Source organism: Apodemus sylvaticus, chromosome 17 (assembly GCF_947179515.1).
Source record: "Apodemus sylvaticus chromosome 17, mApoSyl1.1, whole genome shotgun sequence".
NCBI lineage: Eukaryota > Metazoa > Chordata > Mammalia > Rodentia > Muridae > Apodemus > Apodemus sylvaticus.
In genome coordinates, this window is record NC_067488.1 from 65,626,192 (window position 1) to 65,698,280 (window position 72,089).

The window sequence follows — 72,089 nt, forward strand, 5'->3', positions numbered from 1 at the left end:
TCATGGTGACCAATGCAAAACTCTACAGATCTTTGGAGGTTCTTTGTCTCGTAATGTTAAGTTGGGTGTTTTTTGTTTTTGGGTTTTTTTGTCTTTGATTTTGTTTTAATCTTACAGGTTCTCTGGGTGTGTTATGGCCTCTGGTTTGGGGGCCTTTAAGGGATTCCTGTATGTGCAAAGTGTGTGTCTCTGTGTCTGTATGTGTTCCCTCATGCTTTCATTTGGCTCTTTTTTGATTTTGTTGTTTTTGTCATATTTGGATTTTTTAAAAATTTATCTTACTGTATTTTATTATTATTATTCCTTAGAAGCCTGTGGGGTTCTAGTGAAACAGAAGGGGGTGCATTCAGATGGGAGGGGTGTGGGACGAACAGGGGAGCAGAAGTAGGGGAAACCATAATCAGAACATATTGCTTGAAAAACAAAACAAAACAAAACAGTTTTCAACAAAAGAAACAGGAAGACAGATACAAGACAGCCTGGGCTCCATTCTGTCATTGCTGGAACCAGACAAACAAACCAGCTGTGTCTCAGTCAGGGTTTTACTGCTGTGAACAGACACCATGACCAAGGCAACTCTTATAAGGACAACATTTCATTGGGGCTGGCTTACAGGTTCAGAGGTTCAGTCAATGATCATCAAGGCAGGAACATGGCAGCCTCCAGGCAGGCATGGTGCAGGAGGAGCTGAGAGGTCTGCATCTTCATCCAAAGGCAGAGATGAGAAGATTGGATTCCAGACAGCTAGAACAAGGGTTTTAAAGCTGAAGCCCACAGTAACACACTTCCTCTTGAAGGCCACATTCACAATTAGTGCCACTCCCTGAGCTGAGCTCATTCAAACCATCACAAATTAGAACAGAGTATGTCCATAGATTCAGCTACCTTATGGCCCACCCCCTCCCTTTTAAAAGAGGCAAATCAAATATATCGTGTCTAATTTTGAGTGGCTGAAAGGCAGGGGCCTTCCTGGTGATACTGTGAAATACCAGAAGAAATGAGGCTTTAGCTTGCGCTTTAACCTCTACATTTGGAGTCATATAGTACGATCAGTGTGGAGTGACTTGGGAGAAATTGGGTTCAATAGCCAGGCAGTGGTAGCGCACGCCTGTAATCCCAGCACTCTGGGAGGCAAAGGCAGGCGAATTTCTGAGTTTGAGGCCAGCCTGGTCTGCAGAGTGAGTTCCAGGACAGCCAGGGCTACACAGAGAAAACTTGTCTGAAAAAAAAAGGAAAAAAAAGAAAAAAAAGAAAGAAACTGGTTCGAGTGGCTCAAATGGCTGCCTGCGTGGGTGATACATTTGAAGGGGGTAGACTCTAAGTATATGGAGACAAAGAGGCTGTGTCGCAGAAGGTTTCTGGCAGAAACAAATCTGAGAGGGGAGAAGCCACGAAGCACTGGTAATTAGCTGAAGGCCCTGGTAAGGAATTTGCAGAGTCCCCCATCTAAAGGACTGTGTACGAGGTGGGCAGTTGCAGGATCCAGGAGCAGCAGAGAGGCTGTAGGAGAGCTAAAGTGTAAGGTTGACGACTTCTGCAATGTCAACTGCAACTCATGAGGGTGATGTGTTAGGAGACGGAAGATGGTGGGGATTTGCAGCGGTAATAGAAAGTTGGCTGGAAGTGAGGATAAGCGTGAAGGGCAGAGACAGGGACTCAGTGGTGCCTGGAGAGCACACCTCAGCCGACTGTGAAGATCTCCAGCATTGCTCAGCTGCCCAGATGTTGGGGTTTCAGAGCAGAGCAAGGAACCAGCAGATCGAGCAAGCATCATCAACAGAGTATGGAGCACAACTGCCTACTCTCACCTTGTGATGGCCAACATCTTCACTGAGATGGGGAGGGAGAGGCTACCCAGGTGTTTTGTGCTGTGAACTAATTACCATGGCTAATACTTGTAGAGTAGGCAATGGCAGAGATTCGAGGAGGTGGAATTGGAGACAGGATGGTCACCATGTTACTGATGAGGCTCCACCTGAAGGCAATAATTCAGATTTTAAATTTAAAGTAAACAGGGATGATTTTTACCTTGTTCTTGTTCTCCATATTAATATAACTAGATCCTCAAAAGGAAAAAATTCTCCCAAACAAAAATGTATGATCTATACTAAGTAATATACTTTTATTGTTAAGCACGCATATGCTGTGTCTCTTGGTCATTACTTTCCATTAACTTGACACAACTAGAGTCAACTGGGAGAGGGAACTTCAAGTGCATACATCATACTTGGCACATGGCTGAAATACATTTAACACATCACAACATGAATAAAAGACGTGATGACCAGTCCATGTTAGTTGTTATCTCGTTACTAGCCAGCACTGCTTGTGGATGGAAAGAAGCAGACCCAGGGCAGGTGTTCCCACATTCATCTTCTTGCGACCCAGTTCTTATGAAATGCTCTTAGAGCATCAGTGCCGGGAGGCCTGCCTTGGATGAGTGGCTTTCCTGCTCTCTCTCAAGATCCACACTCTTCAGGAACGTCTTGTGTTTTTCCATCTTCGCTTCTTTCTCCCGGCTATCTGGTCTACCCCTTTCTTCCTTCCTCTTCCCTTCCTAATTTTTCTTTCTTGCATTAAGAGTACATTTTTTTTTTGTATGTTTGTTTGTTTGGTTTTTGTTTTTGGATTACCAGAAACATTTGATATTACTTGCTTTGATTTCACTATGAGTTACGTTTGCAAAGCATGTTAAGCACTTGCAGACCCACACTAAGCACCATCTGAAGCTCTGCTTGCATTTGCTTCTTCTGAATGGACATAGCTCAGCTGCTGTGCTCTGGGTCCTTCTTGCCCTGTAGCCATTTTCCTTTGGCATTTCAGGAATGAAACTACATTGGATATTATCCAAGAAGGACCAGTTTTCTTCTCCATCTTGCTCTTGAGGGAAAAACGATGCCATGGATCTTAGCTTTAGGACAGAGATCCTAAATCTCATTATTGTAGTAGATAATGTATTACAAGGAAACCAATCGATGCCGAGTATTGGGTCTAATTTCATGGAAGTAAATATAAGCATTGTAAATAAAAATAGTTCCACCCTTCTGAAGGTTTCCTTTTATACTGTTTCAAACACCTGGTTTTATACTTGCATGTATTTCTCCTTAACACGAGTGGATCTCACTTCATGAGAAAATACTAGGAATATATTGAAATGAGCCCACAATTATTCATCACACATACACTTATATTTGAACATTTTTTTTTTTGGTTTGGTTTTTTTTCAAGACCAAAGGTTTCTCTGTGTAGCTCTGGCTGTCCTGGAACTCATTTCGTAGACCAGACTGGCCTCAAACTCAGAAATCTGCCTGCCTCTGCCTCCCAAGTGCTGGGATTATATTTGGACATTTTAAATGGGAATATAAATTCAAGGTTTGCTTTATTTTATCTCGAGGAGAACTTTCTGTTTAACTTGATGGAATTTAGGTTCAGCTAGGAAATTGGTGACATGTGTTTGTGAGGTCATTTATAAACAGATGTAACTAAGAGGGAATACAAGGACCCTGAAAGTGAGTGGCACCATCCCATGTGACAGAATAAAAGGAGATGTCTTGCAAGGGAAGACATCTAGAGGGTGGCATCCCTCACCTCAGCCTCTGCTACTTGATACACCATGAAGTAAACTGCTCAACTACGCCTTCCCCACTATGACAGGCTGAACCTTCTGAACCCATGAGCCAAAATCAACATTTCCTCTTCTGAGATGTTTCTAGCAAGTGTGTTAACTACAGCAATACAAAGGCAACTAACACAGATAAGAAGAGAGTAGAAGGCACACTGGCAAAATAGTATTCCCTGCAGAGGTATCAGAGCCTGCCTGCCTCCTGGTTCTGTGAAGCTCAGATGCTGGGTAGAAATGACCACATTCTTTGAGATGTGGAGTGTGCAGGCCTAGGGTTCTAGGCAGGAACCCCTGAATCTATGAATCTAATCTCCTATGTACTGCCTTATCTGCATGTCAAGTACAGTTGGATTAATAGACTGTTTTGTGGTCATTTTGTCTATACAGGAGTTGCCATGTTTTCCCTCTACTAGGACTGGCCCCTGTGATGGACACGGTATGCAGAACTCTTGGATTCTGATACAACAATGCTATGTTTGCTCAGAATTCCAATTACAGCCTGTAACTGCAGAGAAGTTGAGGCAAAACTTTATGATGTCAACTAGTCATGCCCACAGTCAAGAAATGAGAGAGAAAGTTAGGTATGGTGGCACATGCCTTTAATTCCAGGACTCAGGAGACAGAAGCAAGCAGATCTCTGTGAGTTTGAGGCCATCTTGATATACATAGTGAGTTCTAGGACCTATAGAGGTACTTAGTGAGAACCTGTCTCAAAAACCAAAACCAGACAAACATACCAAAGCCACAGAGAGTGAAGACATTCATACTTACTACTCAGCTAACTTTCTCTACTCTGACATGGGACAGGACCCCAAAACAAGGACTGATGCTGTCCCCAGTGGGAAAGTCTTTTCATCTCAAGTAAAGTTACAAGAGAGTCCCCTACAGTCCAACCTGATCAGACACTCCACCACTGAGACTCTCTTCCTTGCTGATTCTAGTTAGGTCAAGTTGACAATGAAAGCTAACCATCACACTGGCTATTAAATTAATCTTCTTAAATCTAGTCACGTTTGAGTGAATGGGAATGCTAACGTGATATAAACACAGATGACGTGCAAATCGGGGCTGTCCTAGAAAATGGGGATATGTGGTCTGCTACCCATAAGCCAGCCGATGCTCACCCTGGCTATACTAGATGGAGTACTGTTCAGTGAGACAATGGCTCACAGATCACTATGAGCTTCCATTACCATCACAAAAGCACTTTGAAATATGTACTTTCCCTTGAAGGACGTTACAAACATGAGAATGTGAGAGCTGAGCATGTAAGACCACTCTCAGAGATCCGTGTCTCCTCCAGCAGCGTGCCTCTAGATTGTGGGTGATGACAACTGTGGGAGCAAGGAGGTGATGGGCACCACACTGACAACCCTATAGACAGGGACTCTTAGCAGTCACAGGGACTCTTAACAGTTACAGGGACTCTTAGCAGTTACAGGGACTCTTAGCAGTTACTTTGAATCTGTAGGTAAGAAGGTTAAGGCACAGACAGTGTAGCAAAACCTGTCAGGCTTAATAAAGGCAGGACGTGGTGGAATCTGTATTTAACCCAGGGCAACTTCTGTTTGTAAGGTTTGCAGGCCTCATGTTCAACCATAGCCTCTGGTCTGGGCAATCTGACTTGCTCATTTGAGCAGTCTCTTTATGGGATCCCTCTCTCTCTTCTCTCTCTCTCTCTCTTCCCCTCCCCCTCCTACTTCCCCCTTACCCTCCCCCCGCCCTCTCCCTCTCCTGTTCCCTCCATCATCCTGTCTCTGTGTGTATGTTTGTCTCTGCTTCTCTCTGTCTCTCTTCCTCTCTTCTTTCCTTCCCTCCATCCCTCTCCCTCTGTCTATCCCTTCTCCTTTCCCTTCTCCCCACCGCCCTCCCTCTCCCTCTGTCTATCCCTTCTCCTTTCCCTTCTCCTTTCCCTTCTCCCCACCGCCCTCCCTCTCCAAGCTTTTACAGTTCATAGCCAAGACATGCCCTTCTCCATATTCTGAATTTCACTCCAATTTCCTCTCCCAGGGAGCTACTACTGCTCCACAATAGATGACACAGCACTTCCTGTGCACGTGTGCTGCTCGTGTTGATGCTCCCCATGTTCTTTATTACCATTAAGTAATTATCTGCCTGTTTTATAGCTCCCAAGTTGATCTTAATCTCTTCATAGGAAGCCTCTGTGTTCTCGTTTACTTCAAATCCCTTCTTGGGTGTAATTGGGATCATGATTGACTTCGCCCACTGAAAGCATTCAATTATATGCTTGCTGAAGGATTGGAGAAGATTGTGTGGTTGTTTCTACTCAAGCTCAGAAGGCAGCAGTCGACATAACTGCAGAGAAACTATTTTCCCTATGAAGAAATTCTATAGGACAGAAATGGCACTCCCGAACCAGAGAAAGACATCTGATTCCCGGAAAGAAAATAATTTCTTCTTAGCACCACATTCAGAAACAAATTATGGGTAAGTATCTAAATATTTTGGGTACACTTAAAAGTTGAAAATACAAGGATTTGAAGTCCGTTCTCCAGCCACTGGCTAGGATCATCTTTTTAGAATATATCTTTCACTTCCGTTTATATCTATCAGAGACATATGTAGTGTCCAGGGTAACCTATATCTGCATCAGAGACATACGTAGTATCCATAATGCATGGGTGTTGGGATGGTGGAAGAAAGAATAATGACCCTTCTCCCCAAATGTTCATGTCTTAGTCCTTACAGCTTGGGCAAGAGGATGTCACAGATGTGACTGGGTATTATCTACACGACCTCATGCACTCACAAGGATCCTTAAAGGAAGTAAGGTGAGAGAGAGAGAGAGAGAGAGAGAGAGAGAGAGAGAGAGAGAGAGAGAGAGAGAGAGAGAGACGAGAGAGAGACGAGAGAGAGAGAGAGAGAGAGAGAGAGAGAGAGAGAGAGAGAGAGAGAGAGAGGAGAGGAGGAGGAGGAAAGGGAAGGGGAGGGGAGGAAGAGAGGAGAAGGGAGGGGAGGCGAGAGGAGAAGAGAAAGGTGAACAGAGACAGAGGTGATGATCAAAACAGGCAAGATAGACACTAGGACAGATTTGAATAGGAAGACAATGCATATTGAACTTTAAGATGGTGGAAGAGGTAATGAGTCTAGAACTGTAGGTGGTCTCTAAAAGTTGGGAAAGGCAAGGGAATAGATAAGATTCACCCCACAGGACTTTTAGAAAGAGGCAGAGCTTCCAGAACCTTGATTTGAGGACTGCTGACTTCAACTTTGAGGTAATAAGGAATTTATACTCCCTGACTTTTCGAGATTATGCCTTACTGTGTGACCCAGGGTGACCTCAATTGACAATTCTGCTACTTCTGCTTCCCAGTGCTAGATCACAGGCATGTGACACCACGTCTGGCTTTGGATTTTCTATTTGTGTCTACACCACAAAGTGTGCAGTAATTTGTAACAAGAGCAACAGAATGTGTGAGATGAAGGCTTTGGGGTGCTCTTTGTCTTCAGGGGATGAGGAGTTATTCTCTCTGCATGTGCACAGTGTACAGGCATCAGTTTAAGACAGGCAATATGCATACTTCTGATTTTGTCTCATGTACAAATAACTCACAGCCTTTATTGCGAAGGAAGGTCACAGTCACGTCATTTGAAAAGTTTATTTATTATATGCCAATATACATTCTGTAATAAAAAAACCCTCCCAGTACATTGAACCATCTTATAAATGATGTAAGAAAATAAATGTTGTATCTGTTTACAAATGGGTTAAATTTACCAGAAAAAGGTACTCTGTGCGTCTGCCCCGCAGCCTGTGTGAACTCTAATCCTGAAAGGGGCCTCACGAATGAGCTGTGCTGTGTGAAGTCTTTGGCACTGTGGTATTGCTCTTGAATATCTAACTACGCAGGTGGATGCTTCCAAGTTAGTCGTTCTAGATGTAAAAGATTCGAAACATGTACAGTTTTTACCGGTTCCCAATATTTTTGGATTCATCTTTTATATTCACACTTAATATGTTCAGATGAAACATATTTAATATTTGCAACACACCCTTTCTGCTTTCTATCTTGGTTTTATTTCTTGGATGAATGAAAATAGACATTTTAAAGATCCTATTTGGTGATTTTTTTCCTCCCAAATGGTAATAACTCAGAAGTTACGATAGTTTCTAGTAATGCTCAATTTCTATCATAAAGCACACCATGTTATAGTCTTAAAGTCCAGAAAAATGACACATTAAACAAATAGATGTTTCTTAGGCGCTCTGCAGAAAAACAGTTTTGGTGTGACAGTATCATCACTACTTATATGATACTTGTATTTCAGACTTGGCTTTTTATTGAAATACAAAATACACAGCCAGTAATTGAAAAAAAAAATAGTCAATGCCAGAGATTCTAGGCAGTGAGTGGAAACTGAACTCCATCCCATGTACGCGTCCATGGATGTGAACAAGATTGGCAGTCTGTGTATTTGGGTTGTGTTGGTGCATTTATTCCTAACCACTTGATTTTCTATCAGTGGTAGATGAACATCACCAAATACCTATGTGAGCTAAAATGAACTGAGCCCTATTCTAGACTTGTTAAATTCGAAGACCGTTGTTAGCTCTGAAAATTACTTACAAATGAGGAGCGCCTTTCTTTGCTACTTTGCTGTGATGATTACAGTATTGTAAGCAGTGAAGAGCATTACTGAATTATGCATAACTTTGGTTTTAATGTTTAGATGTCTCCAATGGACAGATACGTACCCGTGGAATTTTGAGCCCACCATCTTAATTCCCTGCCCTATCCCGATGATATAAATGTGAAGAAAGAAAACTACATATGTAAAAAATAATAAAAAAAAAAAGTACTATATGTCAACGGTCTGATAACTACAGAATGAGATTATGTACACAAATATATCGCAAAATCACAGTTTCCTGCACTGAATGTTTATCAAATAGAAACGTATCAAACAATACTGGGTAGCATGCCTCCACACAGATTGTGGTCTGCTGAAAATTTCGAGTGAGAACGGAAGACGAGAGGGGAAGCCTTGCTCAAAGACACAGTGGGACAAAGATATCAGGTACACCATGAAAAGGCAGGTGTTATGAAGCGTTCCTCTTTGGTAGTTGTTTCTTGATAGTTAAATGACCCCCCTCTGTGTTTAGTGAGATGTTTGACCATTTGCCATCCCCCCAAAAAACTGAATGAAAAAGTCACTGACTCGGTATAATAAGCAGGTTGGGCAAACTACTCCTTGAGTATTGAAACGAAGTACTCTACACTGGCATGTGTCATTTATGATCCTCACAGGGACCGCTCCCAAGATATTCCCCTGCCTCAGCCAGTAAACCGACCCTTAGTATTGGTGTAGAATGGGAGGTGGTCGTAAGTGCTGGTAGCTTTGCCAACCAGGAAGATTTTTGTCTGATGTTCTGAAGATAGAATTATCTGTTAATCTGGGGTGGTGAGACATGGAGTGAGCACGGGGGGAATGGCTGTTGTCTGCTGACCAAGACAAGCAGCCAACAGGATCCAGCATGCACAGCTGCAAACACAACTCGGGCATCACACACTGCACTGGACGGCCTGGGTTAAAATGTGTGCCACAGAATTTTAATGCATTCCTTCACCATTCCCAACAAAACCCATCATTTTCTCTTCCACAAGTATCACATAATAGAGCTAGAAAACATCTTTGGAATCTTGTTAATTCCTCTGACAAACATCCCAATCAAGACAACTAAAATGTCCTTCAGACAATTTCAGCCGCTTCCAGTAGAAAAGCATCTCCCCGGGATTAGTGATGATTGGGGTTTGGAGGGTTGTAAATCCAGTCGATTATAATAAGCGCCATGCTTCCTATCATGAAGATTATTCCAGTCACAAGGAAGATCAAGGCCTGTAATTCAGAGGGAGCACATTAGGGCAGAGCGGAGATGGGGAGCAGCACCATTTGCTTGGACAGTGTAATGGCGTGGTATTGTGCTTTGTATATTCTTAGTGAAAAATGGCAAGTCAATTTAGGACCCTGGCTGGGAAAGAGGAGAAAAAGTGAACACGTAGCATACGGGTCTAGAGAGCCACTGTACATGAAAATATGGGGGTTGACAAAAACTAAATGACAAAGACTGAACGATGTAGGAAACACTCCTGGCCCCTTGGGTAGGAAGAGCTGAGGTAGAAAGTTGTGCGTGACACAACTGAGAAACCATATGGATAAAACGGAAGCCCAGCGTGTGTTGGTCATTTCTGAGAAAAAGACCAAGTATAGGTACCTTTGTAGGTAGGAATATTGAGAACACACCTATATTTCAGAATTTTAACTGGAAGAGTTCCTACATACACCACATAAACCCATCTTCTAATTCTACCTGCTGGGAAGCAGCAGGTGAAGGCTGTCGTTAGCAGGGGTCTAGGAGACAACTTGACACACTTTCCATCTGGTCCAAATGACAATGGGTCACAGCCGAGGTGGGTACTTGCCCCGGGGGACACTGCTACAGACACCTGGGCAGGATGGGGCACACAGAGTCCTGATATGGGGAAAAGATGACAGGAGGGCCTGTCCTTATGTCCCTGGGCACCTCAAGAAGTAAATGACTTCAAGGGCCAAACTTACATTTAGAAGTACGCTTCCCCAAGCCTTAATAGAAGACCTATTTTAACTGGCCACTGGCAATGCTTGATTATTGGTAAAATATCTATTGTGTTGTATGTTTCTGGAGTATTTGTTATGGAAAGAAAATGTGTACTCCATAGTTCAGTAAGATGATACTTTACATTTGAGAAAATTAACTGGAAAATAATTGATTCTGTTTTTTTATATTGCAATCCAAACAGCAGAGCCTATAGGGAAATGGCTATAAGGGAGATAAATAGATAATAAACAGAAGGGAAGTCAAAGCCATGTTTGCCCTTATGAATCTAGCAATTTGCAAGGGACTAAAATTCTGGCATTACCCCAACACGGTGAAGGAACACAAATTATATCCAGCCCTGCACTGGACACCAGCGTGCACATGACATGCATGCCTGTAGGAAATTCACCAAGCCGGCACTTACCACAGGGGAACTCAACAAGCTATTTAGATAATTTTTACTTGAAGGAGAGAAATCCTAGATTCCTCAGACAGTCAGAAACCCTCTTTTTCCCGCCATTCTGCCACCCAGCCTCGGCTTCTGTCTCGTGACTGCTTCGATTTCTAAGCCATGTGTTTTCTGGTTCACCCTGAGTAGCGTAAGAGGTGCTCCCAGGAGGGGAGATGACAATGCTTACTTACCCCAATCTTCTGGGGTGATCTTGGGGGCTCTTTCTTGACCAGTTTGAGATAAAAAGCTGCTGGGAGGATGAAAATCAGCATGGTTGCAGAAGAAGCCCCTGAGGAAAGAGAGGTGGGGTGGGTTAATGCTTCACAAGGCCAGTTGTCTAGAAAAGAAGGTCTCTGCAAGCCCGGGCTTCAGGACAAACAGATACAACGTGATCTTGTTATTCTTAGCATTAAAAGCAATGTTTAATTCGTAGGCCACCTTGATTATTTCTTTCTATAATTGTGACTTTATAGAGAATATTAAAACATGCCTCATATCATAGCATCATAAGTATAACTATAATAAGCAGCAAAAGGCCAAGCAATAGTAAAGACTTAGCAATATAACTACATACTCAGAGGGCTGAACACATGCTTCCTGTCTGCTCTTACTTTGTCCACACCTGATTCTCTTAAAAGTCATTCTCCCCTTAAAGTCTAGTAAACCCTCTGCCTGGATTGAGAAATTAAATGTACTAACAGATGATGTGGTTAAAGGAAATAAGATGTTTTGGGCTATCAGTCTCCTGTTCCTCTAAAAACATCCTGAATGCCCTAGCTGATATTCACGACTCCAGAGAGCTTGTGGTAGTTAACACCTGTTCTTATTCATCGCTTGAAGACAGAGCTACGGAGCATGCCCACATCCTGAGTCGAAGACAGAGCTACGGAGCATGCCCAAATCCAGTGTCCACCAAAAAGGTATGCGACTTGGCTTTTTGAGGCTCAGTTTCCTCATCTCCTGAGAAAGCCCTTGGACCAAATGGCTCTAGGTGGCTCCCAATATCAGTGGAGAGGGAGAGGGCACTGCCAGGCTTGTACCTGAGCCCAGCAGGGGCTGGCAGGATTCTTGTTAGCCTGAAGGGGACTGGGAGCCCCATCTCCGTATTTGCCATTAAAGAGGTGTAAGTTTGAGACGAACAAACAAAAGGGCTTCTGAAACTTACCTATGAATCCAAAGATGTATTTGATGGTAGGCACGAGGATGACCAGCACGTTGTTGAGCCCGATGATGAGTGCAGCGATCCCGAAGTGCTTCACCCAGCTGAAGGGTCTTCGTGGAAACAGCAGCGTGATCACCGAAGTACGGATCTGCAACGAGGGTGTACAAAGGCACGGTCGCTTCTTTAACTTCTGTTTTTTCATCTCTGCTATGGTTTTAAGTATTCTAATCTAAAGCATTTTGTTTTTATTTTAACCTCCTACACAAACATACACACTTAAAAATCTCTTGACTTTTTCTCCCGTTCGTTTGTGTGGAAACACACACTGAGTAGCGCTTATCACCCTAACTCCTTCTAACTTTGTACAGTTGAGCAGAATTAAGTCCATTCGCAACGCTGTGCAAACTTCATGCCGATTTTTCATGTCTACAAGTGATATTTTTTCCCTTGGTTGCATATCGTGCGTTCACTCTCTTGAATCTTAGTATTCTTTGTTAAAAAATAATCTTGGACAGAAGAGATAAAGTAGCAGCTGCAAGCAACTTGGAGGCAGTGAAGTCCTCGCTGATAGCTAAGTGTGTCTTATTCTCATTAGACTGGCTAAGCATGGAGGACAAGACACCGGGATGACTTACACAGACTGTGAAGCAATTTCTGTAGACCTGGCTTTTCCCTAATTTTCCATTTTATTTAACATTTTCCACTGGTATTTTGAAAAAGAAAAAATGTGATACGTTTCGTGTTTCCTTCTTTCTCCCCACCACATTAATAGATTACAGATCCCTTAAAGGCAAACAATGGAACTTAATAACCCTAACATTCCTCAGAGGCCCTCCCTGGCCATTTGCACACAACAGGCACTCAGTAAATGCTGAGTTAAACTGACAGCAGGAATCTTTCCACTCCCTTTGGGGATTCTTGACAGATTCCAGCCCTGTTTCTACTTGCGGCAGAGCCCAAGTAAATGGTGTGTCAGTAGATAAAGAGGTCGCTATGGACAGAGGGACAAAGCATTTGGGTTCGGATATCCCGACACAGAAACATGCTTATCTCTGACATCTGTTTATGAGGTGACTCTTTCTGGACTTGGCAGAATTACTGTTTTACAGTGCATAAGCCTTTCAGTTTAGCAAGAGATTCCCATGGGCAGAGGTGATCAATTGGTTCTCCGTCCCAAACTCTCATGATGGTGTGGAGACGGGAGCTCACTGCAGAGACAGCAAATTCCAGCTCCATTATGAAACATGTATGGACAAACCAAAAAAAAAAAAAAAAAAAAAAAAAGCAAGCTAAATGACCGACAGTTTTTCCTGAGGCATTTCTCGCATACCATACCGGAAAATTAAAGCCATCTGTGTGGGTCAAAGGGAACTCCATTTCTAGAGTGGCAAACTACACAGTCCAGTTTTTCGAATGGCTTAACAGTGACTTTGTGAAAGGGTTTAAGAGTTGGAACAGTGAAAAGTATGAAGAAACTATGAGAAAACGCAAAGAGAAAATCAAGAGTTTGACCCCTTTCCCCAGTCTCTGGGACAGTCTACGTTATGACCTGTGAAGAATGCCTGTCTGATATTGTCCACAAGTCCGTGGGCTTGTGATAAGTTTTCTCTAGTTGCTCAAGGGTTCATCTGATTCTGGGAAGCAAGCTGAATGCAGACCCATGGTTCCTGGAGACACAATGCTTTTGTTTTTCCATTTGTTGTTAAAATAATACACTGGGGAAAGCAACACCAACAACAACAATCCAAAAAGTCAAGAAACAAACTAAAAACCAAGTCAAGGGCAATCCAGTATGTTCAGGGCCTCTGAGCGTGAACAGTTTCCTAAGGTCACGTGGTAGACTAAGGTTTGGCCTACTGAACCGAGAGGACAGGAGAGGACAGGAAAAGGGAGCAAGGCTGGAGTGAACAGTGAAGGCTTTGCTTTGATGGTGAGTGAGCGGAAGAAAATCCCTCACAGGACTGAAGGAGCAGAAGGAACATGGAGTGTTAATGCCTTCTGGAAGGGGGCAACAGCACCAGGAATGAGGCCCTCTGGGAGTGGCCTTGGAAAGGGTTAGAAGGGAACACGGGTCAGTCCATGTTACAGCGCCACCTTTCGGAGAAAGTGGATCCAAACAGCCGGGGCAGCTCTGTTTATCCATGTCAGGACAATAGGGGCAACTCAGCCCAGTTACCCACAAGGCCCTGGTGCGCTTCCCCTTACCCAAGTGCCTCTTTTTCTACCGACACAAGCTGATGAGGATATAAAAATGTGGGTGAGAGGCGGGTCAGGGAAGTCCCTAGCACCAGCCAGGGCCCCCGACCCAGAATGACCTTAGAAATTCCATGCAGTTTTAGGTAGAAAGTCAGTTGTTCCTACACAGAGTCTCCAGCCCGGCCTGTAAGGAGGTGCTCTCTATGCGGGGACCCAGTGTGGCGGTCATAGATGTGGAAGAGCCTTGAGTGACACTCTCAATAAACACAGATTCTCCCACTGAGGAGAAATGACTCCTTCATCGTGTTACAGGGTTGCCCGGGGATAGCATCTTTGGAATACGGACTCTACTGGGGTTCCTGCCAATGCCCAACATATTGCTATGTCTGTGTCTGTGCACGCCTCGGAACAGGACACACAGAAGGGATTATTGTCCTGTGAGAAATGAAATAGAAGGCTCTAGAGAAGCCTGGGGGCGGGGGGGGGGGGGAGGTGATCTTCTGAACGTATTACAGGTAGAATATGAGCCCGTCCCCTTGGGATAAAGTATAAATTTTAAATTATAAATTACCTGCTTTTCAATCCTCTGTGGTAACATATGAACCTAATTGCAGAAAGCAGAGCGGTTATGAATGTCGCCACGCAGAGGTGCATCCCACAGTGGACGGCCCACCCTGTGCCTAAGGAGATTCACATTAAGCTGCTAATGGAAGGCTAGCCTCAATACATTTGACCTTGGCATCTGCCTAACAACCGTCACAGACCACTCCTAAACTCTTGCGCTAAGAAGGAAAAACCCAACCTAACTTGAGATGACAAGTAGGATAAGAGAAAACCCAGCAGACAAACTCTTATCCTGTCACCTAAGAAACAGCCTCGGGGCTGGAGAGATAGCTTAGTGGTTAAGAGCACTGTCTGCTCTTCCAGAGGTCCTGAGTTCAATTCCCAGCAACCACATGGTGGCTCGCCCCCGTCTGTAATGGGGTCTGGTCCCCTCTTCTGGGAACCCTCTTCTGAAGAGAGTAATGGTGGTCTACTCTCATATGTATAAAATAAATCTTTAAGAGCCTGGTTAGCATCTGTTGCAAGAACAAGGATGCAAAATAGTAGGTAAAACTGGTAGACTTGAACCCAGGCTAGGTCTCTTTTGATGCTTGTGTGTGGAAATATAAAGGCCAGCAAAAAACATTTCTTGGTGGTCAAATGTTTCTGAATGCGAAGAATGTTATCCAAGAAAGCCACGTGACATCCAGGAGAGCCACATCCTATATTTGATTCACAGAAGTCCTGCACCCACCCCCAAGTTACAAGAAACAAATAAAAACACTACCCATAATCACTCTGTAGGGGGAGGTGCTGAAACTAAGGTCTGGTTTTCTAATTGGTTCTTGATTTTGTCAGTAAAGAAGGCTGGGAGCCAATTATTGGGCAGAAGGTACAGATGGGACTTCCGGGTGCCAGGAGGAAAAGGCGGGCGCAGGGAAGGGGTGGGGGGCTCTTCTGTCTTGCCTTGGAGAAAAAGGGACGCTGCAATCAAGTAAAGTCGGGGACAGCTAGGGCCAGCGGCCTCCGCTATGAGAGGGTGGCCGAGGATGTGGAGATAATGAACAGATGAGCGCAGGCCTTCCCAAGCAGGAGATTCTGCGCCCAGCAATTGCGCCACTTTTGTGGCAAGCTGACTGTGTGTTTTTTATCCGTGGATTCAAAGGTCTTAGGTGGGGCTGGTAACGCGACCCCTCCTGGGGAAAGGGTCACAAGAGTGGGCTAGTGGAGCGGTTGACTCCTGGAGCAAGGCAGATAGAGAGAGAGAAGCCAGGTCAGTGCTAAAGGCTTGGCGGAGCTGAGCCAGGAAGGACAGAAGGAAGTCGGGAGGGGCCAGAGCATAGTCACAGCTCCAGAGCAAAGGCGGTAGCGTGGCTTTAAAACTACACGCAACACAGCAACACAGCTGTCGAAAACACATCAGAATTTGACCTTTTAGAATTTGTCTGGAACAAGGCAACTGCCACTCGTCTGTTTCTATCACTGTCACGACCATTTGATTTGCTCGACAGAACTGAGGTCCCATGGGATTAATGGCACATGAATGGACCAGAAAAGTCAGTTCATACATTCCAGGAAAGACAAGATTCACTCAAAAAAATTTTTTCATATCCAAACTGCTGGTTCATCCTCTGTGCGGCCACTATTCCGTCTGCGACCTGTTAACGTTTACCTGTAACTGTGACCGGAAACGCCATGCTGTGCACAATGTCATACCGCTAACAGAGAGTAGGACTACACAGGAAAGGGTGGGTGTTGGCTTTTTTTCTGGATGTTGGTTCTTATGCCCAATTTGGATCCTAATGGCATCCAAAGCTGATAAACGACTGTAGTTCCCGATGATCAGATCTATCCCCCGGGCATTTGTTCTTACACTAGGTAAGAATTTCTACAGGAGGATCGGATTTCCAACATCGAGATGCAATATCTGTTGAGGCTAGCTATAACTCCCCATTCTGGCAACAAGCCTTGCATTAGCTCACCAGTTATCTACTAGACAGATGACCACAGCCACAACCATCAATCTCTGGAGACTGGCTGAAAAACACCATATTAAGGACCTCTGTGTAAAGCTAAGTAGAAGTATGTAACAGATTTCCTTTGTACAAAGTAATTAAACAATGACGCAGGTGTCTCTGGTAGGTCCAAACTTCCCTCTTAAGCCTGAGGTTCATTTTAAGCTAAAGTTCCATATATGACATCCAGAATGCTCTGAGATATATTAGAGGCCAGGCGTTAAGTGTCAAGTGTTAGCCACGATAGGGGCAGGGATCTGATTTCATGTGCTCATGGAAAAGGAATGCGCCACAATACGCTTTCAGCACACAGGCTGTGCTTAAAGTGAACAGGGCACATTATTTGAGTGGCTCTCGTATGCCGAGAGTCTTGGGTGGAACATTTTGTACACAGCAAGGCTGGCTACTGAGTCGCTTATTTTTACATCCCTAAAATGGATGAGTAAACGGAATGTTTACAAAAGGGACAGAGTTGGCAGGGAGGTGAAAACCTGTGTTTGTCTGTAGGTGCGGCTCACATGCTCACCCACACCAGCCCAGTGATGTGAACCCGGGACAAACCGATACCCTGGCTAGAGAAGGAGCAGGGATAGCAAACACCAGAAGGTACGCGTCAGTTTGGGGAAGAGGTCAAAGAATCTCTTCTGATGTAATGGGTCTCCTTCCCATTAGCCATCAAGACGTCAGATTCAATAATCCGGCCTGCAGATATTACACCAGCACAAACCAAGGAACAAACTAAGATACCATCAAAGCTATGGCAAGACGCAGTGTAATGTTTAAAGTTTACATGGCATTGGCTTTCACATTTCCAGAGTCAGAAGCACTTCTCTACTTTTTATTAGTCTATAGATAACAGCTTAAGCTCTGATTTTTTAAAATTTGAATTTAAAAATAAGGTTCATGTATTTTTCTCATACTTTAAAGGCATGAACACTGCTATCCATCTATTGATTGATCTATCATCCCTCTATCATCTATCTATCAACTATCCATCTATCCATCATCCATCTATCTATCAATCTATCTATCAACTATCCATCTATCATCTATCTATCTATCTATCTATCTATCCATCCATCCATCCATCCATCCATCCATCCATCCACCCACCCACCCACCCACCCACCCATCCATCCATCCATCATCCATCTATCTATCTGGTCAACCTCAAGTTGACCTACATTCTATGAGAAAATAATTTTACACACAATTGCAAGCACATACATACCCAAGTTCACACTGAGTCAGAATATCACAACAAGCCTTCAGAAGTCCATGTACTTACTGGGAACAGGACGATGGGCACGGTCAGTGTCACCGCCACCAGGACTGCCAGGCGTACCATGAGAAGAGCCGTATCAAACGTGTAGACTTTGCTGTAAGCATGGAGTAACTCGTCTTCGACTTCCCCTGAAAGATGAAGAGTTGGGAGATTGCTGAGTTGGCACCAGCTCCTCACAGAAGTATGTGATGGTACAGGAAGAGGTCTGGGCCTGCGCATTCGGACAGCTTATAAAGCTGGAGGATGGAGAGCTCATAAGAAGCTTCTTGAGATTGTTTGCATTGTAATAAATCTATATCTACTATGAAGAAGCAGAACAAACCCGGACAATGGGTTCCTGTGAAGAGGGAGAAAAGCCCAAGTCTACCAGTGTGTCATGCCCACACCACCACTATCCCCAACCTGTCTGTCCAGCTAATCCTGATGCAGCTCCTATGCACTTAGTGTGGAAACTTTAGGACTGCCATCTCTAACTCTGAGTGTTCACCTGTGCGTGTGTATGTGTGTGTGTGTGTGTGTGCGCGCGCGCACACATGTGTGCTCGCATGCATTCACACGTGGAGGCCAGAGGCAGATGTTGGGAGGCTTTCCTCAGTGACTTTTTTGCGCTGCTCTTGAGGCAGGCTCTCATTGCACCTGGAGTTTCCAGTTTGGCTAGACTGTCAGCCAGCAAGACCCTGGGACAGGTCTGCTCCTCCATCCAGCTCTGGGGTTTCCGACTCATGCCTCCATACCAAGCTCTTACACAGGCACTGGGGAGCCAAACTCGGGTCCTTTGAGGTTTTAGAGGGTTGTTTATCTTACAAAAATCATTAGACAAACATGCAAGGATGAATCACTAGGTTTTGTTTGTTTTTTTTTAATGAATCCCTCAGCTATTTTACTCTAAGATCTATCTGATGCCTTCTCTGAAGACAACCATTCAAGAATTCCATACCCAAACATACATAGATACATATGAAACCAAGATGCAAATAGCACATGGATACATAGGAATCAGATGTCGCTGGTTCCTCCTCGATTACTCTCAAGAGGAGAAAAGGGTGCAAACACACTCAGCGGCATTGATCTTGGCTTTAACGTATAACCAGTGAGAAGATAATATCAGATCAAGAGCAGGCGTGTGGTTAATAGTCAGATATTAACCAAAGAGAAAAGACTCCTGAGCAGTGGTGACTCTTCTCGGGTCATTTCCTCCCAATTTGTCATGCATTTAATTTAACTTACCAAATCAGTTAAAAAAAATAGATAACCAAATCAGCTTTTAAAATGGAGGTTCTAGGAGAAGGAAGAACTACTTTTATTTACAACTTTGCAGCCAGTTTTCGAAATTCCAGTGTGTATGTACTGCATGCATATTTCGTTTTCTATTTTAAAATAACTGATATGTTTTCCAAAGCAATAAACACTTGTTGACAGAACTCAAATAAAGCTATGTGTGTTTATTACAAATGTCTGTTGGTATTGACACCTTGACTAGCATGCAAGAGACCTTGACCAGTGTGCAAATATGATAACACACTGATATTTAGTTACAATCTTGGGCTACACTTTCTGGGAAGAGTAAATGATGCTGACCCCTTTGTGTGCTATTAAGATGCCAGATACCTGATGGAATGTTTAATGTATAGTATCAATGTATATATATATATATATATATGTGTGTGTGTGTGTGTGTAGATATTCTATATACTATTATATCAGTATTTTATATATAACCACAATTTAGAATAGTGTTTGAAGGATTGAGTCCCAGATTGAAGGAAATCTCTTGTATCGTTTGTCTCAGGAAATGATTACTCTAACAAAATTGAACAAAATGAAGCAGACATTCTATTTATTAAATGTACTAAGATGCCAGATTTCACTGACTGGTAAGGAAGCAGCAGGTTCAAACTCGAGTACTGTGGGATTTTGCTGTTTTCCTGACCACCACTTTTCCCTAAAAAGAGTTTTCCTGTGTATAGTTGAATTCACTCTCATTGTTTCTAGTCTGAGCTGAGTCAAGAAACTTGACAAATATCATTTATACATGGAGGAAATTAACTTAATTTGAGGGATTTGGTGTGTATGTGCCTGTGGGTGTGTGCATGTGTGTGTGTGCATGTATGTGTGCATGTGTATACGCATGCGAGCATGCGTGAAACTGATCATACATGTCCATTTTGAGTGTAGTGTTGTGTCCCCCCTGCTGCTTTCTGTCTTATTTCTTGAGGTAGGCTCTCTCTGACCAGTGCTCACAGGTTTTCTTAGCTTAGTTAGCGTATAAGTGCCAGGGGTTCTCCGGTCTCACTTGTCCGGTGCTGGGATTTGTATATAGGTGCTGGGGATCGTTCATAGCTTCTCATGCTCAGATGCCAAGTGCTTTACCTACTGAACTATCATCCTAGCTGTAATTAGAGAGATTAAAAAAGGAAGAAGAAAATCAACAAGACTTCGCAAATTGCTGAAATCTATTAGCCAGGTGGATCTGGAGCCCATAATCTTTGGAAAAATAGCAAAGCTCAATAGAGTGTTAAGAATGCACCACCCATTGACCGTGCTGCTCACGGAAGGGATTAAAATCCAGAAGGGATGCGTCCAGGTGAATTATCAGTCTAACCACAGAGAGAACGGCTGGGGCGGGGTGACCTACCATAGAAGCTCAGATAGCCGAAGAGGGCGGCGAGCAGGTACATGACGAGCATGCCCGTGATGGAAATATTGGACACCGTCTGCATCTTCCTGCGGGATCGACTAGGAATAAAAAGAACATGAGCTTCGGTTTAAAACCATCCCTGCTCGAAAAGCCATAGTGTACACCCCCTCACAAAGCACTGTTGAAGAAACGAACATATTTACAACTCAAACTAGAATCAAATCAGCCAAGACAATGGCTGCCTTACTCTTTAAGCTCGCTGTAGATGGGGAGGACCTCAGGGTGGCAGACGAAAGCAAACGCTAGGATTGGAATCGCATAGGCCGTCTGCAAAACAAACACAGCAGCGTGTAGTCAGAGGTCCAGCATAGATGGCGATTCCAGAGCGTCTCGGTTTATACAATATAATCCAGCGACCACAGTACTCAGTCATCAGGGGCCTGTTACTTACCCGGGAGTTGAATACAAAGTACTTGGGTTGACATTTGTCAGCACTGTGGGCTTCGTACTCCACACCGTCGCTGTGAGGAGTGCCCGCAGCCTCCTCACCCAGTCCTGCAGGGTTGTGCGGAGCATAATCCATCATGAAGTTCACGTCCGCGGTCTCCGAGTTATTGGGGAGCGTGATCATGTGCATGGCAAGTGAGTCATTGAAGGTCAGATTGCCATTGTTGTGATCCAGAACAGGCAGAGGGCAGGGTATTTGGAATTTTTTGTAAATCACCTAGAGCCAGTCATTAAAAACAAATTGAAACAACAGAATCAAAAATCATCAAGCTCTGAGGGGTGGGAAAGCAATGGAATGAACGTCCATCTGTGTGGCTTGAGAGATGCAGGGGAGAAAACTCATTGAGGATTTGCTTAGACCACCAGGCTGCAAAGACTCCTTCCAGCTTCGGCTCAAAGGAAAGATCTGGAACTATGACTGGCAGTGGTACATTCTAGTCAATAGTACCAGGCTCCGGGGAGTCTACTCCAGGCCTTTCTGGCTCTTCTGTGACAAAGATCATTACATATCAAACTACTCATGGTGTGAGCCATCAGAAAGTCCTTCCTCTTCCTTTACCTCTCTGAGGGGGGGGGGAAACGACTTACAAATTTTGCATCTATTGATATTTCAAGGAATTCCTCCTTTGTTTGAATTAATTTCTTCTTTAATTCCGCTGCAGCCACCCTCTCTTACTGGGTAGAAAGTGCAAGAGAGCACGGCTGGTGCAATCAGATAGAGCCCCAGCTTGCTCCTGTCTGCCATCCCCGCCTTCTTAAATACCGGGTCACTCCCCAGCTCCTTCGTCTGAGTGCTCATCCAGAAGATGCCTTGGCATTGTGAGTCAACTATATTTAGACCCCTGACTGATCCTTTCCTCATTCCAAACTAGAATACAATAAAATCACTTGTGATGCAAGAGCTATTTTGTGCTAATGAAGCACTTGGATAAAAATGAGGACGCAGATAAAACACGGCATGCCCGCCAGGCTGCAAGGACCGTGTCAACCAAGCACTCACCACACTGACAAAAAACACCATGCACGTGAGGGAGAATCCACTGGTGTAACCAAGGTAGCCTAGGAAGTAGCAGAGATATGTCGGAAGGTGACTTTATCGTCTCAAAGGAGCTCGTCTATTAGAACACAAAGTAAAAGATATGCTTCCAGCTAAATAATGAATTGATACCTAGATTTTTAAGGAGAGACAGCGGGAGGATGATCCCCACGGACACAAATAAGACGAGGTAGTTGCCGTTGAGATACCATTCCCTAGAAGAGAAAGAGAGATGGCGTCGGGGACAGAAAAGGTCAACCACGCGAGTCACAGGGTATCGCGGAGGGAACGCACGTCATACCCAGTATTTTCTTCAAGTCCCATGAACACTCTGATGACTTCAGGCAGCTCGTACTTAATGATGAAGAGGTAGCTGGACATGGCTGAAGAGGACAAAGGGACACATTAGCGGTGGCCTGCACACCATCACCCCATGACAGATGAGAGAAGTCGGGGCATTTGGGACATCCATTCTCCTCAGCATTTGGGACATCCATTCCCCTTGAAACAGTGAACATCTCATTCCTAAAGCAGAAGAGGAAGGCCCCAGGCACTGTGGGGCTTCCAGGTTCCCTACATAAGCAGACGTCCATCCTTCCAGCTCATCACAGGGCGGTGGCTGTGAACGGTGCCCATGTTGATTCTGGGTAAAATCTAATTTGGGTTCTAAGGGAACTTCTGGTCCCACGTTCTCACTCACTGTCACTCACTAGAGACCATCATGGACTGTGTTACGTGTGTCTCTGGGTGACAAAAAGAAGGTAGAGGCCAAATCCAAGAGAATGGAACTGTAGGCCGCTGACACTTCAGTCACCCTAACTCTCCCCACGTGACACCTGGTTGGCCTTCCAGGTTTCCCAGAGTGACACAATGGAATCTTAGAGCAGTGGCCAGTTTAAGTCTTCTACTCCGGTAACAGAGTATAAGAGACAAAAGCTTATCCCTGTTTTGTCTGATAAGGGGTTGGTCCTTCTCCTCTCATTCTGGCTTCCCCATTGGTCAAGTAAAATCACAGAAAGGGTCACATTTCATGTACGTAATTTTGAAAATATAAAATCTATAAGACCTCTTCCTGTGTGTGTGTGTGTGTGTATGTGTGTGTGTGTGTGTGTGTAAAACAAATGAACAAACAAAACAGATAAATCTCTTATGGGAGAGATTTGTGCCACACTTCGTTTCCCAGCCCACCACTGGGATCAGTATCTGACACCTGGTCAAGGGTACAATTAAAGATAAAACTGACAGAGTTGGGGGGCTGTAGCTCAGATGGTAGAACAATTGACCAGCATGCCGGGGATGTAGGTTCTAGCTCCCACACTCCCACAACAGGCCAGGTTTACATAGCAGTTGTAAGTGTGGTCACCGAACTTTGGTGTGTATGGAGCAGACTTGGAAGTTGTACACTGACTTCTGACTAGTTCCAAATTAGTGCCTCAGGTCCCTTGGAGGTAGGATTTGTGCTTATCCTTTCTGACGCTTTTGGATTCTTCGAATTCATCATTCAATCATCTGAAAAGTCTTAATGAGGACAGGTTTACGTCCTTACCCTATGCTGCTGCTCAGGACATCAGGATTTTGATAAACCCAACGACACGGGCAAGATTATACTGTTTGCAAAGGGCAGGCTGCATGAGAAACACGGGGCCGTTGACTTCGGCACCGTTGTTTCTTCCCTACAGTCAAAGCAGAATGATTTCTCCAATACCCGCTGTGCCTTCTGCCCACGTGGTTTGGTTAATCTTTACAGAGTCCTTGGCTAGAGCAGAATCTTACAGAGCATAAATAGGAGATGTTTCTGATGAGCTGGCTCACTGAGGGACTATTCGATTTTAAAGCTCATAACTGCTGAGTCTCGGTGATGTCACCACCGTTAATGTGTTTGGTCTTTGGAAATTCAGGGTGCTACTGACCTGTTCGGGTAATGTCAATATCAACCTGCTGATGCTAAGGCACTGGGGGTGAATGCCAATTCCTTAGGGGGTTGAAAAACCGAACTGTTCTAAATGTGGAGTTGCTAATTTAAGAGATAATTTAAGGTTCCCCTTATGCCAAATCGTTAATCACACAAAACAGCCCAATCGAGAGCATTTTTTTTTTCTGGGGTAGTAGTGTGCAACCTCATCTCTCTTAAAGCCACACTACCTGTGGTTGACTTCACATAGAGCCCACTTTGATCTACATGTCCAGCAGGCGCTGTACTGCTGCTTTGAACAGCCATGGTGCCATTGCCCAGCCTGGGGACTTAAGGGATAAACACATTCAGGTTTACTTATTTCTCTTTATGTCACTTGTCACAAGCTAGGGCAAGCATGAGGTGATCTTATGAACTTAGGAAATGCTTGATAATTTAAGTTCCTGCAAGGCTGAAGATTTTAACCAAATGGAGAAGAGCCTCTGTGTTGGGCTTACAGGCTCAGGGCTCCAATACAGTGAAAAAATAAAATAAAATAAAGATAAACCAAAAACAAACAACAATAACAAAGACAATCCAGTGATTCTGGAAATATCTACACAAAACTTTAATCTAAAAACATAAAGATAAATAAATGCGCTGTGGGGAATGAGGGATTAGTTCAGTGTTAGGGCTCACACATATTCAGACCCCAGTGGGTTGAGTTGGTGGTGGTGGATTTTTGGCGAGATTAAAAACTAGAACATGGTTGTTTTTCTGTAAAGCCAGCTGTTTGTTCCAGAAGTTTATTTATTTGATGTTTCTTTATTTTATTGAGCATCCCACAGAACGTTCACGGGGCCCATGGCAAGCTGCTTCCTTACCTCCAATGTTCTGCATTGTAATAGAGATAAAGGCTCCAATTTTCCCAGGCCATCCAAATGCCTTCTCCCCCAATTTCTCATAGATTAAAGATCCTATAAGAAAAGATAAGACTGCCGTGTTAGAGGATCATTTTTATGCCTCTAGTACTTCCTTCCATAAGTCTGGAATCTTAAGCACATAACTAAACAGTACAGAGAAACTCGCCTCAGAAACCCATGAGCAATGCCAAATGCTCTCCAGTCAGAAGCAACAGCTTCATTCGTTTGAGCTGTATGCCGCTGGCAAGAGCAACTATCCCCCACCACCTGCCAGAAACCGTTTTTCCCACATCTGGCTTAAAGTTGAGCCAATCGGCTTTCATCATTGGCTCTCACTGGTCCAGTTAACTCAAACCCGTGAGAGAAAGTATTGCTGGGTCAGAAAATAAATAAATAAATAAATGACCCGTGAAGCTAAGCAGCGCCCTCCTTAGCTGACAATGCTGTGTGAGGGGTGGGATTCTTTTCTGAGAATCAAACTATGAAATACTACTCAGCAATTAAAAACAATGAATTCATGAAATTCTTAGGCAAATGGTTGGAACTGGAAAATATCATCCTAAGTGAGGTAACTCAATCACAAAAGAATACACATGGAATGCAATTACTGATAAGTGAATATTAATTAGCCCAGAAGCTCTGAATTCTCAAGAAACAATTAGCATATCAAATGATACCCAAGAAGAGGGAAAGAGAGGGCCCTGGTTCTGAAAAGAGTTGATCCAGCATTGTAGGGGAGTACCAGGACAGGAAATGGGAGGGGGTGATTGGGAAATGGGCAGAGGGAAGAGGGCTTATGAGACTGATGGGGATGGGGGAACTGGGAAAGGGAAAAGCATTCGGAATGTAAACAGAGAATATAGAAAAAAATAGGAAAGATAGCCTTTGGCTGAAGTTAGGATGTAAGGACGGCATACCTCCTTCCTTGGCTGTCTTCAGTAAAAGGTGAACCGAGTAGAGAGATAGAATTGCCACAGTAAGCAGCAGGATTCTGTAATGGGATGGAAAGCAGTCGATACAGATTTGTAATAGGTGAAACAATATAGATTTGTAACAGATGAAACACTGTTGCGCTGAACGTTGCAAATAAATCTACAGTAGCAATTCTGCCTCTTCAGTCACTGACTTTGCAAAAAAAATATATGGATTTGGAGGGTTCTGGGACATTCTCTTCACACTGCCACATGTCCCCTTGAGGCCATACAACTGGGACTCTCCTACACTATACATGCTTCAAGCACTACCGAACGCTTCTTGCATGGTGATGTAACACACCTCACGGTGGTGATGCTAATCAACAGGCAGCAGTCAAAACAAAACAAAACAAAACAGGACAGAACACCAGTAAAACACAGTAAACGTCTAGAACCTGACCAAATCTAGGCTTGCTTAGACACTCACCAATTTTTGTCTACTGATCTTGTACTTGAGAAGGAAGGGCACTCTGTTACCTGGAGAGTCAGGCATATTGAAGAAAGCAGAGGGAGGGAAGGAAAGAAAGCAGAACCAGGCCTTGCTTATATTCAGCAGGAGTTGAGTGTGATGTTGGGCCCCTCCACACGACCACACATATGAATGGCTTCTATGTCAGTACTAATCAACATCTCTCCAACACCAAGAGCATCACAAGAGGACCACCAGGCATGGTGGCACATGCTTGTAACCCCCACACACAGAGGAAGCTAAGGCGGGAGGATTATAGGATCAAGGCCATCTTTCGCTGTATAAAACAAGCTGACAGAATGATCGTGGATAACGTCGTCGAGGTAACGAGGGCAGCACTGACATCTGACATCTAGAGCCATCTGTCCTTTTCTGCTTTACTCATGAACATGCATTTTCCCAGTTTCTCTGGCACTCCCGGGAGATCACTGCTTTGTTGTGTAGTTTTGGATTGGGTTACACACGTGGAACTGCTCTGGCTGTGTGTGTGTGTGTGTGTGTCCCCCTCTTCCAGAAACCAAGTCTTCCAGAACAGCTGAACCAATGGCTTTCTCCTCTATGCAGTATGACACACTCTTTTTAGAGAACTCATGTAGTCCAGATTACATATTTTGTTCCAGGGGAAAATAATGTGTGTTCCTATATCTGAAATGTGTGCTTGCTGTGGTGTGCATTCTAGAAAATGAAATCAATGGAATGCTATGTCACTTGCTTTGAATTAAGGGGGGGGGGGGAGTTTCAGCCAAATCTGTTCCTTAATTTCTTGGACACACAGTGGTATTCCTGTGGTGTTCAGCACTATGATGGCTCTGGTCAAGGTAACTTTTTAAACGAAATGAAGGCTTTGTTTTAAATGTGGAAGGCAATGTTCTCCAGAAGTTGATCGGTGGCTCTGTGGTTTGGGAAAGTATTTTCTATTTCTGTTCATCAATGATCTGTAATAATTTCATAATTGTTTTTAATGCCACGAATGGTTAATAAGAAGGCAGCCTTTTGTCTCAAAGGTTGGGTTCACTACACAGGCACAGAGATATGCAAATGTATTATGAGCCTACTATTCAGATGGTAAATGGCTAATTGATTTCAAACACGGTTTATTGAAGTTGGTATAAAAACCCATTCAGCTAAAGATTACTATACATAAAATAGTTCATTTGACACAAGATAAATATTTATAGTTCTGATCCTCAGTCCTTAAATAGTTGTATGATTACCTAATCATCCGCGATGTCAGCACCCAAAGAACATATATTTAAAGTGAACGTGCTGCATTCTTAGACAGTTAGCTCTCTGGCATCGTGTTTGGAAGCAGGCTTCAGGGTCACACTGACTCCCAGTGTGTGGCTTTATGCTTGCGAAGAATATGACTACAGACAAGTATGTCTTGGAAAATACCAAAGTCTGTGTAGTCATGCAGACGCCTGTGGTTGTCCATCACAGGCGAGGCCCTGCCCAGCCATCCTATTGGTCAGCTGTGAGACGTTGCTACTTTCAGGCAGTCTTTGTCCAAGTGTGGTGAAAGTGCATAGATTTAGAAACCAGCTCCAGTCACTCCACAAATATTCTCCATGCCAGGCCCTGTGTTAGGCTTCAGGAAAGGGTGTGTGATGAGACATGGGGGGGGGAGGTCGTCAATCCTCTGGGTCTCATAGGACACTAACTAAGCAAATCAGACATGCACACAAGGGTGTTACCATTGAGGTTTGTGTATAATACACTGGCCCCTGTCACAGAGGTCATGGAAGGTTGCACTAAAGTGATGCTCTGCTGAGACATGAGATGCTAACGAGATAGAGAAGAAGGGAAAGAAGGCTCTGAGGACGCATGCAGAGGCCAATGCTGGTGTCTGGTGCCCAGAGCCACAGGGACTAGCACTGGTGCACGCGGAACTCTGGGTGACATGAGTTATTTTTTTCCTGGCATTATTCAGGAATGTGGGGGTGGGATACCTCTGACTGCTGAATGCTATGCTATCTTACGCATCTGTCAAGGGATGAGATACTCTGTGACGTTTCTGCGGTCGGATACCTAAACCTTCTGCCTCTCAGCGGCGGCAGATCGATATAAGAAGCCAGGGCCACTCACCAACACTCCCTCAGATGGGTCTTGTTCACAGAGAGCCCGCACCACGTGCCAGGCTACACACAGACTTGGCACTGAGCACAGACATGTATGTTCACTTACACAAAAAGAATGATCCCGGTGTTGGCCATGGCATAGGACAAGCCCAAGATGCCGCTGCCCATGATGGCGTTGCTCAGGTTAAATGAGGACATTCCGAAGGAAGTCGTTCCAGGGTGCTGGAAATAAAGACGCGCAGTATAAGCCAATGCTTGCCAAAGCATCAGCCTTTGCTTTGGCCACTCTGCTCATGGGATCTCCTGAGACTATATCCCCAAATGGAAGAGTAAAACAAAACCATAATGAGCAAAAGCCATTAGTTACTCCCACTATCAAGAAGAACATGTACTTCTGAATGGAACTCAAGGCTTGGCTTCAGCACAGGTCGCAGGAAAAATTAGAAATACAGATGAGCGATTTAAAAATAAAAAGAGGAGAAAACGAGGCGTGGCTGCAGCTTACATTCAGGTTAGAATGATTTCTTGAAAAAACAAATAAATTTCATAAATGATTCACGCAGCCATATGGCAAACGGGAAAAACAAGCCTTTATTCCAGTAACAGCCTGAATAAACAGAGAATGTGCTGATGAAGGCTTGGAAAATTTCAATCACACTGTTTTGCCACCGAGACCTCGGGTAGGTCAGACACCCTCCGTCCTGTTTACCTCCTGAAAGCAGGGCAGTCACTTACGTGCTCATCCGCGTAATCGACTAGGTTCTTCTTCCCCAAAAACCCATTTGTCAGGAACTTCTGACTTTCGGCATCTTCATTAGCAAATTGACTGTATTATCAGGAAAGGAAAGAAGAAAAAACATGGGGAAAACCCATAAATGTTCTGACTTGAGTTTAAGATCAAGGTGATGCTCCGGATAGAATCAGGGAAGACAACAGCAGGGAAGACAATGTCTAAAGCATGCCTCCTCTTCTTCACACTTCTAGATCAACCACGGGGGAGGAGAGGGTGTCACAAGAAAGGACACACCTTCAGTTGAAGATTGTGTATGCTATCTCTCCTTTCCCCAATACTGACTGGGCAAGAAAGAGATTATTAGCTGAGCTTAATTTTGTTCCTTCTTAGGAGCTCTTAGCAGGAGCGGGTGCAGAGCCACAGTCCTGAGATTTTAAAACCATTGTCCTGCCACGATGAGATGATACTTTTATTATTGTTTATTTAATTTTTTTAATGGTGCTAGAGATGAACCTTCTGTAAGGACAGGGCTCTGTATGGCCACATCCCTTAATTTACCAACTTAACAAGTATGTGTTAAATGTTCAGACACTCCTCTCATCCGACGCCCGACATATCCCTGTGAGGGGAACATGTATGAACACATGTGCATGCATGTGTATACTAATTACTCTAAATGGGTATTTTGGTCAGTATTAGATAATAAATGAAACTTAGAAAATTATTAATGAAACGAAGGTTAAGTGGTAGAAAAATTGGGAGAGAACGTAGACTTTAAAAAGGCATGAAGGGCCAGGTGGTAGTAGTGGTGGCAGTAGGGCAAGGCTTTAATCCCAGCACTCGGGAGACAGAAGCAGGGGGATCTCTGAGTTGGAGGTCATCCTGGTTTACAGAGAGAGTTCCAGGACAGCATCGGATATACTTTAAAACTATCAAATTAGCTAGCTAACTAACAAACCGGCTAACTGGCTAACTAGATAGCTAACTAAGTGGCTAACTTAATAACTACCTAGCTATCTATATAACTGAATGAATGAATGAATGAATGAATGAATGAATGAATAAAAATGTATGAGCCATACAGGCCCAGGCTACACAAACTCATTGACGCTGTCCCCTTTCTGTTCTGGTCAGCTCCAGCAGTCACATGCCAGGAGCTCTGAAGCTATGTCCAGAGGTCAGTCTCACCTCCAAGAGGCCTGACCAGCAAGGCTAGCCTCCACCATTACAGTTTTACCTACAAAGATATAACACAAGCCTCTGTAGCTACAACCCACGCTCAACTCTGTGTGTTTCTCAAAAAGATGTCCCAGCAGACAGTTTGGGGTTGTTTAAGGTATTTCTCATATTCAAGAGCTGGAGAATGGTTTCAGGGAGATGACCCTTGGAAATAAAATGAAAAACAAACTTCTCAGGGAGATCCTTACAAATTGTCTTTTATAACAGAAGTTAATCCTGAACATACTCTAACAGGGAAGAGTCACTGCAAAAAGTCACAGAAAAAGAGACACCACGAGGGAGGTGACTCTCGGAAAGTAGAGTACAATACAAGGTAAGGCTAGGACACATCAGATCCACCCACAAAGTTTCTGCGTGTTTCTGGGAACCACGGAGTAGATGGCCCAGAGAGTATGGGTAAAGGACACGCCCTAGCTTTGTCCCATGCTCCTCACAGGAGACACTGGGCCCTCAGCTGTTGCCTTCTTCCTTGTCTGAGGTCCCTCTACCATCTTGATGTGATTTAACTGTCTGTGTTTAATACACTAGCTCCGAGGGGTCGTTATGTAATGTTAACAGTCAGGAGCTGGCATGATAAGATACAATGGGACGAAGGACCGTAAACACGAGTGCTTTCTTCCAGAACAATGTAAACTGAACAGTGTCCAACACTCTAACTCTTACTTTCCTCGGCAAATTAAAGTCTTCACTGCACGAGTGGTTTTTAAAAGTCAGAATTTGAAAGTAAGGAAATTGTTTCTGAGCGAGGCACTCGTGTGGTCTTATTTTGGAGTGAGATGAGATGTGGACATAAACCAGACCGAGATTGGACAAGGCACGTGAGGTATATACTCAGCACGTTAACTGTTTTAATGTAGACCCAGCATCTATTGAAAACAGAAGAGGAAGGATCTCAACCAAAGGCTACAGTAAATTGAATTAAAAACACAAAACAAACAAACTAACACTACCACTACACATTCACTCAAAACCAAATACAAACATTAACCATCTATTAAAGATGAATATAAAAATCACAAAAAACAACATCTTAGACACGCGCCAGCATGTATTAGAAAATACATCATTGTGAGGAGCTAAAATGGTGCTGTGTGGGGTTTGACAACGACATCCACTGTGGACTCTGGTGCTGCTGAGACTAGATCACCTTTGGCTCCTCCACCCACTGCAGAACTCAGACCTGAGTGTGCTTCCTTCAGTACTAAGAGTAATGACGTGGAGGAGAAAGAACCCAGGATTGCTAAATACCACTTTATATTTATATACTCACTTATTCTTTGGAGAAGGAGGCGTCCGTTTGCAGGCCCACACTTTGCACAGAAGCCCAAAAGAAGATAAATCGCCCCTAAGTCAAGCAACCACTCTACAGACACCACTGCCCGGTGTTTTACTGCATTCAGCAGCCACGAGTCCAAAGACTGCAGACAACATTGAGAACATACAGGGAAGGACAGGCTGCTCTCGGGGAAACGCGGGTTACATCGGCAATGAAGACGCGGACCTTGAAACTTCAGTTTCCAGTCAGCCACACAAAGGATCAGGGCTAATGTGTCAATATCAACATTGTTATCTCACGGTTAACCATAATAAGCCCAGTCATTCCAACGGGACCCTGGTATTCCCAGCCCATGGCCCATCCGGTTTTTCCACAGAGCCTGGCAATTTTTCACTCCGTACCTGCTTGCGGCTTCCTTATCGGAGTTCTCCATCCCGGTGTAGCTGTCTTGAATGCTGTCCGCGCTGCAGCTGTCGTCGTCAGGTTCGACGTTGACGTTTCTCAGTTCCATGGGGTCCATCTGACCTCACAGCCCTTTCCTGTCCACAGAAAAGACTCTTCAGTGCAAATAACACACAGCGCCTTCAGCTCGAGCCTCTTCCTCTATGTGCTGGCTCAGAACACTCTGTTCTGAGAACAGAGCACACAACACATCGTTGCAATTTGCTTTGAATTGGATCGATGAATGAGAACCCCTTACTCTGTGAGGGCGCTTGCTGTGAAACACGTAAAGAAATGAAGTTCTTGAAAAACTTCACAAAAAAACACACCCCGAAAGTTTCCCTCACCTACTACAAAAAAATAAAAAAATAAAAAAGTAAAAGAAGGAAAGAAAGGATGAAAGAAAGCTGAAAGGGAGGGAAGGAGAGGAAACAAAAAGAAAAGAAGATGGAGATATTTTGCAACTCGCCATGAGAATAAAAAATTCAAGATGTGGAAGCACACATCATGCAGATTGGGTCTTGTAAGCTGATTGCTTGCTTTTTTCAAATGGAGAGGAGAGGACAAAAGTAAATTATTGACAAAGGAGGGGGGCCTGCCAAGTATCTCTAGCAACTAGAAAGAACATTAGTGCCTTAATTTAAATGAGCTTTCAAGAGTTCAAGCTATCAAAGTGCTCGGTAAAACGTGGCCCAGGACGGGATCGAGGTTAGACAGTCACATTCTAGGAATCTGGAGCGCAAGCCACAGCAGACACCACTAACAAACCAGATGCTTCCTTTGCCTTTGAATTGGTGTTAGACATAGTCTACATCAAATTGAAATGCATATTAACCACAAAGAAATTCATTTTTTATACTGCGCCTTGTCTTTAAGTCATAGGTCTCAGCACATCATTGTTTGGACTTTGTTTTCCTTGACAGCAAAGCAAAGAGGGAGACCAGCTGGCTTTGCCTTGTGTAAAATACCATAAAGCATCCTATGCTGTTGATAGAAATTTCCTGAGATGCTTACACTAGATGCGGTCAGTTGCTGGTGAGCCCTATAATGGCAGAAATATGAATATACTCAAAGGGAGTGATTCTAATATCCGAGCTGCCCACCTGCTAAGCACATACTGAGCAGACAGACAATCATGGAAATTGCTCCAGAATTCAAAAAGCCACATATTCCGAGAAACATGAAACCTACACATGAGTACCCCAGCCAACTCCGGAAGAATATTTATGGAAAGCACACACTTGAGCTTGGGACCCGACATTATGAAAGTTCAAAACACGTGTAGAAACTCCCTAGCGTGAATGTCAGTAGGCACAAGAAATGATAAGATTCCCAAGTAATGTGGCAATATAAAATAGGTTTTGAAAGTCATATAATAATAATAATACTACACAAATAAAGAAATAGCATCTATAAAATAAGTATGTTGTAAAACAAGGAAAGTTTAGTTTCTGCAGAAGCAACTCTAAAAATAAGAAAAAAATACAGTTATAGACACAGGAAAGTCAGCTGAAGAGAGAGTTGGGAAAGTGGGAGATAGAGCCATAGAAATCACTGGAATTGTAACACCAAGGGAACTTGCAAAAAGCATGAGGGAGAAATTAAGAGATTGACACGAGGTCTAACAGTTGTTCTCATGGGGCAGAATCGAAAAATAGACAAACTAGAAAGAAAAACTAACAAAGAACTGGTTCAAGATTCAGGAAAGACAGCAGTTCCCAGAATTTCCAAGAGGATGGAAAAGAGTCCTTTATTAATACAAGGCAGAGGAGCAGCATAAAGTCAAGAGTACTTATGAAGTTACAGTGTTTCTAACGTTAGAGACACAGTCTCCTTCTGCCCTTACTAAGAGTATACTTTGAATTTTGATCATTTCTTAGGCTGTGTACAACTCCTTTGGGACACTAGGGGCTGTGATGAGCTCCAGGGTCAGTCAGCTTTGTCCCCCCTGAGGGTAAAAACAACGCTTTCTCCAGTTTGCTGTGTGGATAAACTGTTGTGCTTGTTCAGTTTAGTCTTGAATGTCCCTCAAAGACTCATGTGTTGAGGGTTTGGTTGTCAGCCTGTAGCACGATTAGAAAGTAGGGGAAACTTTAGGTCACCGGAAGCTAGTTTGGTTTTTTTTGTCTTTTTACTTACTATTTTATACCCCCGCTCACTGCCCCCTCCCCTCCCCTGTGTTACACAAGCCTCCTCTGCCTTGCTATAGCTCGTAAACAACACGCCCATTGATATCCACATTAAGAAGGGCCAGCCAAAGAGGCTCTGAACCTTTCCGCCCAAACACTCTTATTCCTTTAACTTGGTTACCTCAGGTCCTTTGTCACAATAACAGAAAGATGTTAGGTGTACTAAGCACATCTTCATCTTGTGGATATTTTCAACTTAAAATGGATTCATCAAGTTGTTGTTTCGCTGCAAATCAAGTAGCAACCATGTCTTCCATTTCTTACGTCACATCCGAAACAGTGAGCGTATCTTTGGGTGTGTTTGGTTTCCGACCCCAGGACAGGGGACTGAGGTGCATATTTCACATACCAAAGAGGACCTGGCCTCCGGGCTTTCCCAGCATCCTTCAGTCCCCACCCTGCCCCCAACCCCAACTTTCCAGCCCAGGGGCTGGGCTGCCCTTCCCCCAGAGGCTCCTCCCAGTGTAATCCAGACATTTTGGTTTCTCCCTTTTCAAGGCTCTCTTCATGCGCATGCCCCCTTCCCACTTCCTCTATGCCTCCCCTACTCCCCTTTCCCCATTGCGACTTCCCTGACCTCGGTGGCGCCCAGTGAACTCGCCCACCGGAAAGCAGCTTCCCCAAAATCCTGCCTTTAATACAATCTAATCTGGCTTAAATTGTCTCATTTCACCGGTGGCGGAGAAATAACCTATCAGGGTGTATCATTCATTTTTCAACCTGGCTAACAGGCTAACAGGTTTTAGAAACGATGTATAAACTGAGGACAGGACGGCACCAAGATGGCGGCTGCAGGGAAGTTTTTACTGTAGATCCGAGGGAGAGTACAGCTAGGGGCATCTGGAAGAGTCCAGAGCAGGGGCAGAGACCGGAGCGGGAGAGTGAGAAGGGGCAGGGTGGGGGTGGGTGGGGTGGGTGGGAGAGACAGAGACAGAGGGACCTAGAAGAGCGAGCAAGCGAGCACATGGCCAAAATGGGAGGGTTATATAGGAATGAGAAGCTGGGGCAAAGGATGCCCATGAGCTGGAGAAGTTTAGGATGGTGGGGGGCGTTCTCCGCCCCTGGGATGAGGGCAAGAACTCTGTGCTGGGTATTTGTGATGTTGATAGCCTAAAGTCCTGCATATACATTAATATACTAACCAGCCTCATGGTCAGCCATTTGCCCCCAATTTCTTCTGGACCTGACAAGACATGCTTCTGATTTCAATATACACATACATACACACACACACGCACACACACACATGCACATACATACATATTTTTTTTCTCACCCTCTTTTTTATTTTTAGGTCATCTTTGCTGTTTTATTTTATGGATACCGTGTTCCCCAAACTCCAAAGCTACTGAACTGGCATGTCTAGAACTTCCCATTGCTCCCTAAGTTCCATGTTTCTTTCATGTGGAGAGTTTGCACATCTGGAGGCTCCCCTCCCCCACCCCCCTGCCGCTTGTTTCCCTCAAACTGCGATCAAAGACCATGTGTTGTGTTTATGAGTGAAGAGTGTATCAGTCGGATTAGATAGCTGTGTTTTGTGGCGCTGTGGGCTCGGTTGGTTCAGTGCTCCCTGCTCTCTTTCGGGCTTCTCTCTTCAGCAGTGTGCAGGTGTAAGGAGACCCTGAGTGGGGGCAGAGCAGGGCCCACTCCTAGGTACAATTGCCACTGGATCTGGGGCTTCTGTTCCCACTTGGTACACTTCTTTCTTTGTTATCGAGGCCCTAACACTTGCCAGAGAGTCCATTGAAGTTTTGCTTTATGGGCTAGATTCCAGAAATGGCAAAACTGCAGACCAACATCTTCCTAAATCAGTGTCTAACTATATGCTAGGTATGTCTACCCAGAGATAATAATGCCCAGAGAGAGATGTGCATCTCTCACCCCACATCAAAGAAGCTTTTTTCTTATTTATTTATTTATTTATTTATTTATTTATTTATTTATTTATTTATTTATTTTCTATGTTTGCAATACATGGGAGCTACTACAGGAATCCCTAATTGGTCCATATGCAGAGAGAAAGTGGTCATGGGGCGTACAGTACACGTTGATATATCTACAATGTAAACTCTAGACTTCAGGTTCAGGGAATATCACTGAAGAAGGGGCGGACAAACTGAAAGGGGTGGAGAACCAGGACTCCTGGGATTAGATGCTGTCTTCTAGGCATTATCAGGGAAAGTGTACCCATGAAATCTCAGTTCAAGCTTCACTTTCCAACCACAGCAGCTGACATGCCAATTTCAGATAGGGGAACTCTCCCAAGGCCTACCCACAGAAGAAGAGCTACAGGCAGTCAATGGCTGTGGAGAGAGGGAGAGTCTGTCTCTTCCAGGAATGAGCCCAAGTGGTCAGCCCTGAACACGTGTGCATACAAGCAACCCTAAGTGGGCTCCGTAGGTTTTTATAAATGTTCTTACTTCTGTACACCAGTTCTAACTTCAGAAGAAGAGAGGTCATGAACTCAAGAGTGGAGGGCTGGGGGAGTACACAGGAGAAGCTGGAGCAGGGAGATATAAAGGGTGAAAATGGTATATAGTACTCATAAATGAAAATTTCCCCCAAAAAGTAAATTTAAAATATGACAACCCAAACAGACTACAGTAAGCCAAAGAGAGGCTCTCTTTGGTGACTACTATTACTGGTGACCTGCGACCCCTGCTTCTCTTTGATCCGTTGGCATGACTTGATATTGCTACAGAGCCCCCTCTAGAACAAAAACACACTTACCCTGGGGCTTGGTCCCTTTCTCTGCTTCCCCACTCCTCCCTTCTGGCTTCTTTGAGTTCTTCAAAGTCTCCATGAGCTGATAACATCACCAGCTAGTGTTTGTCATACTTTCTGTGGGCTTGGTTTTTGTTTTAAGTCTCCTTTGCTTGATTCTCTAGAGGCAATACCCCATACCCACTCCTATCTACTTTTAAGACCTTTAGGTCTGAAGTTGATGGAGCTAAGAGATAGATGGCCAGAATGCTGGTAAGACACTGCACTTCAAAGGGAGCCTCCATAACTATGTTTCTGGGGGAAAAAGTATTTGAATCAATAGTGGAGCTAAGAGATGGCCAGAATGCTGGTAAGACACTGCACTTCAAAGGGAGCCTCCATAAATACGTTTCTGGGGTGGGGGAGTAGTATTTGAATCAATAGACCCAGTAAGGAATAAATTCCATCAGGGATGCCTGTGAGCCTGATAATCTAAACAGAACAAAAAGATGGAGGGGGATGGGGTGATTCACCTTCTCTCCCCCACCTAGAACACCCACCAGGCCTACACATCTGGGAGCTTATGCAAATGGATGCCTGGCTCTGAGGCGCCTAAATTATTCAACGGAACTTTCTAGTTCTTTAACTTACAGGTGACAGATAGTGGGGCCACGAAGTCCTCATTATCACAGGGGCCAATTCCCATAATATTTTGTGATCACATCCATTAGCTCTCCCTTTGCCTATTGTTTGCCTCCTACCTGTCCTGTCTCTTTGACTTTCGGTGCACACAGCAGACTTTCAAGCTACAACTCCACTCAGCCTTCTTCTCTAAGTTGTGCTTCCATGTGACCAGTGGCCTAGTTGATCCCTGCGTATCTCAACATTTAAAATGCCACATGTCTAAAATCTTCCTCACCTTCTATCACAAGCTGCTCTAAGAATGTTGGCACATGGGGACAGCTACTTGGACCAGAAGGAGTCTAATGCCACAAATACCCGTTTCTATCTCAACTTCCAGTCCTTTACAGAGCCTGGATGATTTTACAGGCAACTCAAGTAGTTCTCCAACTGGTCTACCTTGTTCCACGTCTTCCACCAACACCTGTCCAAGCAGACATGACCTGTCCATGCTCCTTGAACCCTCTCTTGCCTACCCCATCCCATATCTATTTTGCACACACAGGTTCTCTACACACAAGCCAGAGTGAATTGCTGGAGTTCATCAAATCCTCTCTTTGCTGAAAGCCCTCTAATGCCACCCAGATTCTCACTATCATAACCCAGCTTTATGGCACATAAGGTCTGTGTTTCTCCAGTCTCTGTTCAAATCTCATTCTACAGTCTCCTTGTCTGGTGTCTATAGCTACACTAGTCTATAGTTTAGAGGAATACACTGCGTTCTGCACAGGCCATCTACACAAACCCTGTCACTGTGACTGAAACAGCCTTCTCCTCTTCTACTCTGTCTTTTCCTCAGCTTTCACATCTATAGGATTACAAGAAGTTCTACTGCAGAGTCTGAGAATCAGGGAATGCTCTCTGTGGAAGCTCAGGGTTGAGATCTCTCATCACACTCCAGGGATTGCAGCTAAAGTTTATTTCACTCCACTGTGGGGTTTCATTACATCATTCACCTAAAACCATGATAATCTTGAGATCAAAGCCAGAAGTTACCAAACCTCATGTGGCACCCACACTGTATGTGCATATATGGGTATGTGCATATATGGGTATGTGCATATATGGGTATGTGCGTACAGTAGGCCAGGAACTATTTTAAGGCTTTGTACACATCACCTCAGGTAATATTGAAACCAGAAAGCTTTTATATAGAATTTAGAATTCTATATAAAATATATAGAATACAATGAATATCTTTGCTATTATTCTCTGACTAAATATTTGCTGAAATGATCAGCCAATCAGGGCATGGGTAAAAAAGAAAGGAAAGATGCTTGCAAGCCCCAGGGCGGGGGAAGCCCCTTTCTGTAGCTCTCAATGCTCCTCCTTGCCTCAGTACTTGGCAACTCAATTTTCTGGATGCAGACAGCTTCAACCTTGACACCCCACACAAGTCTTTGTTCTTTATCCCCCTACGCAGTTCCACAAGGAATGAAGCCTGCCAATCTTTGAACATTCATTCATTTAGGATGCATCCACCTCACTGTTGCCCCAGAACACTAACGTGGAGTAATGTCCCCAAGACTTTCTGGACTCCACACTCCTTAGCAGCTGCTGTTCCAGCGTCACTGGGCATCTTGTCTTTCCTATTGCCACCTCAGAACCTCTTCCCGTGTTGTTTCCTCTGCACAGAACTCTCTTCCCTGTACTCCTAAGGAGGCATCCAGGGCTCAGCTAGGGCAATGTGAAGGAATTTAAAGCCATGTGTCTGGGAAGCGCCTCTGAGACTCACACCTAAAGGAGTGCTCCCACATTCTCGGAGCATGCTCCCCGTCCCCTCTCAGGACTCGTCGTCTGTGCTAACCCGTTCACCCGTTCACCCGTTCACTCGTGTGCTTATTTGACAGATAACCACCCGCGTGGCTAGGGAGGACACGTCATGGGGATGGAGTGGGTGCCAGGTTTACAGACGACATACTCCTAGCATCTGGCCCTGTGCCTGCTAATATATTCTGCAAATACCAAAGCAACTAGAAATTGTGTTCATTACAGACACGGGCATACATGCTTGCTGGTTTGGGGAGCACAGTGGGAGAAGGTGGAGTGTGTATCAAGGAATGACATTAATACCTTAAAATTAAGCAGCAAGTTTATCTTGAGCACCAAGAGAAAAAAACAGCTGCATTGCCACCCCCACCCCCCCCCATGCTGTGAGTACTTCTAAAAGTCGGATTTTTGACAGAATTGCTTGTCCTTCAGCCTTTCTTTCCATCAAAGTTCAGTCTCTCTGTCTGGAACGAACAGTGCAGGCAGAGCTTAGCAGCTCGGGGGCCACCCACTATGTGTGCGGATGATGCGAAGTCAAAACTTAAGGTGGCACAAGACACTGTCATGTTAGTGTTAGGTTTCAAATCCAGGACAAATGGCTGAGGTACCTATTTGACTTATCAAAGTGGAGGCTGGCTTCCAAGTTCTCCCTGCATCCCTCAGCGCCCATCCCTACCAGTCACAGGGCCCTCCTGGCTCGCATACCCGCCCTCCACCCTGAACTCTTCAGCCCAGGGGCTGGGCTGTTCCTCCCTGTATAATCCAGCCATTTTGGTTGCCCTCTGTCTGTACTCTGGGCCTCCCGGCTGCTGCGCCTGGCTCTCCTCTGTCCCCTCTTTAAACGGTCTCCTTCTACCACACCAGGGCCCATCGCATATGGCGTGCTTTTCGGTTTCCTTCCTTTTCTCACTCAGTTTGCAGATTTTTCAGTTTAGCGCACATATCAGCCCTTACACGCAGACCCTGGGTATCGAACGTGTTCGGGTTTTAACTTTTGAGTTGATGTGAAGAAGCTCATGGCGGAAGGTCCTCAAAATGAGAAACTTCTCAACTGCTGTGGCTGCGGCTCAGGCTCAGCATCAACCCCAGAGCTCAGAAATGGTAAACAAAGCCTTCCGCGGTCAGACACTGGAGGGATGACCTTCTGTGAGGACGGCAAACATTTGTTCTGCCTGATAAGTGAAAGTGTGGGGGGGTAGCCAGTGACATCAGGGTGGACTTTCCACCGCCGACATTGGTCTAGTCCTACAGGCCATCTCTGTGTTGACCAGCCTACTCCCAAGGCCTGGCAGAGGCAGTTGACGGCCAGCGTGGCAGTGACCCTTGGGTTGGGCAAGGGAGCAGCAGCAGCCCATGCGACTCCAAACCGAAATATCTTCTATCTGAAGAATTGATTTCAAGTCACACCTGAAACGTGCCTCGGAGAAATGGCTATAGTGTCGGCATGAAAACGAATCTGATATTACCTCCATGTTAGAGTGCCTTCATTTCCCCGATGATACAGTCCTACTCATAGGCTGATAGCAAGACAAACTGGTCATCCAACTCATGGGACTGGGGAGATGGCTCACATCATAAAGTGCTTATTGTACAAGCATGGGGACCTTAGTTTGTTCCTCAAATGAGAAAGCCAGACATGGTGGAGGCAGGTGTCTCCAATCCCAGCACCAAGGAGGCAGAAGGCAAGAAAGTTCTTGGGACTTATTGGTCAGCCGGTCTAACTAAATCCATGAGCTATGGGTTCAGTGAGGAATCTTATCTAAAAAATGAGGCAGAGAGCAGGTAAGGAGGACACCCAGTGACTCACTTCAGTACTGTAGGCCTCCTTTCATCCCACGCTTAGACACAGCTCAGAGAGAACACCTATGAAGACTGAAAGTCAATCATCGGCGGCCTATGCCGAGGCTCTGTTCTCCACAGGGATTCCTTAGCCAGGTGAGAGAGGGTGTGTGGCTGTCAACCCAACAGAAGGATCACGTTGAGTCTGAGGCCAGCTTAGTCTGCAAGGTGCGTTGTGTGAAGCCCTGTCTCTAAACCACAAAACAAAAGTGGTGGCGCACACCTTTAATCCCAGCACTTGGGAGGCAGAGGCAGGCGGGTTTCTGAGTTCGAGGCCAGCCTCAGCTACAGAGTGAGTTCCAGGACAGCCAGGGCTACACAGAGAAACCCTGTCTTGGAAAACAAAACCAAAAACCAAACCAAACCAAACAAACAAATAAATAAAAACTCAACGATATGTTCGCTACTGGTAGGAACAGAGGGCTGTTTGTAAACTAGAGTGTGCTTTCATCCTTACAGATGTTTTTCAGAAGACATAGTTATCTTAAGCAGAAACCCACAACTAATCTTTAGCCCTTATTTTCCCATACAATAGCCAGTTTACGGGACATACGGGGACACACAACATACACGACCTTGTCAGAAGAAACTCTTTATGAAAGGAAATTAAATTAGTGATGTCCAAGAACTCGCCATGATTGTGAATACAGTAGATTCCATAACAAACTCAAGGCCACCTCTGGAGAGACTCTTTTCTTTTTCTCCCCCAAAATAAATGATTTTCATGTCAAAGCAACTTAGATATTAAAAAATAACCATCTCAACAACCTTTGACACCTATTGTAAAAATACAGTTAAAGAAACCCTTAAAGCCTGACTATCATAACCCTAAATGGTGCCCTCACATTTTTTAAGTGCCATCTAGAAATAATTTAAGCATAAATCTAGACTGGAGTCTTCTGCATTAGAAAAGAATTGTAATCCTTTTAGAAAACCCGGTTAACTTAGTTTAAGTTGTCCAGAAGTTTCATTGTAAAGCAGTGTACAATGAATATGGACTATTTCTTGAGTTGGGAATGCTTCCACTGGGGTATAACACTCTTGGTTTTGCTTTATTCCCCATCAACAGTTTCTCAGTCAGATGCTCAATATATGGATGTGCAAAACCTCTGCACACCTGGCCATTTTGAGAACAGCTGTTCCTAGGCCGCCATTTCTGGACCTTCAAAACGTAAAAGTCCTATTTATATTTATTCAGTTCCACATGTTCTTATTATGATTTCACTCCTTTTAAAAAGTTTTCTTTTTTAAATTGTCAATTAAAAAGACAAGAAAGACAAATCTCTCTCTCTCTCTCTCTCTCTCTCTCTCTCTCTCTCTCTCTCTCATAGATAAGGGAAACACTTATCCACCCCCACCTCCCCTTATGGGACATTCTTTAAGTTTCTGTGGGTTGTGTTGAATTATGTTAGCTGCAGTCAGGACAGTTACAATCACGCATCTTTTCCTGACATTTAATATATAGTCAGTGATACAACATCAGCTACAAGGATTGAGACTTTGCAGTGTGTCAGTTTCCTATGATATACCATCCAACTTTCTGATCAGACCCAGAACCATTTGCAAAAGAGAAGTGCAGCTGGGAACTGGATAAATAATTTCAATGTCCGATAATATACTGCCTTGATCTTTAAGCAAAAAGTTATCCATGTAGTATTTTCTGTCATGTTAATTGGTAATGAATAAGCAATCGACACCCTATAGAGAAGAAAGCAAGTACCGCTGTAAGTCTGTGAACACGTATGTAAAGCGAACTGTACCTTAATTATTTATCCAGTCCTGTGCAGTCTTTCATGAACTGTTTGGGATGGAAGACCTCTGTCACAGAGGTGACTTATCTGAACGTTTTGGGAAGCAAGACAATGATTTAAAGGACAGTGGGAGTGGACAACATAAGCCAATCAACACCATCACCTGGCCCCAACACCTCCCTCGGTCCAGCTTGCGTCAGCCTGAAGAGAGACACCGAGAGGTTTGCTGTTGCTCACTTGGCTTAAACATGGGTCACACCAATTTCTATTTGCTTTTAGAATTTTGGCTTTTATGCAACAAGGTTCTCGTTGAGAGCCTCACTTCAGTGTCACACTGCATTAATAAAAAAAAAAAAAAACTATTGCATGGTCAGGATTGATCTAGAAGCACTAATTTCTCAGGTTTTGGGAACTGACAATATAGAGTAAAAAAATAGATATTAAAAAGTCACACTGTAGGATGTCAGAGTCAGAATGTAAAGGTGGTACTGGTTACATGGGAGAATCACTTTCCTTTGCCTCACTGACCCATTCAGAAGAAATTTTACAGGATGGCAGGACCTCCAACAGTACCACGTTACTCAAGCTGTCAGGAGCTGGAGATTACAGGCCTGGCCAACCATGGCTGCTTTATCAGAGGCCATGTGTTGGGCAAGCAAGCTATGGAGTGTTCTGCAAGAATCTCTAAAGGCATACATTATCTCCTTAAAAGAAACAAGCCTATTTAGCTCTCCACACACCAGAAGAGGAATTCAAATGTGATGGCGAATAACTTACTTATCTTCAATAAACATTGATCAGCTAGACGTTCTGAAAGGGAGATGAGAAAGAAGCAGAAACCAACCCAGACTCAAGATCCTTGCCTTTTAAATGCTTATGACGTAAATAATCTCATAGCCAGTCAGAAGCTCTGTTCTAACAGTCCATCAACGCCTCTTCCTATAAAAACTAAACATTGTCTGTCCTCTGGTTAAGAAATTCCCAAGTTGATGCAATACACAAACCATCAGAGTCACGTGGACCCGCCCGCTCCCCTCTTCCTCTCTGGTGTGCCCATTTGACTTATTAACTCCGAGATGGCACTTTTACCCTCCACCCGTGACAGCGTGTCCTCCACTCTGGAGTTTTCTGTCATGGTTTTGTTTTTGTTTTTCCTCTCAGATGAGTGCTATTGTAATTCATCAAGAAAAGACTTGGACTAGTGGATCTCAGGGAAGTGGGGGGAGGGGAAGCACTCCTTTTCAAATGACTGTTTTGACCACTGGATTGTCATCTTTCCCAATTAGGAATTCATCCTATTTGCAAATTTACCCAATGAAGATGAGAAGAAGCAAGCAAAGAAGAGCAGTAACTGATAGGAAATTAAATGCTTCTAGAAAATCCCAATTCCTGGTGGGCCATTAGAGCCAGCATGGATGCAATCCCGATAGGAGAACCATATTGTATAGTGTCTTCATATTAAGCGGGGAGCTGATAGACAGACTCGCATATACTCCAAACATTTTATTTCCCTTAACATCTCATGTGCCGGCGGCTTTCATCATTCTTACTTCCAAGTATAATGGGTCATTATTGCAATGGGCGCGTGAGGTTAAAAATCATAAACATACTTCCCTGGCCATTCTTTTAAAATTCCAATCTACTTTATGCATAAATTCTAATCATGAAACTTACAACACTTCTTAAGATCAAATCCACACACACAGAAACTAGCCTAAATGGCCAAGGCCCTGGTTTGTTGTTAGTGCATTCGATTTTTTTCATAGACATTTTCACACATTCAAATGTGGGCAACTTAGTGAACAAATTGTATGAGCTGGCCTTGACAAAAGGTAGAAAACTTCCCTTCTGTAGGAAAAAGGCTTGCTTGTGATAATGTGACACCATGATGATGTCTTACGATAATGTCATAGCGTAATTTCACATACAACTGGTGATGGATGTATGCCATTTTGGCTTTTTAAACAGTAAATACAATGTATTCAGTCAGGTTCTGGGGCGGTTGAATTGTCACTATAGAAGTTAGTAAGGAAGGGATCACAAACTCCCTCTCTTACAAATGAGAATGGGTGACCATGATGTCACACAACTTTAATCCCAGGACTTAGGAGGCAGAGACAAACAGATCTTCGAGTGCAAGGCCAGCCTGATCCATCAACTGGGCTCTAGGACAGATGTCACTAGGACTGCATGGAAAGACCTTATATATATATATATATATATACACATACATACATATATACATATATATGTATAATATATATACATACATACATAGTAAAGTGGCCTAGGTTATTGGTATGGCTAATGGAGCAAATCTGGATGCTGAGATGACAAACACTTGAACTGACCCCTTTAAAAAAACAACCCATAAGTAAATAATTCCACAAATGGGGACAGGCGCTTTGGTTCAAGGAGCACATGGCTGGGACTGAAGACACATGCCCACATGAAGACGTCCTTAGTTTCCCAGGCTCTGTCACAGTTAATACTAGCTTATCTGCACAGCGTCCCCTGGGACTTGTCAAATGAGCTGCTAGGGGCTGAGGTCATCCAGGAAGTTCTCAGGGAACCCCGGGGCCACTGACTGAAAGGAAAGCCATCTGGGATCCCAGTGGGCAGAGAGAAGGCAAGTGGCCTCTGAGTGAAAAGGGACATGTTCTGACAACGTTGAGAACCCTCCTGGCCGGAGTGGAGACCTTCTGACCCGGACAGGAGAATAGAACGATGGAATCCAGATGGAAGAAGATGGTGTCTGGGAACTCAGATGCTTGGGATGAGGGGCCTTGAACCTCCACAATAAGGCAGGCCGGGTAGTGCACAGAGAGGAAGGGGGAGCTGGAGGTGGGGGCAAGGGTGACTAACATGATGGTTTGGGACTGAACTTGCCTGTCTGAAAATGATGACTATAAAAGAGACAAAGAGAAAAATTCAAATGGAAGTCAACTGGAATTTGATATCCATATATATATATATATATCCATATATATGGATATATATATATATATATATATGGATATATATGGCTGTTATCCTCACACAAAGAAGATTTTAGAATGTGCATCCCAAGAAGATGTTATTAATTGAAAGCACAAAACTATTGAGTCACAAGACACTTAGAACATGTCAGTGTGTTGAATCAAACTTTGCCTTGCTGGTGTTGAAAAGAACTAAAGTATCCTGTTGGAAATTTCAGCTGCAACAATGTCCTCAAAGAGACTGTCACAGGTGCAGCTTAAAATCAGTCAACAAAACAAAATAAAACCAGAGCAACCTGAGTCCAATAACATCAGCACTTTGCATCAGAACAGGTAACTTCTAGCTGGGCGGTGGTGGCGCACGCCTTTAATTCCAGCGCTTGGGAGGCAGAGGCAGGCGGATTTCTATAGACAGTCAGGTCTATACAGAGAAACCCTGTCTCAAAAAAACAAAAACAAAAAAACAAAACAAACACACAAAAAAGAACAGGTAACTTCTTGTTCACATCTTGACTGTAACTGAATTTCTGTCATTAGTCATGAAACAAAATAACACTTGGAAACAGGTTCTGCTTACAGCTGAAGTTGGGGAAGACACACAGACCCAGTGGTGACTAGGAAACAATGTAGTTTACTTTTTAATCCTTTCATAACATCCACAAGATTTTCTCTTATTTGCAACCTTACACTTTTTATTCTGACTCCCTCTTTAATTTTGTTTTCCAACCTTCCTTCTTGCTTCTGTTCTTTTTTTTTTTAACTTTCCTAGGCCATGTGTTATGTGTTTATTTAACTTATTTTTTTTTATAAAGATAGAGTTTCTGTATGTTGTCTAGGGTAACCTTGAACTTGTGACCCTCCTGTCCCTACTTCTCAAGCACTGGCATGATGGTCTGTATCACCATGTCTCACTTACCGTCTCTATACCCTACTGTCTTCCGAGAAGAGTCACTGCTTGTCATTTCTGGCCCGTAGGGCCATAAATCTAATGCAGTAAATGACAAGCTTTGTGCTATGTTCTCACAGCCTTTACCTTAGTCCAAGTGTTTGTATAATGGCGCAGGTAAATGACTATCCAACGCACGAACATACCAACTCTGTCCCCACACATGGAAGCTCACAGCATTCAGCAGCAAACAACATTCTGCCACTTTTGGTGGAGTGGGGGTGGGGTACGCAGTTCAAGACAGGGTTTCTCTGTGTAGCTCTGGCTGTCCTTGAACTCACTCTGTAGACCAGGCTGGCCCGGAACTCCTGGGATTAAAGCCGTGTGCCACAACCACTAGGCAGGTATCTTCCCATGCTTCAGTAGTCTTTGTCTAAATTTATATAATAATGATAAAAATCAAGTAACAAAATACAAAACTGAATATCATCTTCAAGAGTCACACACATCACCTTAATTGTAAACAGAATAGTATGGTTAATTTTCCTTCTGTCTGTCTGCCTGCCTCTTCCTTCCTTCCTTCCTTCCTTCCTTCCTTCCTTCCTTCCTTCCTTCCTTCCTTCCTTCCTTCCTTCCTTTCCTTCCTTTCTTCCTCCCTTCTCTTTGCTTCTCCTAGGCTAGTTTCTAGCTTGTTATACAGCTGAAGATGACCTGGAACTCCTGATCCTTCTGTATCCACTGCATTCCAAGAGCACTCCGTCACATGCCGTTTAGTCTCGGTCCTGGGCTGGAACTCAGGGCTTTACCCACACTACATAACCACCACTCTTCCTGCTCCATCCCAGGTCCCCTCTAGAATGTGCCTTTTATCCATGGCATGTCGGCACAGTAGGAAGCTTTTTTGAAGGAGGAAATATATTTAACATAACAAAATCTAAAAGAAGATTTAAAAAATGTAGTGTGATGCAGATGCTTCTATTTTAAGATTTAGAATTTCAGGATTTTTTTTTCATTGAACCCAACCATAAGTTTCACCGTTTTGTTAGAGCTCTCCCGCTGGCTCTTCCAGATTCCTGATGTCTTTGCCCAGTGGAATTCTGCAATGAATGCAATGAACTAGGAGCCATTGCATTTTTTTTTTAATGTCTTAGCACACACACATTGTAAGTTACTGTATGGATAGCTTCATCCAATGAAATCTTCAAGTCAAAATTCATGACCCTCGCACACTGAGATTCCCAAAAGGCTTGAGTCTAGGTCTCTGGATTGGAGAGGGCTGGTTTTCCCTTCTAAAGGCTCCAAGGGAATGGCTCCAACCTGACCTGACACTTCTGAGGGAACTCAACTCGATTGCACTCGCCCCTCTTCAGCCCAGCCTATGCCACCTCCAAGGTTATACAATGGGCTATTTTAGAAATGTTTGAATAACCAACAGCTACATTGCAAAATTAGCAAACAGGCTTTGGTAAAGGTTGACAAATTTATTGACTTTGTCACCGACCGAAGTAGAAAACTGTAATTAGCCTCCGCTGACAGAAGTACTCGTCAGAAGATAGTCTACGACCTTGATATTTTTCTGTTTTCCCCTTGGAAACAGATCTTTCTGTTCCGTCTCGTTTCTCGAACTCACGTTGAAATCACATAGGAAAAAAAAAGTGTCACGAACTCATTCTAGGCTTCTGCTCAAATAGATATGGTAAATAAAAGCAACAACTTATGGGACTAAGAAAAGACAATCAATGGGAATCCTAAATATTAAAATGGCTTCTTAAAAGCTTGCTTGCCTTGCAATTCTTGGTCTTTAAAATTCCTCCTGGAGGGCTGTGGGGATGGCTCAGTGGGTAAAGAGCTTGCCATGGAAGTGTGTGGACCTGGTTTCACATCTCAAAATGACAGGCAGGGAGCGGAGGCAGGAGAATCCTCGGGAGTTCTCAGGCCAGCTGACCAGGTATATGCAGCAACAAAGAAATAAGCAAGGCGAAAGGTAAAAGACAAAAATCACTCTCGTGTGTGTGTGTGTGTGTGTGTGTGTGTGTGATGTGCATGCACATTTAAATACATCATACACATAGATTATATACATAATCACACACATAGATAATATACTTCACACAGATAGATTATATACATAAAAATGCCTACCAGATAAAATCACATGGCTAAAGGTGGATAATTACAGCCTTATATCCAAGACGACTAATCACCCTGTCCATTTCTGTTCTTCATACTGATATAAATAATTGCATTGGTTGCCTTTCAAGTTAATAGCTGCTAGTGCTTTAAACAACAAATCGCATTGCTCTGGCTCACAGGCCACTAATTCCCATTGCTTTCTTTCAAGTCCCTGTATGTGTTTCCTCTATAAAAACATATCTTCTAAAAGAACTTCAGTTTTGTAGTTTTATTAGCTACCGGACTTTGTCAATCTGGTATCAGTCAGCTGGAATCTGGGCTCTCAGCAGATCTCCAAACTATGGCCCGATGGGCTGTTACTGAGTGAGTGAGTTAGGCACTCCCAGCAGGACTTGAGAAAGAAATGGTCCTTCATACTTAGTGACAGTGTGGATCTGGGCTGTAGAAGACTGTGTCCCTGCTGACCTCTAAGTATCCCATCCAGAATGCTGAACTAAGGACTCTCTGCAGCTATAGTGTCATGAGGCTCCTATATTGTGGCTGGGTCCCCACTGTGCAGTATCTAGAGGTGGGGTTTTCATGAGGTTCTGACCTAATCAATGGATTAACCCCTGGATATAGCAAATCATATATTATTAGAAGGAGGTAGAAACTGGTCTTTTGATTTTGATTTTTTTGGTTTTTTGGTTGGTTGGTTTTTTTGAGACAAGTTTTCTCTTTGTAGCTTTGGCTGTTCTGGAACTCACTCTGTAGACCAGGCTGGCCTTGAACTCAGAGATCTGCCTGCCTTTGCCTCCCAAGTGCTGGGATTAAAGGCATGCACACCGCCCTTCAGTAGAAGCTGTTGACATTGGATCCTAAGGGAAGGAAGGAAGTGGCAGGTCACAGGACCTGTGAAGGGTGTATCTAGCCTAAGGCCTCCCCTTCTCTCTGACACTCACCAGGAGGTGAACCCCTGCCCTCTCCCACAAGGCCCTCTGCACGATGCTCTCTCTGCCTCACTCTGCCCAGAAGCTACAGGGTCAAGTGACCACTGACAGAGACGTCTCAAACCATGAGTCAGAGGAAAGTTGGTTTTCTGCAGGTATTTACACGTAGCAACAGAAAACTAACACATGCTCAGCAGACACTTGTTCAAAGGAATCTGAATGGGGTGGGGGTAGGGTGGGGGTGGGGTGGGGTTGGGAAGCAGTGGGGGCAGGGGCAGGGCTCTTGATCTTTCTTCATGCAGTATCAGTGATTCGGAGAGGGTTTCTTGAAGTGAATCTCTTCTGTGGAAGGAACACAGGTCTCTGATGCAGAGATCACTTGTCCTGTTGGGTTCCAAGAACTGCAGTGTGTGGCCACACTCCACTCAAAGCCCGCACAGGGTTGACAGACTGCTCTCCTCTCAAAGAGTTGGGCAGTGCCCAGGCTGACAACCTAACTCAGCCTTTTCTGTTCTATGGGTTACTTTAGTTAAGAATTATAACTCTGAGGCAGGGCAGTGGTGGTGCTGGCCTTTAATCCCAGCACTTGGGAGGCAGAGGCAGGTGGATTTCTGAGTTTGAGGCCAGTCTGATCTACAGAGTGAGTTCCAGGACAGCCAGGACTACACAGAGAAACCCTGTCTCAAAAAACCAAAAACCAGAAAAAAAAAAGAAAAGAAAAGAAAAAGAAAAAGGAAAAGAAAAAAAGAATTATAACTCTGGCTCAGTGGTGGTGGCTCACACCTTTAATCATAGCACTCAGGAGGCAGAGGCAGGCGGAAGGTAGATCTCTAAGTTCAAGGCCAGCCTGGTCTACAGAGTGAGTTTCAGGATAGCCAGGGCTACACAGAGAAACTGCCTCAAAAATATATAATTAATATTAATATATTATTATAATAAAAGAATATATTATAAATAAAGAATGAGAACTCTAGAGGGTGAATATAAAATTAACAGCACTAATCTTCCTTTAAGTAAATATCTTGACCTACTCAGTGTCATAGCAGCAGAAGGGAGACATTCAGACAGATGGTATATTTAGGATTGGGGAAGGGTTTAAGTCTGTCTAGACAACCCATTTAAATTAGCTATAAACAACCCACCTTGTTTGCTTTGAATAATAATAGACCATGCCTGGCTATAGTTGGTGCTGTATAAATGTTGAATGAATAAAAGGTTTTATTAAAGCTTATTAAAGGTTTCATTCAAGCTGCCCATCCAAACCTGCCTTTACAATTTATTTATAAGGTTCCTTTCCACCTACTAGAAATAACCACCTGATAGCCACCAAACCCCCGTAAAGTCTCACCAACATGGCCGCTTAAAAGCACCAGCTAGACAAGGACAAGAGCAATGGGCATGCCGACGTGAACGGGAAAAGCCCATGATGCCTCAGCCCCACACAAGGATGCAACAGGCATTGGTGCTCAGGATGCTGAGACCAAGAGTGATAGTTTTCCTCAGGGAACGTTCATTGGTTACCTATCCAACACCGAACAGTCACCCCTGAAAACAGACAGACTGAGCAGGTTGACACATATATTAAGGAATATATGTAACAACAGTTAATGGAAAAAGGTCATGAGTTGGAAAGAGAGCATGGAAGGTAAAGGGGGGGGGGCTTGGAGGGAGGGAAGGGAAGAAGTGGTGTGACTGTATTATAATCTCAAAATACGAAAGGTGTGCAAATCCTAGGGCAATGGACAGAACCATTGAGTAGAAACTACATACTATGCGCTTGTGAAGCTACTAGGTGAAGAACTAAAAAATAAAACAAAATAAAATTGACAACTTGAAAATAAGTGGTACGCATAGTTACAGCTCAACCTGATCACAGGTCTTCCTGCTAATAGCACTCCTTTGCGACTAAACTAAAAACGTTTAACAGGAGCAAGCGGTAACTGCTCTTACATAGAAATCAGAGAGTCGCCAAAATGTTGGTTCACTAGGATCATGTTCAAGATACAATTCTCTGTTGGCATAGAATTTTGGTTTTAAATATTTCAATTTAGCACTTCTCGTTAAAAGTTTCGCCAAAAGGAAGAGATGTGTGGTCTTTAGTGCTTTTCCTTCTCTCCTGCTTCCGGTCAACCCACCCCTCATCCCATCCGCGAGCGAGCATTTGTTAGGCACCTGATGGATAGAGCAGAGTTTCTCACCTCCACGGCCCTGGCTGGCTTTCTGTCTGCTTCCTAATGGGTGGCTGTGTTTTACTATGAAGGGTCATAAGCCCTGAAATTCTCAGGGAATTTTAGAATTGAGCTGATGTACATGATAGTAATATATGTAGGTATGCACTCACATATGAAACTTTGTGTTGTTTGATATACAGAAGGCTCCATATAGCTATCTGTGTCTCTGCGTTAGACACTGTAGGACTTCCTGCCCACGGAAGCTGAGTGTCTCCTTTGCCTCTCATGGATGTAACGCATGTACGATTCCCAAAGCCTCACCAAATACAGATTGGCTAAAGTCGTGAGCGTGGTGATTCTAGCATTTCTGAAGGGAGTCCCACTTGGCTCCCCCTGGCCCCGGGGAACTTAAGATGTCAAACCTGTTCCTTTGTGTTTCTGCTTTGTGCATACCTGGAGACAGACTCACACGCTGAGCTGCACACATGCCTATGTGTCTGCCTCCTGCAAGAGCACAAATCACACTGCCTTTTCCAGAGACTCCTGTCTAGTGTTCACTCCTGTCTCTATCGCTTGTTAGCGCTCTGACTTTGGGCAAGTTGTTTGTTGTTTCTCTCCAGCTCTTCCCTTCCCTCAGTGTTCTCACTTACAAAGGCAACAATAACGCCTGCCTCCCACTTCTGTTCTGAGGACTAACCGATCTAATGTCCACACAGTGTTCTGATGGGCATCTGGCACAGGGTGAAGATGGTATATTTATAAATGCCTTTAAAGAGCTATCAGATCATTCGTGGCCCCCTTACGAGTGCTTACTAAGACTTGGGCACACACGTGTAGCCCCAACACTTGGTAAACCAAAGCACAAAGATCATAGGTTTGAGGCCAGCCGGGGCTGCATAGGAACAGTGCATCAAAAACAAAAAACAAAGAAAATAAAACAAGCAAACAAAAAACCCAATCAACAACAAAAGTATTTCTGAAGAAAACAAAACTCCTCTAACTCTACAGAACCCCAGTTTTCTCTTTATGACTGGATCTAGCAGAGCTGATGCCAGCTTACATTGAGAGCTAGATGAGGTGACACGTTTTAGTGTTCCAACTAACTAAGGTATTTCATTGTTTGCGTATATGAGTTATGTGATGTCTGTAAATTTGCTTATAGGATTAAGTCCGTCAGCGCTTCTCTCTTTGCAAGGGTCGCTGTTTGCCGCGCTGCTGTCTTGTCCGTTAGGCTATTGATTGGCACCATCAGAAAACTGGAAAAGGACAGGTTTTGGCCCTGACCCACAGAACCTCAGAAAACAACCTTGTAATAAGACATGGTCTGCAATGCGTGTTTGTTTAATATTAACCAACATGTGAAACAGAACAGATCCACGGTGCAAATATCTCTGAAACTGTCTTTAGCGGTGTTTAAACGCGCACATGTCCTGGAAGAGTTGGGGGTGGGAGTGTTGGGTCTTGCTTCCTGTTTTCACTCTTGAGTCTGACAAAACTTCGAGACTTAAAGATGAAGGAAGACACATTTACCAAATGCCAAGTGCCCATCACTTGCAGTCTGTGTTCTGAGGATACCCAGTCATCTGTCTCAATGCCACCCGCTTCTGCTACCAGCCCGGTGAGCTGGGCGCAGCTAGGCAGCCGTTAATGCATAGGGAAGGCATTGTGAAGAAGTGCTTTATATGAGAATGGTTTTTTATATACATTTAATAAGGTAATATCACATAAAATAATAGGATTTCTTGAGAATAATTGTCTACAAAGTACAGATGAGGTACCACACATGAATTAAGTAGATTTGGGAACAAGAAGTGACTTTGTAAAGGGTTTTAAGAGAATATTCCCTTTCCCCTCTCCTTCTCTCTCTCTCTCTCTCTCTCTCTCTCTCTCTCTCTCTCTCTCTCTCTCTCTCCCCCCGTGTGTGTGTGTGTGTGTGTGTGTGTGTGTGTGTAGTAATGAAACAATTTATATAAAAACTTAAAACACACTGAGTGGAGTAAAAACTAAATACATATCAGTTATTGCCGACTAACTCTATCTGGTCCATGTAAAGTGGCAGGCATTGAATTGAATGTTTCTAAGGGAATCCACCCATTCCTAAGGAGTGGATTACTTTTGACTCCAATCACTGACTACATAAAATTACTGAATTCCAGTTCAAACACTTCATTCCACAGCCTTGGCTAAAATCCAGATGGTGAGTTTAACTCCCAGGCTTTGGGGCCAGCGTTTCACGAACCACTCCCCGAGTTTTGACTTAGAATGCTAACAGACACTGAGACAAATGGCTTCCCAATGAGCCCTTAAAACACCCAGCCACTCGCCTGATTAACTAACGTCCTGAGCAGCTACCCTTTCATAGGCTGAAAAAAATTTATTTGTAAAGGATTGTTATACCACATGCTGAGCGTCTTCGAAGCAGCTCTGGCTGCTGTCATGTCTGTTGACTCTGGCCTGGTATTTAACAAAATATATGAACTCACCATAGCAACTTGAGCAACTCGAACGAACCTGTGTGTTTCTAAGATAAGAGAATTCTTTTTAAAGAAACATACAAGCATGTTTTAGTTGATAACGTGCAAACTAGGTATCTGCCAGAATAGAAATGTGTAGCATTGTAGTGACTTTACTCTCAGACCATATGATTTTTAAATCTGTATTATAGTTATTGTTTTCGTTATTTTTAACAAATGGAATCTCAGTGTTAAGTGTATCTAGAGCGCACAGCCAGAGTCCCCCGGTTTGGGTTAGTGACTCATCTTAGGGAAAAATTAAACAGTATAGGTGAACAGAATGCTTTTTTTGCCTACTGTTCTCTATTGTTTGTTAAAGGTAAAATTTGTAGAGATTTTTAAAACAAAACCAAAAACTCCATTATAGTTCTAAGAATAGGTACAGGACATTTCTTCTAATTCATCATGGGAAAATCTTTTTTTACATTGCTGTCAGGTCAGGCGGGTCAGCCCCATCTTTTTACGAGTCCACCCAGTCCCACGGGCAGCAGAGTCTTTTAGTTTTGGGTTTTTGCTTTTCCCCATTCTATTTTGGTGAAAAATAGGGAATCATTAAAAATAATGTGTATTCTCATGAATGTATTATTTTTCTGATGATTTACAAGAGACTTCACAAAGATGGAAATTAAAACTGTGTGTGTGTGTGTGTGTGTGTGTGTGTTAGGCGGGGACTTGTCTCATTAGGAGAGATGCCTTTAGTTTTTTTTTTTTTTTTTTTTTTGATTTGGTTTTTTTGAGACAGGGTTTCTCTGCATAGCCCTGGCTGTCCTGGAACTCACTCAGTGGACCAGGCTGGCCTGGAACTCAGAAATCAGCTTGCCTCTGCCTCCCAGAGTGCTGGGATTACAGGCGTGCGCCACCACCGCCTGGCCATTCTGAGTATTTTTTTAGCGACTTTGAAGGAAGTAACAGTGTAGAAAAAGAATAGGGGTTCAGATTCCTGAAAGACTAGAATTATAGAATGAGTCTTTTTTTTCACATACTTTAATATGGCAATAATAAGTACAAATGGTTCACTTTTCCATCTCCTGCCTGTCTGTTTCACCCAGAGCTCCAGCAATTGAAAGATCATACGTTCAGAGACACTCTTGGGGTGTGGTCTTGTTGTCCATTGTCTTTCTGCTTTGAGTGATAAGGCTGGACCTGGTGCTACACTGCTCTTACAGATTTAAGTTGTTATCTCTGGCTTGCCCTTCAACCAGGTGTGAGTTCAAGAACAGGACCAAGTTGTTTGCTTATCATGAAGAAACTTCTAGAAACGTTTAATTCACTTACTAGGCCTGAATTTAAGTAGATTTTTATTCCTTTGCCTCTCAAGGCAGACTTTTTATTTGGAACATGCAAAGTGGCATCCCAGGTCACAGAGGGCCACCCTTCTGCAATAGTGACTGCTCCCTCCTCTCCTCACCAGCAGAGCCGAAGCCTGAGGTCTTATCTCTGGGCGACTGTTATAGATCCAAAACCTTCAACCCAAAGCGCCCCAACTTAAGTATAGGCTGCAACCAAACCTGGGAGCCAACTGTGTGCGAGTCACAGTCTCAGCAGCCCAAGCTCTCTTCCCCATCTCTTGAGCACTTACAAGTTGACTTTGAAGTTGAAATATGACTTGCTTTTAGGCAAAACAGGCTTGCAGTGTGAGAGAAGCAAGTCCTTTGCTCCTTAGACACACCTTTTAAAATAATATTTGGATATATATATATACCCAAAATGTCTTACTTTTATGCCTTAGTTCGGATAGCGTGGTATGACTTGGCCTTACTTTTTAGTTCAGACATTTTCAAGCATTTTTGTGTAGGCTCCGCCATCTTACTCGTAACCATGTTCAATCTTAAGACCATCTAACAAGCCATTCCCCTTGCTATTATTATAAGGTCTATATTTTCAGAATAAATGTTTCAGTACACATCAACAACAAAACTGCTTTTACAACATGGCTGCACAGCACCGTCTTAAGTCAAAACAACACCTTGGGTTTACACGCTATGTTTTGCAATCTTTGGGGAAGTTGAACAAACACCTCTGGTGAGCAGAGCAGGACACATTTTGAAACCTGATTTGGAGTGCATTCCCGGTCATCCACATCCTGAAGAAGTGTCAGGAAAATCGCAAGCATAATGTAGGATGATGTTGGCAAAAATTAGAATCATAGCCTGAATGGCCCTCCAGGCAACAAGCTAAAGAAAAGAAAATTCTAGCTTTTCTTTAAAATGCGGGTAATGCTATATAACAAATCGCTAAGTTCCACTATCAAATAAATTGCTAGGGGCAAGGTGAAAGGTAAAAGATTTTACTATTCAAATTGTCTTGAGAGGAGCATTAACCCCCAGCGTGAGCCCTGCTTGAATTCTGATCCAGGGCCAAGCTGGGTGTGGGGTATAGGACAGTGAATACCAGGATTATCTGGACAGTGTTTGAAAGAACTATCTGAATATTTGGTACTATCAAGCAAGTGCTGACAATATTTTAATTCTTCTTAAAGAGCTCCGCAGGTGCAGGGCTGTACAGCCGAGCTTTGTAGTCTTGGAGAGAGAGCTCAAGCTTCCCATCAGTTGATCGGGTCCCACTTCCACCTCCCTAGGAACCCGCTAGTACATTTTATGGGACCTTTGTCTTGAGGTATTTTAGTAACCTCGGACAAGTGGAATCTGCAGGATTTGCTTTGAACAGCTGGGTGTGTTTCACTTAGCACAGAACCCTCTACATTGTCACAGCCTGAAATAGACTCAATTGTACACAATGACATTTTCTTCCACCATCCACCTGTCCGGGGACATACAGGCCATCCTGTAATTTGATGAAAGTGACTATGGCTGCCACGAAATGAGGGTACAGCTTCCTGTCTGAGATCACAATTTCAATTCTTTGGAATAAATACCAGGAAGTGGGACTGCTGGGTAACATGGTAGACTAGTTTCTAATTTGGGGAAAATCCTGCCCTGTTTTCATGACTTCATATCATCAGCAGCAGCAGCAGTAACTCCATATCCTCCAGACAGGATCTGCCATCTTCTGGGTTCTCCTTTTGAATCTGTTGTTCTGACTGGTGTGAGGGAACTTTACCTCACACCAGTGTTTTCTCAGTGGGTTGGAAGACCAGGGTCTTCATGGGGCCGCTGGCCTCCCGTGCGACTCCCTTAGAGAACTGTCTTCAAGTCTCTGACCCACTTTCAGTTGGATTCTTTCTTTCAGAGATGAGATGTCTGCAAACGTATTCTCCCATTCTACAGTACCCACACTCCCATTTCTTTTGCTGTCTGATGCAGCTTCTTAGGCTAATATCATCTCGCTGTGCTTCTGACATCACCACCAAGGGCAAAGTCAAAAACACTGCAACCTATGTTTTCTTCCAAGATTATAGTTTCATGACACATGGCTATGTTTTTAAGCCATTTTGAAGGTATCGTGTGTGTGTGTGTGTGTGTGTGTGTGTGTGTGTGAGAGAGAGAGAGAGAGAGAGAGAGAGAGAGAGAGAGAAGACAAGAACACAATTTTATTGCTTACTGTGTAGTTAACAAATTTCCCCAACACAATTTATTGAAGAGGCAGTCTTTTCCCCTGGGGTGTATCCTGATCATTCACGTTATTTATGTTGAACTTCAGTGGACCGTATTGCAGGATTTGACTCTAGCATCTCTGTTCTAGTCTGTGGATGTAAGCAGCTGTCTGCATGGCCAACATCAGACGGTTTTAGCTACTTAAGCTTTCTAATACGTTTCAAAATCAAGAAGTATGTCTCTCATTTTGTTCTTTCTGAAGGTCACTTCGACTGTTTAGAATCTTTTGTGGTACCACATGAATTTCGGGCATGTTTTTCTGTTTGTTTTTTGGTTTTGTTGTATTTTAAATGTTAAGTAAGTGGGAATTTGAGCAGTCTTAAGACTTTGAGAGGGCTTGTCTGGGTCCTGTGAACGTTTTAGTGACACGAAGCTTCCCACCATGATATGCTGACACTTATTTGTCAACTCCAATTCTGGCTGTCAGTGTTTATAGTTTTCTATTGCAGGCCTGTGGCTTCTCTGCCTAACTTTATGCCTACGTATTTTACTGCAGTGTGGTTTGAAGGGTGAGTTGTTAGTGAGCTCCTTTGGGGATATTACCTATGTAGTATAGTTAACAACTGATGTTCATAAGCTGACTTTTTAGCCTGTAACTTTATGGAAATTATTTACTAGTTGTAACACTTTTTGTGGAGTCTTTAGGATTTCTCTACATATGACATCATGAGGGCCAGAGAGATAGATCAACAGGTAAGGTGCCCATGACACAAACATGGTGACCTGAACACTATCCCAAAGAAACATGTGTTGGAAAGGAGAGACACATGTCCTCAGATCCTCCTTCCACCTACACACACACACACACACACACACAGACACACACACACACAAATGATGGTATTGTGAAGTTCGTATATATCCGGAGTGAACTCCACTCAGTAGCTAGAGTTTGAGGGCTCCTTGGGAAGATGTTACATTGACATTCACGTAAGCACAGATTTCCTGTCACTTAAAAAGAAATTACTTAAGGGACAGGGTTGAGCTGGAAGCTGTGATGTTAGCCTCTTCCTCCAATTCTCCTTTGTTGGTTAAAGTACAGCAGCTTCATTTAAATGTATACCATGACCTAAACAAACCACCTTTAGCTCTATAGCTCAGAGCCTGAACGGGGTTATTTAGTGTCACCTGTCAGAGCACTAATAGAGACACCCTGGAGTTGATTGAAGCTGTACTCCATGAGATACAACCAATTAATAGGAAAGCATGATTTGTACCAGGAAATATTATCATTTGGTATTTTGTGCATGAAACCGCTCAACCCAGTGAAGCGACATTTCACTTGTCTATGTTCTTCCCGCTGGTGGAAGCCGGAGTCTGGCTTGCTTGTTATAGAATCCAGCTGAAATTTACTCCTTATCCAAAATTCAACGTGCATCATGCCATTCATATTTTTTAAGACCTAAAACATGAAGATGCTTTCCTTCTTAATGTCCATGCATGGGCAACGTTTTCTCTTGGTAAATCTATAAAGGTCCCATTCCCTCTAATGATGGAGAGGCCAACACCAAAGGCCTAATAGTCAAGGCCTGGTGTCTGCATCTTCCCTTCAGGCCATAAACTGAAAAATGGCCACCTCACTATAACTAAAGAAATCATAAAAATGACAAAGACAATATTACTGCTGGGTAAAACCATAGTGTTGATAGTCCCCTTACCTTTGGGGGATTACTATTACCCTAACGTAAAAACTAGGCAACTGATGCTCAGAAAGATTTGAGTGACATACCCCAAACCCAAAACCAATGAAGAGTAGTGAGACAGACATCGCACAGAATCTTCAGGTACCTAGTGTTGGGCACTCTATTGTTAGTCAACTTCTGTCCAAGCGTCAAAATTACCCAAGACGACAAGCTTTAACAAAGGGAAGATTCATTCTGCCTCACAGTTCCAGGAGTTTTAAATAATGATCTCTTTTCCCTGTTGCCTTATGCTGAGGCAGAACAACTTGGTGTAGATATGACGGGTAAAGATGCTCTGCTCAAAGCAGCTAGGGAGTAAAAGGCCTGAAGAAACTGGGGTCTCAATGTCCCCTCTAAGGGCTCCCACTGACCCTGCTTGCTCCAGCCCGCCCCACTTTCTGAATCCTATCAACAGGAAATAGTCCCAACAGGTTTCAACCAAGCTATTAGCACCTATGTCTTCCAGGGGTGGAGGCTGGGTATTGAGATCCAAACGGTAGTCATCACTAGGCATGCAACAGGGCCTACATCTCTGTGGTGTGTGGATCAAAACTGGGGAGCTTGGAATGAGAGCTAGGGCAGTGGAGTGGGTTTCAGGGGGAGAGCACTTTGACTTCAGGGAGAAAAGTTGGGGTCACATCAGGAAAAATGGAATCAGATGATTGACCCACTGTCACCAAAAATGGCTACTGCTTGGCTGAGGTTGGCTTTAACTTCCAGGTTTAGGAAGTTTCAACTCTGAAGGACTTTTGGTGTAAAGAGTCATGAAAAACATATTCTGTGTCCTTCTTCAAAGGGTGGATATCAAGATAGGACCACAAAGTATTTTGAAAGTAATTGCACAGCCTACACTTGGATTTTGTCCATGCTGAGAAATTTCACGTTTACTTCAGAAAACTCTTTTTCTTCTCTTTAAAGAAAAACCAAACACCCTTCCCATCATGTTCCACAAACCCAAAAATGAAAATGAAGCCTGCAGTGTTAGGAAGTGTGATGGATATATTTGCATTTCCTATCCTGTCTTCCGAATGATTGTCATCATTAGTCCAAAAAGAAAAGTGCTGAGCACAAGATCCAGGGAACCAATACCCAGTCTCTGACTTACCACAGGTGCTCATGGCAGAGGATTATGGCACTGAGGTAACTAGCCTGCCACAGGTTGAGGGTCTCCTGAACACACACACACACACACACACACACACACACACATCGATACACAGAGAGACACACATAAATATGCAGACATATAGACACACAGACACACACCACACACATACACACACACACACACACTTGGGACATACACACAGCACACAAAACCAGCACACACCCACATATACACATACCCCCCAGCAGTTATGACCCCGAAGAGCAGTGCAAAATGACTAGTATCTAATGTTTATCTTAAATAAAACACAAAAAAAAACAAGACATTTAGAAGGGATAAGGGAAGGCAGATTTGTCAGTGAAAGGACTTACATACTATGTGAGCAGTGACAGTCGGCCATGTTTAGACTGTGCAGTCTCCATACAACCCACCCCTCCTTCTCTTACAAGGTGTAAGCTAAGGAATCTTTATCTGGCAACAGTAATCAGGGCCACGCCCTTGGCTTGCCGAAGGGCAAGCACAGGGAAGGACCCCTGACACTGCTGCGACTTGACCACAGTTTAGAGTCCACATGCGGGAGTCCTAAAGCCCAGACTCTATTGGACAGTATTGGACACCTTTTCTCCCACTCCTCACTGGGGTATACAGCTGTCTGGCTGAAGGTGAGAGGGACCCTAACTCTTCTGGCTAATATTTGAAATGATTTCTCTCTTCCTTATACCTGCAGCTTCTACTGGTGTGCTAAACAAGACTGTTCGCAGAGTTTTCTTTTTGAAGTGGCACTATGTGAAGTACCTGGTATTGTTAGCAATGAGAAAAGACAAAACTACTGGTTTCTATACCAATCTGGATGGATCTTAAGAGCAGAATAGAGAGTAGAATAAATCATTCTCAAAAGGAACATACAGGATGATTCCATCTTTGTGCGACCCTTGCAAAGGGCATAAGTAAGCCACAGAAAATGCCTAGTTCCCAGGGGCAGGAGCAAGAGATGGACTTCATAACAAAGGGTCAGTCAGCATGTACCACATCTAAGATGGTGACCATGCAAGTTCTGTATCTTGACTGGTTACAGTCGCACACATATATGTGTGTGCGATAAAATGTCACAGAGACCATGCTCATCCAGCCAGTATTAAGTTCCTGGTTTTGATGCTCTGTTAGAATGTGTCAGAAACAACTACTAAAGAAAACCGGGAACTGACAGTGTGCTCTGTGGCCCCATGTCGAGCCTAGTATTCATGAGGCCCTCTCTTCAAGCACCAGCACCAGACGGGAAGGAGAGGGAATGAGACAGGAGGGAAGACTGGTTCTGAGGGAAATCTGAGGAGGATGCCCTGCCTCTCTGTCCCGTTTGCCCAAGCTTGTGTAAATCTATCACTAGGGAGAATTTGCAGCAGAGCACAGACTCCCCTCTGTAGAAAGGATAATTAAATGATAGCAAAAAATGACTCACGAGACAATAAAGGGTACAACATGTTTCTAAAGTATGCTGTTATAACAGAACTCCTTAGAAAGCCAGAGCAAAGTCAATGCACCCTGGGACCAGTACAAAGCACATCTGTCTGGCTATCACTATGCCAACTGGATGCTTTTGCAGCATCTGAAAAGCCCAGCTAGAAACTCTAACCCTTAGGTGAGATTACCTAATGGCAAAGGTCAGGTCGGTCACACAGCTTTTAGGGAGGCCCCGCATAGGTGCAACAAGTCCCTCCTTTGTGGGCAAATAAGATCCAAGCCTGTGTGTGTACATCACCTTGAGCAGGCGTTTCCAGCCTCTGTGCCCAGTGAATGCCTCCCTCACCCACTCCCCTTTGCAGGTCTTTCCCGCACTGCCCTGTCAACTTTGCTGCCCACTTCCCCCACCCCGTGCCCCCCCCTCCCAGGCGCCCAGTCATAACAAAAGCATCTGGCGAACCTGTGAATGCAGTATCCCGGTCAGTGACTTTGGCCCTCCTGTTCTACCCGGCACCTCATGCTGGGCTGGTGGAGAGGACATCCCAGGAGCTGCTAGAACTCCAGCCGCAGTCCTGCCAGCAGCCATAGGCCCAGGCTACCTCCAGGTGAATTGCCGGTTTTCCCCTTTTCTTCTTCAACATTTTATAGGAGCAGGAACGTGCCCGGTGTTATAAAATTATGCCAAAACAAAGAGCAAAGTCCTTGTCCTGAGCAGCTAGCTGCGTAAAAGGAGCAAATGACGTAGGGTAAAAAAAGATGGGACAAACAGCAGGCACACCGGGCAGGTGGACAGTGCAGGAGCAAGGTAAGACAGAGACAAGACGCTCAGTGGCTCAGCATGAAGTCACAGCCATGGCGGACTGCAGAGAGCAGGGTACAAACATCTCATCCAGTGTTTCCAGGCTCAGGGCAGCATCCCTGTCATCTCTAAGGGGTATACTGCTGTTACCCGAAACTACGCAGCTCAATCTCTTTTACCTTCTACAGCCCACGTGTTACAAAGCCCCGTGCGGGACTCCAAGTGCTTTGCAAACGTGAAATCGTTGGCTATCCCACAGGTCCCGTAATGCAGGAACCAGGGTGCTCTCCAGTGTCACAGGTAAACAGCGAAGCGGTCAGGCCAACTTGCCCAAGGTCACTCTAGTACAAAACAGAAGAGCCATCACGTGAACCCAGAACACCCATGTGACCCAGCCCAGACTGAGTGGCTAGTGCTCCGCCCACCAATGGCCTTGGGCTCAAACTCCCTAACCAGATGCACTAACCGTAGCATATAAACTCACACACTGACAGTCGGCAATGCCCAGACCTACAAGAGTTAAACACGGAAGTGCTTATTTGAAGGACAAATAGAAGAAGAAGAAGAAGAAGAAGAAGAAGAAGAAGAAGAAGAAGAAGAAGAAGAAGAAGAAGAAGATTTTCCTTTTCTTTATCCATTTAACAAACATGTCCCAAGTGTCTGGGATGTGTACAGCAATGCCGGACACTAGTCAACAAGATCCAAAAATGAGAGAACACTGAGGAGCTGCAGACAACACCCATTTGAATGATAGATGCATGACTGATGAAGATCTGGGGAGGCCAACACACAGTCCACACCGCCTTTGTGCCATTCAGGGAATGGTGGTATCCCAAGGCCAGACTGTCCTGCACGAATCTCATTCAGTCCTTTCCGCTGTCATTTCCTTCATTTCAGTTGTGGTTTTGCTTGCTTTGTTTTATTTTTCAGATTTTTTGTTGTTGGTTGTAGTGGTGTGTGTGTGTGTGTGTGTGTGTGTGTGTGTCTGTGTGTGTCTCTGTGTGTATGTATATATGTGTATATGTGTCTGTGTGTGTCTATGTGTGTCTGTGTGTGTATATGTTTATGTGTGTGTATGTGTATATCTGTGTGTCTGTGTGTGTTTATGTGTGTGTGTGTCTGTGTGTGTTTGTGTGTTTGTGCGTGTGTCTGTGTGTTTGTGTGTTTGTGTATGTCTGTGTGTTTATGTGTATGTGCATGAGTGTATCTGTGTGTGTATGCATGTGTATGTGTCTATGTGTCTGTGTATATGTCTGTGTATGTGTGTGTGTCAGTGTGTATGTGTGTTTATGTGTATCTGTGTGTGTGTATATGAGTGTGTGTGTATGTGTGTGTGTATGTGTGTATGTGTGTGTGTCAGTGTGTATATGTGTTTATGTGTATGTGTATCTGTGTGTGTGTGTCTGTGTGTGTGTCTGTGTGTATGTGTGTGTGTCTGTATATATGTAGCTTTTCCCCAAAAACTGAAAAGTTCTCCCTAGGAGGGAAGAGGAAGTCTCACAAGGTTTCAGAGACTAACAGAACTTTAAGGCTGAGGAAGGTCAGAAAGCTAAAAGATTTATAAAACTTCTGCTCCGGATTGTACCAAGCAGTGAGCATTGGCTGAGAGGAGACTCTTCAGTAGCACTGCCCACAAACTGAGCAGGGAGCTCGCGTGAGACCTCACTGATGCTGGTGGGCTTTGTGGGAGGCAGCTACCTTTCCTTCGTGCAGAGTCGTGCAAGCACCCTCGTTAGTGACTCATCTCGGTGAACTCACTGTTTCCCTCAGGGAGACTGGGATGAAATTCTTGCTTAGCTGCATCATCGGTGCTTATCTGAGAGAAGTAGATCTTTTTCACATTTCCCAGGGAAAAGTCAGAACACACATTAAAATAAAAACATGCTATCAAAAGCAAATACACCCAGGGTAGTGATGGTGCACACCTTTAATTCCAGCACTCTAGGAGGCAGAGGCAGTCAGATCTCTGAATTCAAGGCCAGCCTGGTCTACAGAGTGAATTCCAGGACAGCCAGGGCTACACAGAGAAACCCTGTCTGGAAACAAAACAAAACAAACAAACAAACAAAGCACACACACACTCTCTCTTTGTCTCCTCTGTGTCTCTGTCTCTCTCTCTTTCTCTGTCTCTCTCTCTCTCTTTCTCTTAATAGGCCGGCTCCAGAGAGAAATGGGCCCGAGGTCAGATTCCCAGCACCAGGCCTGTAGAACCTGCTGGAGACAAAAGAAAACAGACAGACGCCCAGCTCTTCTGGCCAGCCAGTACCGCCAGTCAGTGAGATCTGGTTTCACTGAGATACTATCTCAAGGACTAAAGTGTCTCACGATAGAGAAAGGCTTCCAGCATAGTACCCAACATGGCCGCCTGGCCTCCAGATGAGTGCTTAGGGTACAGCAGACATCAGCTGAAACATTCCACAAGGAATAAGTGGCTCACTCCTTATAATCCACTGAGGCATGGGCCACTATCCTGAATCACATAGGAAGAAACCCTGCTCAAGGACTTACGCCTAAAGTGTGTCGTCTAATCCAGTACAAGAAACATCTTGGAGTATCTATGGGCTTCACCAACCCTGAATTCCCTCCTACTAGCCTCTTAACCAAAGAGCTTACAAGTACAGATGTGGTGGAGACGCAAGATGATCCTCGAACCCTCAGAGAAAAGGCAAAACTCATACAAAAGGATTGCATGAGATTGACAAGGGGATTGACAATCCCCTTAGGATTGACATCAGAAGCTAATTTTCAAAATATAGCTTGAAAAGCCATGAGTGTACCTGCCACAAACATCTGCGGATCGGGAAGATGGCAGTCATGCTGTCTACCCCTCAAATCCCTACCTCATTGCAGTTTAAATAGTATTTATATATTTATATTATAATATTAATATGTGAATGTTATTATAAATATATTTATATGTTTAAATATAAAAATAGTCATATTTTATACTGTGACTTGTGCATCGTGTAAACAATAAAACAACGAAAAATTAAAATAAGGAGAGAAAAACTCCCTTCAATTCTCTATATAACCATGCAAAGCATTTGTTGAGAAGTCCTTTTGTGGGTGTCAGAAGCATCTGTACTAAAACAGCTTCCTCAGACAGCCAGAAAAATGACATGGGCCTCCCATTGAGGACACCACAAAACTTCACCTTCTGGCCTGAGGTTCCGCCTACTACAACGCCCATCAGAAAGTGATGGACCCATAAATGTATTTTCCTAATTTCCAGATTTAGCCACTTGGTTTTGGTGATCAAAGGCCAGACGTCCCTTAATTAAGAGGAAACTGAGGTAACTTGCAGAGGACTCTGAAACCCTCCTCTCTCCCCAGAGGCATCTCCACCCCTGAGCACCACCTTACACCCTAAGTGACTCCTGTCTTCACTCCTCCAGGGATGTTTGCTACCATTTTCTTCCTTACCTCCTCTTATTCGTCACCTGGCCAATTCCTACTTCAGCTTCAAAACCTAGCTTAAGAATCACCTCTGTGCTGGAGAGATGGCTCGGCAGTTAAGAGCACTGACTGCTCTTCCAGAGGCCCTGAGTTCAATTCCCAGCAACCACATAGTAGCTCACAACCATCTGTAATGGGGTCTGATGCCCTCCTCTGGTGTGTCTGAAGACAGCTACAGTGTACTCGTATAAATAAAAATTTAAAAAAAGAGTCACCTCATTTTGTTGGGCAGTGGTGGCACAGGCCTTTAATCCCAGAACTTTAGTGGTAGAAGCAGGTGGATCTCTGAGGTCAATGTCTACAGAGTGAGTTCTAGGGCCCCCAGGGCTATACAGAGAAACCCTGTCTCAAAAAAAAAATAATAATTCAAACAAACAAACAAACAAAAGAGGAATCACCTATTCTTGTGATACTGCTTGGCGCGCTCACCCTGTTTAATAAAGCAAATTCTGGTGTAGAATGTAATGGTTTACTTAATTATCCTCCACTAGACTAATCCATTGTTCAACAAACATTGATGATCACAAAGAATTTGCTCTGCCCTGTGTGAAGTGTGTCAGGGGAGACAGATTTCAAAAATCAAAACCAAAAAACCTAACAGATTTCCTGCATGCCGGTGTTGTGCGGATGACTGGGGAATGAATGAGTGGAATTAGGTCATTACATAAATAAGAGGTGGAGCGCAGGAAGGTGCATGGTCTTGTGAAAGTGATTGTTCTTCCGTTTCTCCCATGGCTCCCATCCTATCGCGACACATAGGAGTACCTTTCTGTTCTCTTCCCTCCCAGTTTACTGTCTTTAAGGACACAAAGAGAAACCTGTGGGTCCCGACCTCTGTTGGAGAGTCTAAGGACACTTTCACAGGGATTCTTATCAGGTAGTTACATTCGCGACAGTAGCAACATTATAGTTATGAAGTAGCAATGGAACAATTTTACGGCTGGGGGGGTTCACCACCACGGCATGAGAAACTATATTAAAGGGTTTGAGCATTAGGAAGGTTGAACCCCTGATTTATCCTTTCACCGTATGCACAAAATAAGAACCAAACATCAAGCAGATTCCAGTCTGCCTCGCTCCAACTTTTCCAAGGGCTCTGACCTCTAGGCAGCAGCCTAGAGCCTCAAAAGTCCCTCTAGGCGTGTGGCCACCACCCAGGTATTCATCCCTAATCAGTCCACTCCTAGGTCTCAGGTTCAGCTCGTCTTCCTCCAACTGGGTCAGCAGTGCTGAAGCAGCGTAGGCACTGGTGTGCAGAGCCTTTCCCTGTAGCTCGAGGGTCGGTCCTCGGTAACCCCAGCCCGGATCGGCACCCTATGCGCGGTCCCGTCCCAGCTGCCCGTTCCCGTGCTCACTGCCTAAAGAGCGGAAAAGTTACTTCTTGTAGACTGAGCTGCCTCCTCCCAACTAGTCCATGGTCAGTTTCCCTCTTCTCTGAAGTCCTCCATTCACGTCCGCAACCCCCACCCAACTGCGAGGGTTTCTGCGCGCCTACGAGCTGTTGGGCATAGTGGTTCGTGATCACACCACGTGGGAAGCAACGTTGACTAAAAATCAAATTCTCACTTTGCTCCATGCTCTTTAAGTCCCCAAACGCTAGAGTCCGTACTCCGGGAGCATGCCGGATCTACTCGCGGTAAGAAAATCAACGGCGATCTATTCGCGGTAAGAAAATCAACGGCGGGAACGTGTTCGCTCGCGGTCAGGAAATTCAACTATCAACTATCAAGAGACCGCGAGTCTATTTTAAACCCTGAACTGGCGTTCCCCCACCACCCCCAGGGGCGAGGGAGGGAGGGGGGTCACCGGCACACTTCCAGCGACTCGGGTAACATCTTGTGGGCAAGATCCCCAACTCTTCAATGGAGGAAGCCAGATCCTAGGAAGGGTTTGACCCTCTTTACAAGGCGGCTACTATCGTTTAAGGAGGTCCCAGAACAAAATCTCAAGGCCAGTGAACCTCCGGTCGGCAAGCCCACACCCGGTCTCTAGAAATGGCCACGCAGGCACACTAGAAAAAGGAGCCTCTAAAATCTGCCCCTCAAAAGCTCTTCCCTCCGCCTGCCCTGGTTTACTTTATTTCTAGTCACTGAAATAATTCAGTTAACCTGTAGTTCTAAGATACAACCAACAAATTCTGATCCTACACAGTTCCGAAGTTCCGAGTCCTGTATGCCCCACGTGCGCTTTTCCCCACGCGCGCGGACGGATGGACACACACACATACACACACACACACACACACACACACACACACACACACATGTAGGTTAGGACCCAACCTTAAATGTCCACGCTGAAAATATAGCACATTTCACTCACCGCCTCTCTTTCTCTTCTCTTTCTCCCCTCTTCGGGTTGGAATCGAATGGAAGTGGCGCCAAGGGTGAGACCAAGAGACCCTTCCTTCTTCTTTTCTTTTCGCTTCCTAAAGAGTGGAAATTTCCATCCTGTGATAGGGGGCAGCATCTCGAGCGCCTTCCTTGAGGACCCTCCCTTTCAGGCTAGCCACCAATAGCAGAGCAGGAACCTGATCTGTCAACAGAAACATCTTTCCAGGTGGAGTCTAGCTGTCCAGCTGTCCTCTTAGAGGCGAGCCTGGAGCCCAGGAGAGCCATGGAAGGCCGGTCCACCCGCCCTAGGCCCTCGTTTCCAAAGAGTTTGTTGTGAGTTCATTTCTGACTGTGAAGTTTTACTTTGGTGAATTGTTCCTGTTTGCAGGATTTACCTACATCTGTAAGAAGGTAAAAGTGTTCCGTGTAGTCAATAAACAACTTTTTCACGGACTACACAGTTGACTGTCACCACATAAAGAAGAGAATGCAAATAAAAAGGAACCGGTGGTCATAGCATAAATCACTTCGTGCAAAACAAGGGCTACCTTGCTGTCACCTACTTGTGAACCTTTCCTGTAATTTGCTTCTGGGGTTCTAACTTAAATATGATGTCTAGTACAAAGGAAGCTATAATAAACTACATTCTCTGCTTGCTAGGAAAAAGTGTGTGTATGGAACCATTTTCTGACGCTGAGCATAGTTCTCACTGTTCATTTAATGAAAGCTGTCATTCTTTTCTGGAGGAAGGGGCTTAGCAATGGAGAATTGGCCTCCTAGGACTGAACAGGTCCGCCAGGGACTCAGACACGGCTTTAACGTCCACACACCCAATGAAAATTAATGAAGAGCAGCCAGCCCCGCTGTCTGTCCTCAGGAAGGACACCCAGCTCTGCCCATTTTATAGCTCTTGTAGTAGAACAGTGCTAGAACATGGCGGTACTTCAGAACTCAAACAATGTAACCACAGAAACATCTGCATGCTAATAAGGAACACTCAAAAATGCTCCACTGAAGATAGATCTCTCTGTCTCTCTATCTTTGTGTGTGTCTGTCTCTGTATCTCTGTGTGTGTCTGTTTCTGTATCTCTGTCTTTCTGTCTCTCTGACTGTATCTCTATTTCTGTCTCTTTCTCTCTCAAACACACTACACACACACACACACACACACACACACATGCATGCACACAGACCCCAGATTATACAAAACAGTTCAACAGCAGGAAGGTAGTACAATATATAACTTCTACCACAGCATGATTTTGTAAACCGCGCCCTCCAAAAAAGCCCAATATATAAGAAATATTTAGTTTCACAAGAGTAGGTTAGCAGTCCTGGTCAAATATGATATACACCTTTTGGTTTCTCCTGGTAAGAAGTTCATATCTTTTGGAGTTAGAATATAATAGAATAATTTTAAAGTTCCCCTCAGCTTGTTGAAATTGGGTTTTATTTAAACTATGGTATTCTGCCATTTCTTCTCTAATATTACACTTTAAGAAAGTGTAAGTAGGGTAACAAGCCATTAGCAGAATGATTAGACCATGGTAAAAGTATTTGAGGCAGAAGAAAGTTGATTTCTCTCAGTGCCTAACCTGAGACAGGAAAAACCAAGACAGGTCTGTAAATAGAACGTCCGTGGAGAGAAAGCACAGCTGAAGTACATGCCTCCTGCATGCCAGCAGCACATGACCAACATATGTTCAACTGCCCAACTTTTAAAAAAACAAAAACCCTAGTATCCATCTTCCCTTGTTCTTTTTTATTTTAATTATCGGTTTTACACATATGAGTATCCTGCCTGCACATACGCCTAGTGAGGGCAGGCCTGGTGCTCTCAAGACAGAAGAAGGTGTGGGATCCCCAGGAACTGCGATGACAGGACATTGCGAGCCACCACATGAGTGCTGGGAATCGCACTCAGGTCTTCTGCAAGAGCAGCAAGTACTCTTAAATATTGAGTCATTTTTTCCAGTAAATAAACTCTTTATACTCTTTATTTAATCAGTTCTTGGCATCTGTACTCTAGCCCGTACCAAAAACATAAAATAAAATTAAAAAATAAATAAATAAATAAAATCAAAAGCTATGGTTTATGGCCTGGTGTAATAGGAAACTACGTGTTATCTATGTGTTATTCATTTATATATGCTAAAAATATGAATCAGGTTGTGGACTGAGAGAAAACGGCGCTAATTTCACCCATAATATGTCAGCATTCTGATTTAAGTGTAACCCGCTCATTTTTTGTGGGGACTGTACTTCAACGGAGTTGCAGAAGGTCTCAGAGTAATATGGAGAAGCGAGAGTCAACTAAAAAGCCTTGTTATGTTTCTACTATGAAAAGTTGACCATGAAAGGCCATGTAGCAGTGACCTGGCTCCTCTGGGGTCATGGAAACCAGTGTCTGAAGAGTCAGGAAGCACAGTGACAGAGTCCTACGAAGGTTCTCTCTCGCAGGGCCACATTCTGACACGCATTTTGGTTTAGCGTGAGATCATTCTCTGGCTCTGGAGAAGACACCCTCTACCCTAATTTTATGATCACCCCATGGGGACAAATAGTTACATTCTAGAGACTTGATTTTTCTGAAAAACAGACAAAAATGTTGGTGCTGCTCGCCTGGAATATACCCTTTTCAGACAGCGTCATAGGCTCGCTTAGTGATGAAGGAAAAGAAACCTTGGGTATTGGAGAAAGAGAAGAAAGAACTGCGGGGTCTGCTCGCACTCTGTAAAGTTTCACCAGTTAAAACGTCTACTCAGAAGTCTGTACGCGACTCTACGTGACTCACAAGTCTGTAAACAAGCCAGTCTACGTGCAGACAACCAAACAGTCAAACGACCAAGACCGTCATCCGTCTCCTTTGTGTCCTTTCTGGCTCCGACCCTCGGGCCATCCACCATAGGCGTCCTAACTGCAGAGATTCACTGGCCCCTGGCTTCCTAAGGCTGCGCCATAGCTTGCCACAGCTCCGTGTTTCCTGAACAGCCCCCTCTTCCTGGAAACTAAGGCTTCCAGCTGTCAGCTTCACCTCATTTCTCACCGTTCAAGCCTGAGGCGCATGGTAGTGCCACGG

The 72,089-nt window shown here is 44.1% G+C and overlaps 1 protein-coding gene across 1 annotated transcript; it reads right to left on the reverse strand.

The window, feature by feature from the left end:
- Positions 1-9,379: 9,379 nt before the first annotated feature.
- Slc38a4 (solute carrier family 38 member 4) lies at positions 9,380-32,167 on the reverse strand. The gene is made up of 15 exons (XM_052161006.1): positions 32,038-32,167; positions 29,124-29,214; positions 28,495-28,610; positions 25,785-25,858; positions 24,829-24,921; positions 22,355-22,436; positions 22,186-22,268; positions 22,018-22,076; positions 20,962-21,234; positions 20,758-20,837; positions 20,508-20,608; positions 17,876-18,000; positions 11,837-11,981; positions 10,863-10,960; positions 9,380-9,481 (listed from the first exon to the last, which is right to left on the reverse strand). The coding sequence occupies exons 1-15, from the start codon at positions 32,154-32,156 to the stop codon at positions 9,380-9,382; spliced, it is 1,641 nt and encodes a 546-aa protein (XP_052016966.1). The 5' UTR covers positions 32,157-32,167.
- Between the last annotated feature and the right edge of the window lie 39,922 nt (positions 32,168-72,089).

Bases quoted from the DNA above. Each gene is read 5' to 3' on its own strand.
- Slc38a4 (XM_052161006.1), bottom strand. From the start codon at position 32,156: ATGGACCCCATGGAACTGAGAAACGTCAACGTCGAACCTGACGACGAC. The intron at 28,611-29,123 runs GTAAGTGACTGC...CTTTATTTCCAG, and splicing joins TCGATTACGCGGATGAGCAC to CACCCTGGAACGACTTCCTT. The intron at 24,922-25,784 runs GTATGCCGTCCT...CTTTTCTTATAG, and splicing joins GAAGACAGCCAAGGAAGGAG to GATCTTTAATCTATGAGAAA.